Source organism: Thalassophryne amazonica, chromosome 1 (assembly GCF_902500255.1).
Source record: "Thalassophryne amazonica chromosome 1, fThaAma1.1, whole genome shotgun sequence".
Taxonomy (NCBI): Eukaryota; Metazoa; Chordata; class Actinopteri; order Batrachoidiformes; family Batrachoididae; genus Thalassophryne; species Thalassophryne amazonica.
Genome location: NC_047103.1, coordinates 106,483,871 through 106,555,959, shown reverse-complemented (window position 1 = coordinate 106,555,959; position 72,089 = coordinate 106,483,871).

Here is a 72,089-nt window from a genome sequence, read left to right as displayed (position 1 = left end):
AGAAACTGGGCGACAGCCAGGTGGAAACCATTCGGATTATTCAGACGGCTTTCGGTGACGATCATCTGGGCATCACACAGATTAAGGAGTGGTACAACCAGTTTAAAGACGGCCGCACAACGGTGGAGAGTGCTCCGCACTCCGGGCGGCCATCAACATGCTGAAATGACCGGATCATTTCCAAAGTGAATGCTGTGGTGATGTGGGACCATCGTGTGACTATCCGAAAATTGCGGAAGAGGTGGACATCAGCACTTTTTCGGCACATTCCACTGTGACAGAAGATTTTGCCATGAAAAAAGTTGCAGCGAAATTCATCAGCACGAAGCTGATGGTGCAGCAAAAGTGCCTTCGTGTTAAAGCCTCACAGAACATGTTGTGACATGCCCAGCTCGTCCACCATTCGGAATATTCAGACAGCTTTTGGTGGCTTTTCAGTCGTGTGACTATCCGAGAAATTGTGGAAGAGGTGAGCATGTTACAACATGTCCTGTGAGGCTTCAACACGAAGGCGCTTTTGCTGCGCTGTCAGCTTTGTGCCGAAGCCATCGGCATGAATTTCACTGCAACTCTTTTCATGGCAAAATCTTCTGTCACAGTGGAATGTGCCGAAAAAGTGCTGATGTCCACCTCTTCAGGTTTTTGAAAAAAGTAAAAAGGTCTGATACTTTTCTAACTGACCACATACATGCCGATAACTGCTGGTAATCTCATCCACTTAAAATCCTTAGAAGATTGCCTTGCATCTGTGAAAAGCTCGATGTCGAGCAATTTCCTACTTTTAAACTCTGATAAGACTGAAATGATGGTTCTTGGTCTCGTGAGGCATCAGCATCAATTTGACCAGCTAATGCTTAGCCTAGGCTCGTGTGTCATACAACACACCACTACGGTTCTGGTGCTGTTAGATCTTAGTGCTGCGTTTGATACTGTGGATCATCATATTCGAGTCGAAAGGCTAGTGAATCATTTTGGCATTGCTGGGAATGCCCTTGCATGGTTGACATTATACACTCAGTTTTGTACAAATACACTACCTCTAACCTTAGTGTCAAGAAATTTGGGCCTCCAAAAGGGTCCATCTTAGGCCCCCTGCTTTTCTCCCTTTATATAGCACCCCTTGGGCAGATATTGTGGTGTTTTGGAATTACCTTTCATTGTTATGCTAATGATACTCAGTTATACATGCCAATAACTGCTGGTAATCTCATCCACATAAAATCCTTGGAAGATTGCCTTGCATCAGTGAGAATCTGGATGTCGAGCAATTTCCTACTTTTAAACTGAAATGATGGTTCTTGATCTAGTGAGACATCAGCATCAATTTGACCAGTCAGCGCTTAGCCTAGGCTCGTTTGCCATACAACACACTGACAAAGTGAGTGACCCTGAGGTAATTTTTGATCCTACATTGTCCTTTGACCTCCACATTAGAGATATTATGAGGACTGCTCTTTTACACCTGCAAATATAGCAACGATTCATCCCATCCTGTCTATGGTTGATGTTGAGACCCTGATTCATGCGTTTGTCTCTTCTAGTTTGGACTACTGCAATGTTCTATTTTCTGGTTTACCACAGTCCAGCATTAGGGCTCTCCAATTGGTTCAAACTTTTGAGAGGAAGCAAAAGGTTTGACCACATTACACACATTCTGGCATCTCTTCACTGGCTTCCTGTCCCCGTGAGATCAGATTTTAAGGTTCTGCTACTAACCTATAATATTGTTCACGAACTGGCACCTCCCTACATAGCTGACCTAATTAAACCCTATGTACCACTCCGGGATCTGCATTTTCAGGGTGCAGGGTGTGTCCCAAGGGTGAATAAAAAGTCTGCAGGTCACAGAGCTTTCTCTTATCGTGCCCCTGTTCTGTGGAATGATCTCCCTGCATCAATAAAACAGTCAGATTCTGTAGAGACATTCAAGTCCAGACTTCAGACACACTTATTTTCCCTTTCATATGGCCAGCATACTGGTATAGTATGTTACTATTCGGGATGAGCAAGTACACCACTATCTGTATCTTTATCTGTATCAGTTCAACCATCTAAATTATCTGTGTCTGTATCTGTACTTGGGGTGAGTGGGGTCTAAACCAGAGGTGGGCGTGGTTTAACCAAAATGGGTGGGGCTTTAATCTGTACATTATTTTAAGCCTGAAATTGATATGGATTGATCAGAAGTTGCTATATTTATTGTTCATTTGAAAGCTATTTACAGAACAGCCTCAAAATTGAGATTCAAATAAATGATTTCGATAACAAAAGTAAGAGAACTATTTACAGAACAAGTTTTTTTTTTTATAAACTCAGAACATGAATATTCTTAAGTGTATGAATGGATGTTTACAGAACAGCCTCAGAATTGACATTCAATGTAGTAACAAATTATGAACTACTGAGTACACATGAACAAGAGTTGTCATACTCAGCACAACTTTCTTTTTTATTTTATGATCAAACTGTGATTTGTTTTATTTATTTATTTTTATGACCTAACATTCTTGGCATTTTGATTAAGGTGTCTGTGTGTGTGTGTCCCTGTGCATGTGTGTGTGACTGAGTGAGAGGGAGAGAGAGACGTTGTTCTAAGCAGGCCAGTCTCACTTTTTTTTTTTTTTGTGATCCAGTGACGAAACAAGTCAAATTTTCGTGACGGGGTGTGTTTTAACTCACTATTCCTAACCTTACTCCTGCCCCCGACCCTAACCTTAACCATAACCTAATCTTACTCTTTCACCCCCACCCTAACCATAACCACCCACGACCCCCCCCCCCCCCCCCCCCGCTTCACTTTTAATTTTGTGTAGCCATCACGGAATGAATTAGAATGAATTTGTGCTGCCGTGACGAAAATTAGGCGCTTTTCGTCACAATATCACGAACCAATAGATTAATGTATATTTCGTGCTGCTGAATCACGACTTGCTGTGAGACCAGGTTGTTCTAAGACTGTTTATTTTTTAATGATCTGTGTGAACTTTGTGATTCATACAAACATCCAGTGATGGCAAACAGGGAAATAATATGTCAGCCTTGTTCACTGTATTCTTCTCAAAATACGTTATGAAAACAAGTTCACCAAGTAACTTTAAATATCATACAAACCAAAACAGAAGAGAATTGAAGAAAAATTAAAGATCAATTCCTCTGTGTGTGTGTGTGCATGCGCGAGAGGCTGGAGAGACATGTCTGTGTAGGGAGGGGCGGGCGCTGTGCGTGACTAACCAATTACAGAGTGTGAAGACAGTCAGTTAGCCAATCAGGATTTTCCTTCAGCAAGAGCACAGATTTACAAGTTTTACTCCGATCATGTTCGTGTTCGTCAAAAATGCTTTATCCTTGCTTTAAAATGCTTTAAAAGGCTCAATCCTAATTACTATGCTTTTAACCTTTTAAATTCATTTTATTAGGAAACAGAGGGGGCTGCAGCCTCAACTTTATCTAAATTCTGAGTCTTTTAGTGAAGCTTAGGGCTAGTGGCTGGCAATCACCTTAGTATTTCTTCTGTTTTTCTTGTTGCTTAATGCTGACAAATTATACTGTATTTGTTGTTTTTCTGATGCCTGATTCTGTTTTTTTTTTCTCTCTCTCTGTTTGAGGTGCGGCCCCATCCAGAAATGGGAGTGATGTCTTGTTTTGCAAGCCTCCCATCCTGTGCACCGGTAAAATTTCCTGTATATTCGTTTTGTAAATTGTGTTGTCAATTGTGTCAGTAGCATGGCCCAAGCAGAGTCTGGTCTGATGAGGTTTCTTCCTCAAATCATCAGAGGGAGTTTTTCATTACCACTGTCGAATGTGTGCTTGCTCAGGGGGTTAGTAAGGTTAGACCTTACTTGTGTGAAGCGCCTTGAGGCAACTTTGTTGGGATTTGGTGCTATATAAATGAAAATAAATTGAAATAAATTAAATTGAATTGTTCGACTAAACAATGCAGCAAAACTGTAAACCTAATAAGTTAGTGATCTGAGACCACTGATGCAAGAGGCATGATGTCAGTATTTGTGACAGCAATACCACGTGTGAGAACCAAATCCAGGGTATTTCCACTCGTGTGTCGAATCCTGAATGCATTGCTGAAATTCTAATGCATCCACAATTTACATAAATGATTTGCATAGGGGATCAGAAGGCTTATTTATATGAACGTTAAAGTCACCAATAATCAGAATGTTATCTGCACTATTCGACAAGTTAGAGATGAACTCACCAAATTCATCTAAGAATTCAGAGTATGGGCTAGGGGGCCAATTTACAGTGACAAAATAATACGGCTTTTTTATTCTTCTGCTTATCCTTACCACTGTCACCTGTGTGCTTGCTCTTGGGGTTGGTAAGGTTGGACCTTATATGTTTGAAGCACACTGAGCGCTATATAAATAAAAATAAATTGAAACTGAAAAATTGTGACCTTGGCAATTCGTATCGTGGGCAGAATGGAGAATCCAATGTTCAAACGAATTATATTTGTGACCCCCAACAGCTAATAAACTAAACCTAGATTTATAAATAAGAGCAACACCCCTGCCTTGCTTCGCATCACAAGGGACGTGACTAAATGTGTACACCAGTGGACAGGCCTCATTTAATAGGAGGACAGCTGTAGGTTTAAGCCAGGTTTTACATAACCGAATCATATCTAAGGGATGATCCATAATTAGATCATTAATCAGCAATGATTTTGAGGACAGTGATCTTATGTTAATGAGACCCAGACTAAGGACCTCAGTGGGGTTGACAGTTGAACTGTTTGAGTTTAGGGGTGGTTCCAGAGTAGCATATATAGAAGCCTTGAAGTACATTAGTGTTCAGAATAATAGTAGTGCTATGTGACTAAAACTATTAAACCAGGTTTTGAGTATATTTCTTATTGTTACATGGGAAACAATGTACCAGTAGATTCAGTAGATTCTCACAAATCCAACAAGACCAAGCATTCATGATATGCACACTCTTAAGGCTATGAAATTGGGCTATTAGTAAAAAAAGTAGAAAAGGGGGTGTTCACAATAATAATATCTGCTGATGGCGCTACAAACTCAAAACTATTATGTTCAAACTGCTTTTTTAACAATCCTGTGAATCACTAAACTAGTATTTAGTTGTATAACCACAGTTTTTCATGATTTCTTCACATCTGCGAGGCATTCATTTTGTTGGTTTGGAACCAAGATTTTGCTCATTTACTAGTGTGCTTGGAGTCATTGTCTTGTTGAAACACCCATTTCAAGGGCATGTCCTCTTCAGCACAAGGCAACATGACCTCTTCAAGTATTCTGACATATCCAAACTGATCCATGATACCTGGTATGTGATATATAGGCCCAACACCATAGTAGGAGAAACATGCCCATATCATGATGCTTGCACCACCATGCTTCACTGTCTTCACTGTGAACTGTGGCTTGAATTCAGTTTGTGGTTCGTCTCACAAACTGTCTGTGGCCCTTGGACCCAAAAAGAACAATTTTACTCTCATCAGTTAACCTCTTCTGCACATATCTTTTATTTAACAGAGGGACTTTGCGGGGGATTCTTGCAAATAAATTAGTTTCACACAGGCATCTTCTAACTGTCACAGCCCTTACAGGTAACTCCAGACTGTCTTTGATCATCCTGGAGCTGATCAATGGGTGAGCCTTTGCCATTCTGGTTATTCTTCTATCCATTTTGGTGGTTGTTTTCTGTTTTCTTCCACGCGTCTCTGGTTTTTTTGTCCATTTTAAAGCATTGGAGATCATTGTATATGAACAGCCTATAATTTTTTGCACTTGCGTGTAAGTTTTCCCCTCTCTAATCAACTTTTTAATCAAACTACGCTGTTCTTCTGAACAATGTCTTGAACGTCCCATTTTCCCCAGGCTTTCAAAGAGAAAAGCATGTTCAACAGGTGCTGGCTTCATCCTTAAATAGGGGACACCTGATTCACACCTGTTTGTTCCAAAAAATTGACAAACTCACTGACTGAATGCCACACTACTATTATTGTGAACAAACCCTTTTCTATGTTTTTTTTTTTTTTTACTAATAGCCCAATTTCATAGTCTTAAGAGTGTGCATATCATGAATGCTTGGTCTTGTTGGATTTGTGAGAATCTACTGAATCTACTGGTACCTTGTTTCCCATGTAACAATAAGAAATATACTCAAAACCTGGATTAATCTTTTTAGTCACATAGCACTACTATTATTCTGAACATGGGTTGTAGGTAGCAGACACGAAATCTTTGCTATTGCTGGAACAACCACTGGGCCATCCTCAATTTTAACATCATCCAATGTAGTAATGGGTATTAAGTTTGCAAAGCATATCCCTCTATGATTTTTATGGACACATCTATGGAAACAGGCCACAGTCTCAATCTGACAAATTTTCCTCCCTGCCACATAAACTGCACTATCACCATAGTGGATTTTCTGCACTAATTTCTCAGCTAAGATGATGGATTACACACCCACATTTGTCAGAAGCCTTGCAGGGTCTCTAATCACCTGCTCTGTGGCAAACTGGTTATAAACCTTACAAAGTAATATTTTGATAAGTTTGAAATGGACACAAATGAAGTATTTCTCTTCATTTGTGCTCATACTATGAAAAAGTTGCCCATGTTAACCAAGTAAGAGTTGATGGCTTTTCACCTGAAACCCTGAATTATATTGTTGTGGCTCTCTCAGCAGTCTTTCCATTACCTATGTTTTAATAATGCTGCATTTCTTTGAGTACTTACACATTCCATGTCATGCTAAATGACATTTCTTGCTATGTTGTACCTGTGTTTTGCTGCTGACGTCTCAAACTCCCAGTGCTGCACTCAGCGAGGACCAGCCTGCTCTGCTCCATTTGTCTCTGTGTCAGTTTTTCAGGCTCTTCTTCCTTTGAAATACTGAACTTGATTGTGTTGCTGTGTGAGCCCCTATGCAGCTTGAGTGTCTGACTGGTCATCCGGAGACGTGTGCTACTGGAAGGCCAGCAAGAACATGAGCACAACATTGATGATGATGAGCAGCATCATGATGAGGAAAACCACCACTTTCTGGGTATCTGGGGGAAGGTTGCAGCGCAGCAGCGTGTTGAAGAATCCCATCCTCTGCCTGCTCCACCGCCCAGAGCCACTGCCGTGAGCCATGGGTCCTGTTGCTGCCTCCTCCTCCTCTTCCTGCTCAGTGGTTTTTCCCCTCCCCCGTTGTCTTTCCCTCAGCACTGAGCTGCCACACCACACCGCATCTTCCTGTCTGCTTTCCCGACTATTATCGCTGGTGTCTTCTTGTACTCTCCTCTTCTGGCCAACCCCAACAATCACCTCCTCTCTTTCTTCTGCCACTTTGTCGATTTGCTGCGTTGCCCCGGCCCGCCTGTGCAGGCTGGGAGCACGCTTGTGTCTGTGCACTATAAAGAAATTTATGTGTTAAATGTTCAGTATCCTCCCTCCTCTGTTACTCTCTATCTTTCCTTTGAGAAGGCACCTCCCCTTCTTTCTTCTTTCTGTCATCCACCATGTTTTTCCAGTCTTGTCTTTATTTACATCCGTTTGTCTTCACTGTGTCATGGTTAGAATAAAGTGCAAAATTAAAGATGCTGCTTCCAATTTCATCCTGCATGCACATGCCTCCGCATCATGTTGTCATCTTTTTATCCACCTGTCTTCTTGTTCTTTGTGTACCCTTGCCTTGCATTAGATTAAAGACACACAGCTGTAACATCTTGTAACACCTTCCTGAACATTCTCAGCTGAGCATTAAGTTTCTGCATTCCTGCTAAAATAGAAGTCAGTATCCCTACCTGATGATACACTGCCTCAGCCATCCAACTAACTGCCAGGATTGCCTTCTTTTTGCAGTCCTCCCCTTGCTTTTATGTATGCCCACCCTGACACAGCTGGCAGCCAATCAGTATGCAGTGTGTATCCTAGATACAAGAATGGTTGAGGCAGAGCCACAGCAACTCTGTGCGGGTGGGGTGGGCTGTTGGGAAGAGAGTGTGGTGGGTGGGGCATAAGCTACAGTGGAGCCCATGCAGAACAATCTGTGCATGGATGAGCAAGAATAATGCAGCAAGGGCATTGCTAACTTGAAATTTGAAATTTAAAGTGCATATGACTGGTAAATGAAACATCAAATGAGATGACTATCCTAAATCCCAGCATTAATGTCACCTTACCACACTTAAACTCCATGTCACATATTGGAAAGAAGATGCTCCTATCTCCTATTCAATCCCAATCATGTGCATATATATGCATATGTATATGTGTATGTGTATAGGTATGTGTGTGCATATGGGTATGTGTGCATTGGTGTATATGTGTGTGTGTGTGTGTGTGTGTGTGTGTGTGTGTGTGTGTGTGTGTGTGTGTGTGTGTGTGTGTGTGTGTGTGTGTGTGTGGGCTGAAAAGTTCTAAGGCTCACCAAGAAGGAGAAATGCCATTTCAATAAAATTTGGCATGCATTAAGTTCAACTCTTCTGATGACTAACTGTGTTTTTCTTCCAGGTTGTGAGGTAGTTTGTGGTTCATAGCCATGTTTGAAAGTTCATGGTAGAAGGAAACGACAAAAATGGACAAACTCTGGCATCGCGGTGTGATTAAGTACCTACATAAGAAGAGGTTAAAGCCCAAGGACATTCATGCGGATATGGTTGCTACATTAGGGGATGAAGCTCCCTCCATATCTACAGTGCAGAAGTGGGCAGCTGAATTTAAGAGGGGCAGAGACAGCCTTGAAGACGACCCAAGGTCTGGGCGGCCTGCAACAGCCACAACCCAGAAAAACATTGACCTTGTTCATGAAATGGTGATGGACGACAGACGATCGACGATTAATCAGCTAGCAGATGCTGTGGGAATATCCCGTGAGAGAACTGAACACATTCTGCATGAAGAACTTGGAATGTCAAAGGTGTCAGCTCAGTGGGTGCCACGTCTTCTGACACCTGATCAGAAACGCACCAGGCTAGTCATGTCGAAGGCAAACTTGGCGCAATTTGAAGAGGATCCAGCCAATTACATGGAACGTTTTCTTACCCAGGATGAGTGTTGGGTTCACCACTTTGGACCAGAGACAGAAAAACAATCAATGCAGTGGAAACACCCAAGGTCCCCACCTCCAAAGAAGGCCAAGGTCGTTTCATCTGTGGGGAAGGTCATGGTCATGGTCATGGTTTCAGTTTTCTGGGATGCCAAGGGCATTGTGTTAGTGGACTATCTTGAAAAGGGACAAATCATAAATGGACAGTACTATTCTAACCTACTGAGACAGTTACGCGAGGCTATCAAAAAGAAGCAACCAGGAAAGCTGACGAAAGGGGTGCTGTTCCATCAAGACAATGCTCAGCTCAGAAGTCAACAGTGGCCATGGCCACTATCCACGAGCGTGGATTTGAACTGGTAGATCACCCACCATACTCCACTGACTTGGCACCCTCGGACTTTCATCTGTTCCCAAACCTGAAAAAAAAACTTGGCTGGGAAGCACTATCGGAGCAATGATGAGGTGATGGCTGCCGTTGAGGACTATTTTGACTCTCAAGATGAAAGCTTCTATGCCAAGGGAATCGAAGCACTCAAGCACCGCTGGAAGAAGTGTGTGGAGTTACAGGGAGACTATGTAGAAAAATAACCCTGAATTTATTCAATTCGACAACTGCATCATAGTCACCCTTAGATTTTCAGCCTACCCTCGTGTATATATATATATATATATATATATATATATATATACACATAGGGTAATCTAAAAATGCTAAAATGGCGCTGGTAATGGTGACAGGTAGCAGCAGTGTGTGAGTGTCGTAGTATTGTGTGGCTCATTTTCGTCTTCTACTGACTGGTTTGGGCTGTTACGGAAGAAAAAAAACTATGACTCACCGGGGTATGATGATGATCCTCCTGTTACTTCTTATGCTTTTTTGGCACTTTTGTTGTGGACTTGGGGAACCACGATACAGCCGTGAGTTCCTCCTCTTTTTACAGAATAATGCTGTTGGTACCGTGGATCCCATGGTGACATTTCCTGTGGAGATTATCCGTCCTGAGCTTCCAGTGGAAAATTATGCTGGACGCCACAGGTCATTCGGCCTAAGGAAGAGGGGGAGATGTGGTGGCGTGCGCCAAAGGCTAAAGAGACTGGGTCTCCGTCGGATACCTCTGCCTATGATTATTTTAGCCAATGTCCAGTCTCTCCGAAATAAAATTGACGAACTCCAGGAAAATGTCATGTTCGTGGAAGAGTACAAAAGTGCTTGTATTCTTGCCTTAATGGAGACATGGCTCAAAGAACAAGACCTTCAGTCCGATTTGGAATTAGACGGCTTTGGGGAGCCCTTCCGCCTGGATAGAGACCCCTCCACGACAAGCAAATCGCTAGGGGGAGGAGTTTGTCTTTATGTCAATAAAAACTGGTGTAACACGGTGATTGTTAGGGAGACACTGAGTACACCCAACATTGAACTCCTCACAGTGTCTCTTCGACCTTTTTATTTACCTCGGGAATTTCCACAGTTATTTACAGTTGTTTACATTCATCCAAGGGCTAATGCTGAGGTAGCTACCCAGGCTATAGCCAGTACTGTGCTGCAGCTGCAGGCTTTGTCCCCTGATGCGCTGATTCTTGTTATGGGCGATTTCAATCACTGTCAGCCAGGGAGATCGCTGTGTAATTTTTCACAATATGTGACTTGTCCGACTCGTAATGGTAAACGCTAAACGATTATAGGCCTGTTGCACTTACCTCCTTGGTGATGAAGACATTCAAAAAAATTGTGAAAAATGCTCTTTTAGACTTTGTCAAAGATGATTTGGATTCTCTTCAATTTGCATACAGGTCAGGTAGAGGAACTGATGATGCACTCTGCACTTTACTGAATACAGTAATTGCACATTTAGAGGGGGCTAAAACCTTTGTATGTATTTTATTCATTGATTTTTCTTCTGCTTTTAACTGCATTCAGCCACATATCCTAGAAGAGAGGTTAAAAATGAGCACAACTTTGACCCAGGAATTTTATGCTGGCTTATGGATTTTTTAACTAACAGATCTCAACGGGTTAGAGTCAATGACGTTTTATCTGATGCTCTAATTTCTTCCACTGGTTCTCCACAGGGTTGTGTCCTTTCACCTCTTTTATTTGTTCTATATACAAACGTGTCAAAGTCAACATCAAGGTCGACTTATCCTTAAATTTGCTGATGATTATGTCATTGTGTCTCTTTTAAATTCAGATGATCATGACCATGGCCCTGTGGTGTCAGATTATGTAAGTCATCCTTTTTAGATATCAACGTGAACAAAACTAAAGAGATGTTAATTGATTTTAGGAAAAAGCAGGATGACATTTCTCCTGTAGTTATTAATGGACTGGCTGTGGAAGTTGTACAGAACTATAAGTACCCTGGAACCTGTATTGACAGTGGATTAACCTTTGAGCACCAGATTGACCAGATATGTAAGAAAGCTCACCAGCGCATGCATTTTTAGCGTAAACTCAGGGATTTTAATGTGGACAGTACTTTTATGAAGATGTTTTGTTCCTATTTTATTGGATCTGTTCTTACCTTTTCTTTTATCTGTTGGTATGGGTTTTTAAATTTGAAAAACAAAAACAGTCTGGATCGTATTGTAAATGAGTGCAGCAAGATTGCTGGTGTTTCCTTAAAAGACCTGCCATCTATATACACTCAACAAAAATATAAACGCAACACTTTTGGTTTTGCTCCCATTTTGTATGAGATGAACTCAAAGATCTAAAACTTTTTCTACATACACAATATCACCATTTCCCTCAAATATTGTTCACAAACCAGTCTAAATCTGTGATAGTGAGCACTTCTCCTTTGCTGAGATAATGCATCCCACCTCACAGATGTGCCATATCAAGATGCTGATTAGACACCATGATTAGTGCACAGGTGTGCCTTAGACTGCCCACAATAAAAGGCCTCTACTGGTGGTTGGCTCTCACTGCGGTATTGTATCACTTCCTGTTCCAGAGCACAGCAGTGTTTTGCTGTATCTGTTAGCTGTTTAATCTGCGCAGTTAGATTGATCTAGTTACCTAGATAACGATTTGTTTCACAGTGTAATCTTCACGTGCCTTAACTAAAGCACTCCCTCTGCTGAATCACCTCTAAATTATTTACACGTTATTCACTTTGCGTGTTTTTAGGAATCCGCTAGCTTAGCGCAGCTACTAGCTCTTAGCCGGTTTAGCATGGTGGCTTCTCCTGTCTCTCCCGCACTTTTCTGCTCTGGGTGTGAAATGTTTAGTTATTCCTCAGCCTCCTTTAGCAGTAATGGTACTTGTAATAAGTGTAGCTTATTCGTAGCTTTGGAGGCCAGGCTGGGCGAATTGGAGACTCGGCTCCGCACCGTGGAAAATTCTACAGCTAGCCAGGCCCCTGTAGTCGGTGCAAACCAAGGTAGCGTAGCCGCCGTTAGTTTCCCTCTGGCAGATCCCGAGCAGCCGGGAAAGCAGGCCGACTGGGTGACTGTGAGGAGGAAGCGTAGTTCTAAACAGAAGCCCCGTGTACACCGCCAACCCATTCACATTTCTAACCGTTTTTCCCCACTCGGCGACACACCCACCGAGGAACAAACTCTGGTTATTGGCGACTCTGTTTTGAGAAATGTGAAGTTAGCGACACCAGCAACCATAGTCAATTGTCTTCCGGGGGCCAGAGCAGGCGACATTGAAGGAAATTTGAAACTGCTGGCTAAGGCTAAGCGTAAATTTGGTAAGATTGTAATTCACGTCGGCAGTAATGACACCCGGTTACGCCAATCGGAGGTCACTAAAATTAACATTGAATCGGTGTGTAACTTTGCAAAAACAATGTCGGAGTCTGTAGTTTTCTCTGGGCCCCTCCCCAATCGGACCGGGAGTGACATGTTTAGCCGCATGTTCTCCTTGAATTGCTGGCTGTCTGAGTGGTGTCCAAAAAATGAGGTGGGCTTCATAGATAATTGGCAAAGCTTCTGGGGAAAACCTGGTCTTGTTAGGAGAGACGGCATCCATCCCACTTTGGATGGAGCAGCTCTCATTTCTAGAAATCTGGCCAATTTTCTTAAATCCTCCAAACTGTGACTATCCAGGGTTGGGACCAGGAAGCAGAGTTGTAGTCTTACACACCTCTCTGCAGCTTCTCTCCCCCTGCCATCCCCTCATTACCCCATCCCCGTAGAGACGGTGCCTGCTCCCAGACCACCAATAACCAGCAAAAATCTATTTAAGCATAAAAGTTCAAAAAGAAAAAATAATATAGCACCTTCAACTGCACCACAGATTAAAACAGTTAAATGTGGTCTATTAAACATTAGGTCTCTCTCTTCTATGTCCCTGTTAGTAAATGATATAATAATTGATCAACATATTGATTTATTCTGCCTTACAGAAACCTGGTTACAGCAGGATAAATATGTTAGTTTAAATGAGTCAACACCCCCGAGTCACACTAACTGCCAGAACGCTCGTAGCACGGGCCGAGGCGGAGGATTATCAGCAATCTTCCATTCTAGCTTATTAATTAATCAAAAACCCAGACAGATCTTTAATTCATTTGAAAGCTTGACTCGTAGTCTTGTCCATCCAAATTGGAAGTCCCAAAAACCAGTTTTATTTGTTGTTATCTATCGTCCTCCTGGTCGTTACTGTGAGTTTCTCTGTGAATTTTCAGAACTTTTGTCTGACTTAGTGCTTAGCTCAGATAATTATAGTGGGCGATTTTAACATCCACACAGATGCTGAGAATGACAGCCTCAACACTGCATTTAATCTATTATTAGACTCAATTGGCTTTGCTTAAAATGTAAATGAGTCCACCCACCACTTTAATCATATCTTAGATCTTGTTCTGACTTATGGTATGGAAATTGAAGACTTAACAGTATTCCCTGAAAACTCCCTTCTGTCTGATCATTTCTTAATAACATTTACATTTACTCTGATGGACTACCCAGCAGTGGGGAATAAGTTTCATTACACTAGAAGTCTTTCAGAAAGCGCTGTAACTACGTTTAAGGATATGTTTCCTTCTTTATGTTCCCTAATGCCATATACCAACACAGTGCAGAGTAGCTACCTAAAGTCTGTAAGGGAGATAGAGTATCTCGTCAATAGTTTTACATCCTCATTGAAGACAACTTTGGATGCTGTAGCTCCTCTGAAAAAGAGAGCTTTAAATCAGAAGTGCCTGACTCCGTGGTATAACTCACAAACTTGCAGCTTAAAGCAGATAACCCGTAAGTTGGAGAGGAAATGGCGTCTCACTAATTTAGAAGATCTTCACTTAGCCTGGAAAAAGAGTCTGTTGCTCTATAAAAAAGCCCTCCGTAAAGCTAGGACATCTTACTACTCATCACTAATTGAAGAAAATAAGAACAACCCCAGGTTTCTTTTCAGCACTGTAGCCAGGCTGACAAAGAGTCAGAGCTCTATTGAGCCGAGTATTCCTTTAACTTTAACTAGTAATGACTTCATGACTTTCTTTGCTAATAAAATTTTAACTATTAGAGAAAAAATTACTCATAACCATCCCAAAGACGTATCGTTATCTTTGGCTGCTTTCAGTGATGCCGGTATTTGGTTAGACTCTTTCTCTCAGATTGTTCTGTCTGAGTTATTTTCATTAGTTACTTCATCCAAACCATCAACATGTCTATTGGACCCCATTCCTACCAGGCTGCTCAAGGAAGCCCTACCATTATTTAATGCTTCGATCTTAAATATGATCAATCTATCTTTAATAGTTGGCTATGTACCACAGGCTTTTAAGGTGGCAGTAATTAAACCATTACTTAAAAAGCCATCACTTGACCCAGCTATCTTAGCTAATTATAGGCCAATCTCCAACCTTCCTTTTCTCTCAAAAATTCTTGAAAGGGTAGTTGTAAAACAGCTAACTGATCATCTGCAGAAGAATGGTCTATTTGAAGAGTTTCAGTCAGGTTTTAGAATTCATCATAGTAAAACCTCTAGCCTTCTGCCTAAGGTCACGCAAGTAACTATTGAACCAAGGTGACGGTGCCTTTGGAGGGCATGGCCTTAATAGAGGAGGCGTGATTTCAGGCAGTCTAGCTTCATAGACATCATAGTTGAAGGTTTAATGGGGGAGGTGATGGTCTAGTGGTTAAGGTGTTGGGCTTGAGAACAGAAGATCCTGGGTTCAAATTCCCACCTGACTGGAAAATCACTATGGGCCCTTGGGCAAGGTCTTTAATCCCCTATTGCTCCCGGTGTGTAGTGAGCGCCTTGTATGGCAGCACCCTGACATTGGGGTGAATGTGAGGCATAATTGTAAAGCGCTTTGAACGTCTGATGCAGATGGAAAAGTGTGATATAAATGCAGTCCATCTTAATGCATCGCCGTAGTAGTAGAAAAGGTTGTTACTCCTCTAGACACGGCAACGTAAATGTAAACCTGATAAGATCCCAGAGACAAGATGCTGATGTGACATCAAGGCCATGTGCAAGAACCAAATCCAGGGTATTTCCACTAACATGCGTCGAGTCCTGAATGCATTGCTGGTATCCTAATTAATCCATAAGTTCCATAAATGATTTGCAAAGGGGATCAGAGGGCTTATTTCTATGAATGTTAAAGTCACCAATAATTTACAAGTTTTTTCATGATGATGTCATCAAATCACGATTGGCGTTTTCTGTATCCTCTCAACAAGTCCTTTAGTTTGATGTATTACACAACATGTTTTACTGTAATCTGACGTTTGACCTAATTTAGGAGATCTTTGACCTCAAGGGAAACTTTGAAGGTCAAGGTCAATCATTTATCCCAGGTAGGCTTATCGGCAAGGCCAAGCACTGTGTCCATGCCAAATTTGGAGGCAAAATTTCAAAAACTGCGACCAGGAAAGTTGTTTTGTTTGACCTTCTTGTGACCTTGACCTTTGACCTTGATCCTTTTGTGTGCTGAATGGTACCTTGCTAGGGCTGCTATATGTGAAGATTCAAGAGTCTGCAATGTAAACTGCATGCTGCACAGCAAGTTAAAGGAAACCCTTAAAAATCAGATTTTTGCATGTTTTTTCTTGATGACATCATCCAATGATGTCATACCTTAAAACCTTTGCTACAGTGAGGAAAATAAGTATTTGAACACCCTGCAGTTTTACAAGTTCTCCCACTTAGAAATCATGGAGGGGTCTGAAATTTTCATCTTAGGTGCATGTCCACTGTGACAGACATAATCTAAAAAAAAAAAAAAAAAAAAATCCAGAAATCACAATGTATGCTTTTTAAATAATTTATTTGTATGTTACTGCTGCAAATAAGTATTTGAACACCTGAGAAAATCAATGTTAATATTTGGTACAGTAGCCTTTGTTTGGAATTACAGAGGTCAAATGTTTCCTGTAGTTTTTCAGCAGGTTTGCACACACTGCAGCAGAGATTTTGGTCCACTCCACCATAAAGATCTTTTCTAGGTCTTTCAGGTTTGGAGTTTCAGCTCCCTCCAAAGATTTTCTATTGAGTTCAGGTCTGGAGACTGGTCAGGCCAGTCCAGGACCTTGAAATGCTTCTTACGGAGCCCCTCCTTAGTTGCCCTGGCTGTGTGTTTGGGGTCATTGTCATGCTGGAAGACCCAGCCATGACACATCTTCAATGCTCTTACTGAGGGAAAATCTCACAATACATGACCCCATCCATCCTCCCTTCAATACGGTGCAGTCATCCTGTCCCCTTTGCAGAAGAGCACAGAAGAGTATGATGTTTCCACCTCCATGCTTCACGGTTGGGATGGTTTTCTTGGGGTTGCTCTCATCCTCTAAACATGGTAAGTGGAGTTGATTTCAAAACGCTCTATTTTAGTCTCATCTGATCACATGACCTTCTCCCATGCCTCCTCTGGATCATCCAGATGGTCACTCGTGAACTTCAAACGGGCCTGGACATGTGCTGGCTTGAGCAGGGGGACCTTGCTGCCCTGCAGGATTTTAAACCATGACAGCATCATGTGTTACTAATGTAATCTTTGTGACTGTGGTCCCAGCTCTCTTCAGGTCATTGATCTGTGTAGTTCTGAGCTTTCTCAGAATCATCCTTACCCCACAAAGTGAGATCTTGCATGGAATCCCAGACCGAGGGAAATTGACAGTCATCTTGTGTTTCTTCCACTTTCTAATAAATAATAACAGTTGTTGTCTTCTACCAAGCTGCTTGCCTGTTGTCTTGTAGTCCATCCCAGCCTTGTGCAGGTCTACAGTTTTGTCCTTTGTGTCCTTAGACAGCTCTTTGGTCTTGGCTATGGTGGAGAGGCTGGAGTGTGATTGATTGAGTGTGAACAGGTGTCTTTTATACAAGTAACAAGTTCAAACATGTGCAATTAATACAGGTAGAGTGCAGAATAAGAGGGCTTCTTAAAGAAAAATTAACAGTCTGTGTGAGCCAGAATTCTTGCTGGTTGGTAGGTGTTCAAATACTTATTTGCAGCAGTAACATACAAATAAATTATTTAAAAAATCATACATTGTAATTTCCAGATTTTTTTTTTTTTTTTTTTTTTAGATTATGTCTCTCACAGTGGACATGCACCTAAGATGAAAATTTCAGACCCCTCCATGATTTCTAAGTGGGAGAACTTGCAAAACCGCAGGGTGTTTAAATACTTATTTTCCACACTGTATATTCTGGATCCTCTCATCAAGTCCTTTAATTTGATGTAATCCACGACATATTTTGCTGTGATCTGAAGTTTGACCTTATTTAGGTGACCTGTGACCTCAAGTGAAACCCTGAAGGTCAAGGTCAATCACTTATCCCAGGTAATTGCTTAGGGGCAAGGCTATCACTATGTTCATGCCAAATTTGGAGGAAAATTTTTAAAAATTGCGATCAGGAAAGTTGTTTTGTTGAATTTCAAGTGTAACCTTGACCTTTGACCTTCAGCTTGATTCATTTGTGTGCTGAAAGGCACTTTGCTAGGGCTGCTATATCTGAAGTTGCAAATGTCTGTGATGTAAACTGTGTGCTGCACAGCGAGTTAAATGTAAAAATGCAATGATTACAAACAAAAAAACATACATACTGACTAACATATCTTGCCAAAATGAAAAGTTAATAAGTAAGGAATTGTGACATACTTGTGAATTTTATGGTTCGGCACCTAAGCAAGAGGATTGGACCCCGGGATGCAAGTTGCCAGACACAAGAGGATGAGTGAAACAAGGTGTTTATTCTCCAGGTGACAATGAACAACATTAAAAACAGTCCCATGTGACAAAACCCAAAATCTGACAAGAGTCCTTTGGCAACGTGACCCAAAAATCCATCCAAATGTGACAGAACGTTTTAAGTGGCAAAAATCCTAAAATGCTTGAACAGGCAAGGTGTGCAAAGGAAGGAGGTGAAAAACAAAAACCTGGCAGTGAGAAAACACCACCAAACAACAGCTGATGCTTGGCATGATGAGTGACACAGGAACTTCTACAGAGTCAAACTGGAAATGATCAACTGGCAACTGGCACAAACAGACGTGTGACTTAACTACCAATAGACTTGATTGGTAAAAGGCGAAGAGACTACATGAAGGGGGGAAGCGTGGGTGGAAAAAAGGAACATGAGAAAATAAAGGGCCAACGCGATCCATGTGCAAAACAAAGCCAAATCCAAAAATGTGACATCAACCCGAGTGACAAAAAATATAAGCCCGGAAGTAGATATAAACACAAACTGACAATGGCAGACAACAGAAATACCTTAAACCTGAGGAAATAAAAGAACTGCAGCACAAAGAAGAAATACAAGACACACACGAGGGGCTGGGCCCTTGCAACTAGAGTCCCTTTATTCCGAGAGTGGTGTTAATTGAGAACATGGTGCCATTTTGGGGCCAATTGTGCCGAACTACTGAATGAACCTTTAATATTTTCAACATTTGTTTTAAATCATTTAACCACATACAGCAACACATCCAGGTACAGGTGCTATCAAAATAAATATAAAATAGTTAAGCTATCAAATTTACATAAATGTACAATTTATGATTTATTTAATGAAATTAAAGCCTGATTTATGCAGCTGCACCCCTGTAACTTGTGTTCATGACGCTGATGTGCATGACAGTTTTAAAGTTCTCTGTCTCTGGATTATGCTTTATTATAGATTAATTTGACCATCAACAAGCTTTTCTTTCTACAATCATCACCTCCAAATCAAAGGTAAACTGTATTTCCTCTTTTTCAGACTCCGTGTTGTAAATTTGCGGACTTTTCTGCCAAACGTATGTGATTCCGAAATGTAATCAGCATGCACACTGCAAAACTATTAAAATACTAGAGGAAAGCCTTTTGTGGTGTCTGATCTAACAGGTGCACGTCAGGCTGGGTATCTGAGTCTGAGCACAGTTTGAAAAAATAAACGGTCAGGCTTTTAATCACAGAAATGACTCTGGTCCCACTTTATGGTAAATGGTACATGGACTGCATTTATATAGCGCTTTTCCACCTGAATCAGACGCTCAAAGCGCTTTACAATTATGCCTCACATTCACCCCGATGTCAGGGTGCTGCCATACAAGGCGCTCACTACACACTGGGAGCAATAGGGGATTAAAGGCCTTGCCCAAGGGCCCTTAGTGATTTTCCAGTCAGGTGGGGATTTGAACCCATGATCTTCTGGACTCAAGCCCAACACCTTAGCCACTAGATCATCACCTCCCCACTTTACTTGAATTGCCGAGTGTCAGTAATGAACTTTAATTTTGTACCTTTGTTACTGTGCACGTCCAGAATTCTTGGGGTTTTTAATGGAAATACATTGCAATCAGAGGGGACATTGTTGAGGTGGAACATTTACTATGTACCTCCAAGAAGCCACAGATCCAATTAACTCAAACTTTACTCTTGTTCACCTCCCCTAATTCTTTTGAGACCTGAATTGTACAAACTCAAACAACAGAAAATCAGCTATACAGACCTTGTCAGCAGAACAAATCAATCAGATCAACAATGCAAGGATCCAAGGGTTTGTTGCAAAAACACTTTAATCACAGACACAACCGGAGCCAATGTGTGTGTTCAGCAAGGAACCTCAATTGCCGGAAGCACACAGTCTATACAGTTCAGGTGCTGTTATCTTCTGATTGGACAAGGCATGAAAGGTCTTCGGGAAATTGGCGTGGTGAGGGTGTGTGTGGGGCACGTGGATTGTCCTCTTGAAATCGCAGATACTGTTGCTAGCACATCACGCCTAAGTCAGATGTCTCCCTCAACATCTCAATAAAACCAGGTTGAACCTGTTCAACAGTTCATATATGGAGGTGTCTTCAGTTTTAGTGTGCCATCGTGCAGACAGTGAGAAACCACAATTCTAATATCAACACAGTCAAAAGTTTCAGTTCCAATGTCAGGAGAGTCAAAGGTTTCCACAAGAAATCAACAGAAAAAGGTCACATCAAAGTTCAGTCAACAACAGAACTACATTTGAATAGTTTATAATGATGAACCATTATTCCAACAGCATGATAAATCTTCTAAAGCATTTCCAAAAGATTATGTGCACTTGAGAAAAACATCAGATCCTTAAACATATTATTGCAAAAGCACTGCACCGGTATCAAATAATGACTTTATTCAGTGTGGTCAATGCTAGGCTTATTTAAACCAGCATATTCCACCTACAAGAAGTCAACAACACATGTCAGCAGTTACACATGGTCAATACAATTCATCATAAGCACATATTACAATCCTTAATCAAGCCAGATAATATTGTATAATTTCAAAACCATCATAAATCAACTGAACACCCATCAAAGCATAAGCATACACATTTTCATTCATTTGGCATCATGGTAAATCCCTTAAACACATTATCAAATCAAATCAATTTTATTTATATAGCACCAAATCACAACAAACAGTTGCCCCAAGGCGCTTTATATTGTAAGGCAAAAGCCATACAATAATTACAGAAAAACCCCAACCGTCAAGGCTCAGGCAGGGGCAGTCTTCTGCTTGGACTGGGCTGAGGGGAGAGAACCATGCATCATGGTTAAACCCTCAGCAGTCTAAGTCTATAGCAGCATAACTAAGGGATGGGTCAGGGTCACCTGATCCAGCCCTAACTATAAGCTGTAGCAAAAAGGAAAGTTTTAAGCCTAATCTTAAAAGTAGAGAGGGTGTCTGTCTCCCCGATGTGAATTGGGAGCAAGTTCCACAGGAGAGGAGCCTGAAAGCTGAAGGCTCTGCCTCACATTCTACTCTTAAAAACCCTAGGAACTACAAGTAAGCCTGCAGTCTGAGAGCGAAGCGCTGTATTGGGGTGATATGGTACTATGAGGTCCCTAAGATAAGATGGAACCTGATTATTCAAAACCTTATAAGTAAGAAGAAGAATTTTAAATTCTATTGTAGAATTAACAGGAAGCCAATGAAGAGAGGCCAATATGGGTGAAATATGCTCTCTCCTTCTAGTCCCCATCAGTACAGCATTTTGAATTAACTGAAGGCTTTTCAGGGAACTTTTAGGACAACCTGATAATAATGAATTACAATAGTCCAGCCTAGAGGAAATAAATGCATGAATTAGTTTTTCAGCATCACTCTGAGACAAGACCTTTCTAATTTTAGAGATATTGCGCAAATGCAAAAAAAGCAGTCCTACATATTTGCTTAATATGCGCATTGAAGGACATATCCTGATCAAAAATGACTCCAAGATTTCTCACAGTATTACTAGAGGTCAGGGTAATGCCATCCAGAGTAAGGATCTGATTATACACCATGTTTCTAAGATTTGTGGGGCCGAGTACAATAACTTCAGTTTTATCTAAATTTAAAAGCAGGAAATTAGAGGTAATCCATATATTTATGTCTGTAAGACATTCCTGCAGTTTAACTAATTGGTGTCTGTCCTCTGGCTTCATGGATAGATAAAGCTGGGTATCATCTGTGTAACAATGAAAATTTAAGCAATGCTTTCTAATAATACTGCCTAAGGGAAGCATGCATAAAGTGAATAAAATTGGTCCTAGCACAGAACCTTGTGGAACTCCATAATTAGCTTTAGTCTGTGAAAAGACTCCCCATTTACATGAACAAATTGTAATCTATTAGATAAATATGATTCAAACCACCGCAGCGCAGTGCCTTTAATACCTATGGCATGCTCTAATCTCTAATAAAATTTTATGGTCAACAGTATCAAAAGCGGCACAGAGGTCTAACAGGACAAGCACAGAGATGAGTCCACTGTCTGAGGCCATAAGAAGAACCTGACTGAAACTCTTCAAATAGACCATTCCTCTGCAGATGATCAGTTAGCTGTTTTACAACTACCCTTTCAAGAATTTTTGAGAGAAAAGGAAGGTTGGAGATTGGCCTATAATTAGCTAAGATAGCTGGGTCAAGTGATGGCTTTTTAAGTAATGGTTTAATTACTGCCACCTTAAAAGCCTGTGGTACATAGCCAACTAATAAAGATAGATTGATCATATTTAAGATCGAAGCATTAATTAATGGTAGGGCTTCCTTGAGCAGCCTGGTAGGAATGGGGTCTAATAGACATGTTGATGGTTTGGAGGAAGTAACTAATGAAAATAACTCAGACAGAACAATTGGAGAGAAAGAGTCTAACCAAATACCAGCATTACTGAAAGCAGCCAAAGATAACAATATGTCTTTGGTATGGTTATGAGTAATTTTTTCTCTAATAGTTAAAATTTTATTAGCAAAGAAAGTCATGAAGTCATTACTAGTTAAAGTTAAAGGAATACTCGGCTCAATAGAGCTCTGACTCTTTGTCAGCCTGGCTACAGTGCTGAAAACAAACCTGGGATTGTTCTTATTTTCTTCAATTAGTGATGAGTAGTAAGATGTCCTAGCTTTATGGAGGGCTTTTTTATAGAGCAACAGACTCTTTTTCCAGGCTAAGTGAAGATCTTCTAAATTAGCGAGACGCCATTTCCTCTCCAACTTACGGGTTATCTGCTTTAAGCTGTGAGTTTGTGAGTTATACCACAGAGTCAGGCACTTCTGATTTAAGGCTCTCTTTTTCAGAGGAGCTACAGCATCCAAAGTTGTGCTCAATGAGGATGTAAAACTATTGATGAGATAATCTATCTGAATCACAGAGTATAGGTAGCTACTCTGCACTGTGTTGGTATATGGCACTGGAGAACATAAAGAAGGAATCATATCCTTATACCTAGTTACAGCACTTTCCGAAAGACTTCTACTGTAATGAAACTTATTCCCCACTGCTGGGTAGTCCATTAAAGTAAATGTAAATGTTATTAAGAAATGATCAGACAGAAGGGGTTTTTCAGGGAATACTGTTAGGTCTTCAATTTCCATACCATAAGTCAGAACAAGATCTAAAGTATGGTTAAAGTGGTGGGTGGACTCATTTACATTTTGAGCGAAGCCATTTGAGTCTAATAATATATTAAATGCAGTGTTGAGGCTGTCATTCTCAGCATCTAAGTGGATGTTAAAATCGCCCAATATAATTATCTTATCTGAGCTAAGCACTAAGTCAGACAAAAGGTCTGAAAATTCACAGAGAAACTCACAGTAATGACCAGGTGGATGATAGATAACAACAAATAAAACTGGTTTTTGGGACTTCCAATTTGGATGGACAAGACTAAGAGTCAAGCTTTCAAATGAATTAAAGCTCTGTCTGGGTTTTTGATTAATTAATAAGCTGGAGTGGAAGATTGCTGCTAATCCTCCCCCTCGGCCTGTGCTACGAGCATTCTGAGAGTTAGTGTGACTCAGGGGTGTTGACTCATTTAAACTAACATATTCATCCTGCTGTAACCAGGTTTCTGTAAGGCAGAATAAATCAATATGTTGATCAATTATTATATCATTTACTAACAGGGACTCAGAAGAGAGAGACCTAATGTTTAATAAACCACATTTAACTGTTTTAGTCTGTGGTGCAGTTGAAGGTGCTATATTATTTTTTTTCTTTTTGAATTTTTATGCTTAAATACATTTTTACTGGTTGTTGGTGGTCTGGGAGCAGGCACCGTCTCTATGGGGATGGGGTATTGGGGGGATGGCGGGGGGGAGAAGCTGCAGAGAGGTGTGTAAGACTACAACTCTGCTTCCTGGTCCCAACCCTGGATAGTCACGGTTTGGAGGGTTTAATTAAATTGGCCAGATTTCTAGAAATGAGAGCTGCTCCATCCAAAGTGGGATGGATGCCGTCTCTAACAAGACCAGGTTTTCCCCAGAAGCTTTGCCAATTATCTATGAAGCCCCCTCATTTTTTGGACACCACTCAGACAGCCAGCAATTCAAGGAGAACATGCGGCTAAACATGTCACTCCCGGTCCGATTGGGGAGGGGCCCAAAACTACAGAGTCCGACATTGTTTTTGCAAAGTTACACACCGATTCAATGTTAATTTTAGTGACTTCTGATTGGCGTAACCGGGTGTCATTACTGCCGACGTGAATTACAATCTTACCAAATTTACCCTTAGCCTTAGCCAGCAGTTTCAAATTTCCTTCAATGTCGCCTGCTCTGGCCCTCGGAAGACAATTGACTATGGTTGCTGGTGTTGCTAACTTCACATTTCTCAAAACAGAGTCGCCAATAACCAGAGTTTGTTCCTCGGCGGGTGTGTCACAGAGTGGGGAAAAACGGTTAGAGATGTGAATGGGTTAGTGGTGTACAGGGGCCTTCTGTTTAGGACTATGCTTCCTCCTCACAGTCACCCAGCCGGCCTGCTTTCCCGGCTGCTCGGGATCTGCTGGGGGACAGCTAACGGCGGCTAAGCTACCTTGGTCTGCACCAACTACAGGGGCCTGGGTAGCTGTAGGATTTTCCAAGGTGCGGAGCCGAATCTCCAATTCACCCAGCCTGGCCTCCAAAGCTACGAATAAGCTACACTTATTACCATTACTGCTAAAGGAGGCTGAGGAATAACTAAACATTTCACACCCAGAGCAGAAAAGTGCGGGAGAGACAGGAGAAGCCGCCATGCTAAACTGGCTAAGAGCTAGTAGATGCGCTAAGCTAGTGGATTCCTAAAAACACACAAAGTGAATAATGTGTAAATAATTTAGAGGTGATTCAGCAGAGGGAGTGCTTTAGTTAAGGCACGTGAAGATTACACTGTGAAAAAAATTATCTAGATCAATCTAACTACGCAGATTAAACAGCTAACAGATACAGCAAAGCACCGCTGTGCTCTGGAACAGGAAGTGATACAATACCGCAGTGAGAGCCAACCACCAGTAGAGGGAAGCCATGGCAGAAATATCACACCAGGGCCTAAAATCAACTTTATTCAATCCATACAATACCGAGTTCATTGGAGCCGACATGGTGCACACACTTCTAAACATTTGTTACTTTTTCAAAATAATGAACACAAAACATTTTATTCAATTTGGTAACTTTCAGCATTGTTAGCATGCAATGCTAATCATCATTAAAATAGCATATCTTCAACATTTTAGATTCAAAGCTTTTATTGTCATATGCACAGTAAAGAAACATGTTTCCCTGTGTCATGAAATTCTTACTTTGCTGCCCACACTGGATGCCCATATATATATATAGATAACTGAGTATAAAATATCTAAATATAAGTGGGGGGAAAAAAGAAACATAAAATAAGCATGTTGGTAAGAACAATAGAATATAACAATCAATGTAATAATGCAATAAAAAGAAATACAGTTGGAAGGGAAATATAAAATATGCTTGTGTAATGGCCTACATGATATGTACATGATAGTGCATCAGTGTACAACATTCACTGTTTTGTCCAGCATTCAGCAGTAAATAGTTTCATGCAATTTAGTGCAATTGAGCCAATGGATTCAAGTTAGCAGGTATTGTAGTGCAATAGAATAAAGTGTCCGTAATATAGTAAAGTGTCCAATAGAAGATAAAGTGGCCAGTGATGGGCTCTGTCCTTAAGGGGGGGGGGGGGGGTTCAGCTATTTAACAGTCTAATGGCTATGGGAAAGAAGGAGTTCTTGAACCTGGTGGTTCTGCATCGCACAGTCCTGAACCTGCGGCCTGAGACGAGGAGTCTGAATAGTCCATGTCGGGGATGAGTGGGGTCTTTGGTGATGGAGACAGCTCTCCTGTGGACTCTGTGGTGGTAGATGATCTGCAGAGAGGGTTGTGGGGTCCTGGTGATCTTAGACGCAGTCCTTATCACTCTCTGCAGGCATTTGCAGTCCCACACAGTCGAGCTGCCATACCACACAGTGATGCAGATGGTCAGGACTGACTCAATGATGCAGCTGTAGAAGTTACTGAGGATCTTGGGTACCATCCCAAATTTCCTCAGCCTCCTCGGGAAATACAGCCGCTGTTGAGCCTTCTTCATTACCTGTGTGGTATTGAATGTCCAGGTGAGGTCATCGCTGATGTGAACCCCCGGGTACTTGAAGTTCCTTACCCTCTCCACCTCAAGACCTCGGATGAACAGCGGCTGGTGAGGCCTCCTCTCCTTCCTCATGCCCACTATCATCTCCTTGGTCTTGTCTTCTTGAAAGTGTAGTTGTAAAACAGCTAACTGATCATATGCAGAGGAATGGTCTATTTGAAGAGTTTCAGTCAGGTTTTAGACAAGCCATGGAGAGGTGATGGTCTACTGGTTAAGTTGTTGGGCTTGAGTCCAGAAGACCATGGGTTCAAATCGCCGCCTGACTGGAAAATCACTAAGGGCCCTTGGGCAAGGCCTTTAATCCCCTATTGCTCCCGGTGTGTAGTGAGCGACTTGTATGGCAGCACCCTGACATCGGGGTAAATGTGAGGCATAACTGTAAAGCGCTTTGAGCGTCTGATGCAGATGGAAAAGCGCTATATAAATGCCGTCCATTTACCATTTAGAATTCATCATAGTACAGAAACAGCATTAGTGAAGGTTACAAATGATCTTATGGCCTCAGACAGTGGACTCATCTCTGTGCTTGTTCTGTTAGACCTCAGTGCTGCTTTTGATACTGTTGACCATACAATTTTATTACAGAGATTAGAGCATGCCATAGGTATTAAAGGCACTGCGCTGCCATGGTTTGAATCATATTTATCTAATAGATTACAATATGTTCATGTAAATGGGGAGTCTTCTTCACAGACTAAGGTTAATTATGGAGTTCCACAAGGTTCTGTGCTAGGACCACTTTTATTCACTTTATACATGCTTCCCTTAGGCAGTATTATTAGAAAGCATTGCTTAAATTTTCATTGTTATGCAGATGATACCCAGCTTTATCTATCCATGAAGACAGAGGACACACACCAATTAGTTAAACTGCAGGAATGTCTTACAGACATAAAGACATGGATGACCTCTAATTTCCTGCTTTTAAATTCAGATAAAACTGAAGTTATTGTACTCGGCCCCACAAATCTTAGAAACATGGTGTATAATCAGATCCTTACTCTGGATGGCATTACCCTGACCTCTAGTAATACTGTGAGAAATCTTGGAGTCATTTTTGATCAGGATATGTCCTTCAATGCGCATATTAAGTAAATATGTAGGACTGCTTTTTTGCATTTGTGCAATCTCTCTAAAATTAGAAACGTCTTGTCTCAGAGTAATGCTGAAAAACTAATTTATGCATTTATTTCCTCTTGGTTGGACTATTGTAATTCATTATTATCAGGTTTTCCTAAAAGTTCCCTGAAAAGCCTTCAGTTAATTCAAAATTCTGCAGCTAGAGTACTGATGGGGACTAGAAGGAGAGAGCATATTTCACCCATATTGGCCTCTCTTCATTGGCTTCCTGTTAATTCTAGAATAGAATTTAAAATTCTTCTTCTTACTTATAAGGTTTTGAATAATCAGGTCCCATCTTATCTTAGGGACCTCATAGTACCATATCACCCCAATAGAGCGCTTCGCTGTGAGACTGCAGGCTTACTTGTAGTTCCTAGGGTTTTTAAGAGTAGAATGGGAGGCAGAGCCTTCAGCTTTCAGGTTCCTCTCCTGTGGAACCAGCTCCCAATTTGGATCAGGGAGACAGACACCCTCTCTACTTTTAAGATTAGGCTTAAAACTTTCCTTTATACTAAAGCTTATAGTTAGGGCTGGATCAGGTGGCCCTGAACCATCCCTTAGTTATGCTGCTATAGGGGTTCCCATGATGCACTGAGTGTTTCTTTCCCTTTTTGCTCTATATGCACCACTCTGCATTTAATCATTAGTGATTGATCTCTCTCTTCCACAGCATGTCTTTTTCCTGATTCTCTTCCCTCAGCCCCAACCAGTCCCGGCAGAGGTCTGCCCCTCCCTGGGCCTGGTTCTGCTGGGGGTTTCTTCCTGTTAAGGGGGAGTTTTTCTTTCCCACTGTCTCCAAGTGCTTGCTCACAGGGGGTCGTTTTGACCGTTGGGGTTTTTCTGTAATTATGTATGGCTTTTGCCTTACAATATAAAGCGCCTTGGGCAACAGTTTGTTGTGATTTGGCGCTATATAAATAAAATTGATTTGATTTTTCTGTGTTGAGGGTGAGGTTGTTGTATCCACACCACATCACCAGACTGTCCATCTCCCTCCTGTAGGCCACCTCATCTCCGCCAGTGATGCATCCTATCATGGCGGTGTTGTTGGCAAACTTGATGATGGTGTTGTTGGGGTGGGAAGTGACAGTCGTGGGTGAACAGGGTGTAGAGGATTTGGCTCAGGACACAGCCCTGTGGGGTCCCCATGTTGGTAGTGATGGTGGCTGATGTCCTTCTCCCGATCCTGACAGACTGTGGCCTGCCAGTCAGGAAGTTGAGAAGCCAGTCACAGAGTGAGGGAGGGGTGAAGCCCGAGGGCTAACAGTTTGTGGCTGAGTGTCTTTATTTTCCAGATGAGAGAGGGAGATGTGAAGGGCAGCGGCGATGGCGTCGGACATAGACAGGTTGTGCCTGTCGGCATACTGCAGTGGGTCGGTGGTGTCCAGGATGCTGTTATGAATGTGAGACAGTATCACTCTCTCAAAGCACTTCATAATGATTGAAGTGAGTGCTACTGTGAGTGCTACTGGCTGGAAGTCATTCAGACAGGATGGGGGTTCTTCTTGGGGAGGGGGACGATGGTGGTGGTCTTGTAGCATCTCAGGACGATGCACTACCCGAGGGAAACGTTGAAGATGGAGGTGAGAACATCAGCCAGCTCGTTAGCACATACTCTGAGGACGCATCCTGGTCCATTGTCTGGCCCTGCAGCCTTCAGCCCCTTTCACACCAGGGGTGTTCCCGGTTGCTCCCAGTTGCGCCGTGCATCATTATGACGATGCCGCGTGGAAGCAACTCAGTGCCGAGACGATGCAGCTCGGCGCCACAACAGCGCGAGGGCGCAAAGGAGGAAGCAAGTCGGGCACCGAAAAATTGCGCGCACCTTACACAGAAATTCCTGCGTTGTCATGACGCCACGGAGCAATTGGGAGCAGCCCCGGTGTTAAAGGGGCTTTCCGGGGAAGGACACTCCTCAAGGCTTTGTGTACCTGGGCTGATGTGATGACTGGCAGCGGGGAGGGGGGTTGAGTGGCCGTGGTGTGTCTGTATTTCGTAGAGGTGGTGGGGCTCTCAAAGTGTGTGTAGAAGGTGTTGAGGTTGTCTGGCAGGCTGTCCAATGAGCTGATGGTGGTGGTTCTGGAGCTGGTCCTGAAGTCTGTGATGTGGTCCAAACATTGCCACATTCTCCTGGGTTCAGCGTTAGAGGAGAAGTCCTGCGTCCTCTCTCTGTGCTGTCTCTTGGCCGCTCTTATGGCCTTCTCCAGCCTGTACTGTGCAGCCTTGTACTTGGCATCATTGCCAGATCTAAAAGCAGCAGTGCGAGCACGCAGCAAGTGCAGCACCTCTCTGTTTACCCAGGGCAATGTGAGCGATAAATCCATTGTACAAAATCCCATATATACGGTGTTTATTACATGGAAAACAATACAAAGACATTGGGACTTTTTTTGTATAGTGACTGCAAATATCCAGTTTATACAATGATTGTTTAGGTGAGTTTTACTGTACATGGGACTGAACAATAAATTTACCTTTCAAAACTTTGACAATGAAATCGCTTCCATCCCACACGGCTGACTTTATTTTCCAAAATTTTTCTTCTGTTCGTATAGCACATATGTGTAATATATGCAAGCTATCTATCTATCTATATACAGGCTAGTGGACTAGAAGATCTACACTCAACAAAAATATAAACGCAACACTTTTGGTTTTGCTCCCATTTTGTATGAGATGAACTCAAAGATCTAAAACTTTTTCCACATACACAATATCACCATTTCCTTCAAATATTGTTCACAAACCAGTCTAAATCTGTGATAGTGAGCACTTCTTTGCTGAGATAATCCATCCCACCTCACAGGTGTGCCATATCAAGATGCTGATTAGACACCATGATTAGTGCACAGGTGTGCCTTAGACTGCCCACAATAAAAGGCCACTCTGAAAGGTGTAGTTTTGTTTTACTGAGGGGGGGGATACCAGTCAGTATCTGGTGTGACCACCATTTGCCTCATGCAGTGCAACACATCTCGTTCGCATAGAGTTGATCAGGTTGTCAGTTGTGGCCTGTGGAATGTTGGTCCACTCCTCTTCAATGGCTGTGCGAAGTTGCTGGATATTGGCAGGAACTGGTACACGCTGTCGTATACGCCGGTCCAGAGCATCCCAAACATGCTCAATGGGTGACATGTCCGGTGAGTATGCCGGCCATGCAAGAACTGGGACATTTTCAGCTTCCAAGAATTGTGTACAGATCCTTGCAACATGGGGCCGTGCATTATCCTGCTGCAACATGAGGTGATGTTCTTGGATGTATGGCACAACAATGGGCCTCAGGATCTCATCACGGTATCTCTGTGCATTGAAAATGCCATCAATAAAATGCACCTGTGTTCTTCATCCATAACAGACGCCTGCCCATACCATAACCCCACCGCCACCATGGGCCACTCGATCCACAACACTGACATCAGAAAACCTCTCACCCACACGATGCCACACACGCTGTCTGCCATCTGCCCTGAACAGTGTAAACCGGGATTCATCCGTGAAGAGAACACCTCTCCAACGTGCAAAACGCCAGCGAATGTGAGCATTTGCCCACTCAAGTCGGTTACGGCGATGAAGTGGAGTCAGGTCGAGACCCCGATGAGGACGACGAGCATGCAGATGAGCTTCCCTGAGACGGTTTGACAGTTTGTGCAGAAATTCTTTGGTTATGCAAACCGATTGTTTCAGCAGCTGTCCGAGTGGCTGGTCTCAGATGATCTTGGAGGTGAACATGCTGGATGTGGAGGTCCTGGGCTGGTATGGTTACACGTGGTCTGCGATTGTGAGGCTGGTTGGATGTACTGCCGAATTCTCTGAAACGCCTTTGGAGATGGCTTATGGTAGAGAAATGAACATTCAATACACGAGAAACAGCTCTGGTTGACATTCCTGCTGTCAGCATGCCAATTGCACGCTCCCTCAAATCTTGCGACATCTGTGGCATTGTGCTGTGTGATAAAACTGCACCATTCATAGTGGCCTTTTATTGTGGACAGTCTAAGGCACACCTGTGCACTAATCATGGTGTCTAATCAGCATCTTGATATGGCACACCTGTGAGGTGGGATGGATTATCTCAGCAAAGGAGAAGTGCTCACTATCACAGATTTAGACTGGTTTGTGAACAATATTTGAGGGAAATGGTGAAGGCTCCTGAAGTTACAACATGATTTCAATGAGTTTCATGACGCAATTTCAAACATTAGATAATTAAAATAACTGAGACTAACCTGGAGCTCTGCTCCCTCCGGTATCCCCACAGCTTTTCCCCATTCACTCTACCAGCGAGTAAATAAGCATTCTCAATTGGCTGCAGCTGCGTACGTGGCCCTGTGACGTCACCGGAACAGTGATCCCTGAATGGTGAGAGAGACGTATCTCCAAACCCTGTGAGACTGACTACTATTATTTTTGTTATTATAAATAATGCGAGATTACCAAAAGGAATGGAAAGTGTAGAAAGAGAGAGAAGAGAAATAAAGGCAGAGGAGAAATAGACAGGATTTGGAATCTGGGTTACATTCAGATCTCAAGTGAATCTGTACATCTTGAAGCCCTTGTTGTGTCTATTTGTGCATCCAAATGCACAGCAACTCGGCATTTTCAGCAAATAAATAAATAAATAGCTGTATTTACAGACAGATAGATAAACAACAAATGCTATTTTGGCCCCAAGATGTTTTTTTTTTTTCCAGATTGTCATGTTGTTACTCTCTGACTAAAGGGACTCTACTTGCAGTCAGCTGTCAAAACGGCAGGCTCGGCTGCCAGGCATAACCCTGACACCCAGTCCATGATCTGCAAGGTAACTCTCTTGAGCCTGGGCAGAAATAAAAGGGCATCCTAGGGCAAGCCATAGGAATAATTCCCTTCTTTAGTCCTGTAGAACTTCTGAGGAGGCAAGGAAACCAAGATGTTCATCAGGTTCAACGGGATGTAGATTTTCTGACAGGGTTTACTCCCTTAGCCTTTACTCCTCTCGAACCTAACATGCAAGGCAGCATGGAAACACTGTAACCCTGGCAAGGAAGGCTATTGGTGTACTAGCACTTGCCCAAGGTGTGCACCCAAGGCTTGTGGAGGGAAGGGGTGCCTCACTGCTCCATTCTAGACGGGCTCCATGCAAAGTCTAGCCATTGCCCCATGCAAATTAAACAAAGAGATAACGCTCAGAGATACAGCAATACACTCACATGCATACACACACAGATGAGGAAGACAGAGAACCACACACACATGCGTGAGTCAGTAGAGACCAATACGCTCCTACACTCACTCTCCCATTCACCCACAACAGACTAAACCACACAAACCTTCACACACTCGCTCTCACGCACACCCACAGACCACAGGAGGAGGAACATACAGAGGAACAGCATACCCAAGCACACATTCACTCACACAGACACCTTCACAGACATACTCTCACGCAGAACATCCACGCACCTACCCAGGGACCATGGGAGGCAGACACACGCTCACTTACACACATACATACACACACACACACACACACACACACACACACACACACACACACACACACACCACACACCACACACACACACACACACACACACACACAAATATACTGGGATGCTGAAAAGGACAGGTGCAAAGGACATAAAAGGACATGGGGACAGGAACCACACAAAAGGAACTCCAAAAACAATTTAACCGAACCAAACCCAAACAGGGTATTTATTTATTTGATGCCGTATGTCCACTCCAAAAGGTGCTTTTCTGAGGTACAAGTAATTATGAACCAAATTAAGTGACATGCCCCAAATGCATGAACATGAAGCAGACAGATGAAGTCAGATGACAGCTCCAAGTGCCGATGCTCAGGAAACACGCATAAAACTGGGACTTTGATCCTGAACTTTGATGTGAACTAAAACTCTGAATGAACATTGGACAGTCTCCAGCGCCTTTCATGGCCATCTGACGGCAGTCTGTGTCATCTACCTGTTGTTTTCATGCACTTTAGATGCCATTGTGCAGGTGTGGATGAGGTAATCTGAATGCGTTCTGACACTGCTGATCACGCCTCTTTTCCTCCTGACTGTGTTGGATTATGGCAATATTTGCCATATCAGCCTGGCTCCTGCACATTGTTGCTATGTGTGACAGGGGCTTCAGTGTTGCAAAATGTATACAAAGTTTATGATTAAAAGAGTACCTGTTCAGCAGTTAGGTTGTACCATGCTTTACTAAGACACTATGTAAATAACCCTAAGTGCATTTATGTCTTTGCTTGTATTTTAATTTGGTGCTTATTGCCTTTATTTACTATCAGCTACGGTTAACTTCCTGTTTAAGATTCAAAGCTTTTATTTTGCAGAGAACACTTCCTGTTTTTACTGTTAGCTTAACAGCATTAAGAGAAAGTGACGGAGCGAAATGAAAATGTATTTAATTCTTAGCTGCCCCTTGTTAGAGGAACAAGGTACATTCATATGTAAATAAGAAAACAGTTTGAATATTTGTGTTATCAATATGTACATTTGTTGAGTTCGCTTGCTAAGATTTTTCAAGCAGACGGTTGTAAGAGTGTGGATGTTAGCTTTTGTTAGCTTACACAGTTTTTTTTGTGTCCTCAGCTCTTAAAGGTGAAATTAAGGGTTACTGACATTAAACCTGATAATTCATCAGTAAAGCCTCGTCCTTCAGCACGACAGAGGGTATGCTACAGTAAGAGCTTGCCTCTCCTGGAGGAGCAAAGAACCTGTCGCCCAGGAGAAGCACGAGGCCTAATCAGAGGGAGAGCGCTTCACGCCACGAGCTACAACAAGCTGCCTGCAATCTCAAGGAATGGCATGGCAACGAAGCAGAGCAGCGAGCTGCAGCAACGGTTTAAGGATATTTGTGACAAGCAATTGCTCTCAAAATGGAAAATATAGAAGATGAACGTAATATTGAGAAGGAACAAGAGGAGTTGCAATGTGAAATGAATTAAACTGTTAATGAGATGTTACCAAGACAATCAGAACGGCCTAGTGTCCCCACAGAGAGAATGCTCTCATATCAAAGGGATTAACAGACCAAAAGAGAGAAAAAAAACTGTTAACCATTTATGAACATTGGAAATTCCAGGTCAGACTGTGCAGAGAAGACTTGAAAAGTGATCTATCAGATTCACAATTAGCAGAGATGGCTGATGATATTGAAAAGACAGTAAATGACATGACAAAAGTATACAGTGAACTAAGAGTGCGTAATGCACCGTCCCATGTCATAAGGCGCAAAATGGACTCCTGTGAATCAATGACAAAGGACATTATGAAAATCATTTCTGAGCATTTAGCAGCCATAGATGAGTATGATACAGATCGAGAAAGGCACTGCCTCCATCAGCTCTTAGCTCATGAATATGCTAAGTCCATCTTTGGTACTGCATCACAGACAAGTTACCACTCTGAAGCAAGCACTGCCGCCAAAAGAATTGATGCAGCCGCAGAATTAGCTGCAAAGGAAGCTCAGTATAAAATCACACAAGAGGAAATCAAACAAGGGAAAAAATAAGAGAAATGGAAGAGCAACACAGGAGGGAATTGGATGCACAAAGGTCTGAACTAGAGCGTTTACAAGCAGAAAAAGAAGGGCAAGCTGCACGTGCAAAATTAGAGATTTACGACAAGCAGTTGAAAATTGATATGGACAGTCAGTTCATGTTACAGAACAATGGGACTTCTGTCAACCAAAGCTTTGCACAACCAGCCCCAGCACTTTCTACAGGGTCATATCACCCGCTCATGTAACAATATGCACCCATTCCTGTCAACAATCCTGTACAACAACCACAGTTGTTATATGGCTGGGGGGGGGGGCCTGGCTGCCGGTTTGTTTCTGTTTTTTGGTTTTCCTCCCAGGTGGCGTGCATTTGGGACTGAGTGGCTGTGTTGCTGAGGCTGTCAGGACCTCACCCTGATCACCTGCGACTCGTCAGGACTCACAGCTGTGGTGCATCTGGATGGAGTGGAACATGTTGGCATTTAAGACTGGAGTGCACAGTGTGTATTGGCCAGAGACTCGACCTTGTGACCAAACGGGTGAGATCGTCGTCTCGGGAGCCATCTCATCAGCAGCGGATGCTGAGAACGTCCAGGTTTGATGCACAGTCTGTGAAAGAGGAGGGGGTGAGGTCTCACGCTTGTCAGCACACTTCCTGAGGTACGTTAGATTTTGTGACTAACAGTTTTACAGTCAGTAAATGTGGTGTCCCTCACACCTTATTATATTGAGCTGTTTGTTAGTCATGTATCAGCTTCCACTGCAGTGGAGTTTTGTGAACTGGATGTTCCATGCCTGCAGGTTGGGAAGCTGATCAGTAATCAAGCCAGGAAGTGTTTGCTGTTTGTACACCTTTAAGTGTTCTGTGTGTAGAGTGTGGACTCACATAATGGTTCCTTCTTTCACAGACTCGGTTGTTGCGGCCACCTGGGGGGTGTCGGCGGGGTCCTTGGGTCCGAAACAGCTTCTGGCTCCGGACCGTTAGCGCTGCTGGGAGCGCACCACGCCAGGCCGCACCTTTTTGTTATTATGTTATCACTGTTATGTATTAAATTCAGTTAGCCTTTGTACCGTGCTCTGCTTATTTCATACTGGGTCCTTCAAACGCTGGTGGTTCTCCGAGCTGCGTCCGACACATAACAGTAGTCTCTGGCACAAACATCACGGACCCAGCGGTAGCAGAGACGGTAACGCGCCGGGAAGGCGGCAGCAGACGTTCAGTGGTTATCCGGATCAGTTGCGGGGCTCTCCGCCCGGAAGGTGCGTGTTTGAGACCCTTTACTGGATACTGATTTGTGCTCTCTTGCAGCCGTGTTCCTGTGTTTGTGCCTTATCCGTGGGTCGTGGTGGAGTGTGACTGGCGACGGCTTCGCGTCACACTCCGACCGGATAAGAGGTTTAAACGGGAGCTGCAAGAGTGCGTTTGTAATGGGTTCACGCGCACAGGCGGAGCTCTGTTAGCACGGGTCGCTGGGCTTCCTGTGTTACAGTCGTAGCCCCGTTTCCCCGGATAAAGGTAACTACTGCGTCTGTTGTTTCAGCTCCGGCGTTATTTAGTTGAGCACATTTTGGTTGTGTGTTGCACTCAGCTGCGCACATAAGAGCAGCTCGTTTGTTTTTTCTGTCGCCAAAGGGTTTTTTTTTCATTTTTTGCACTCTGGTTCCCCCTTGTGGTGACTGCATCACGTTACCGTCAAGCTCTTGAGTAGGAACAGGTGTGTTCCATTTGGTGGAGCTTGACGGTATAACTCACTGATTTGTTTTGTGTTAGTTCATTTTGTGTGGGTGTTTTTTGACTTGGTTTTTGTGTGGGCTTTTATTTTTTGTTGTCCACTATTTGGCTGGGGGTGTGGCCCTGTAGCCTTTGCAAAAAAAAAAAAAACAGGGACCCAAACAACTGTGTGTTGGTCTGTTTGTTTTTTCTTTTTGTTTCACATCCCCAGGGTTGGATGGAATGGTCCCCTGGGGGGGTGATGGGGTTGGTACTTGGGTTGTTTTTTCTTTTTGTTTTTTGTTATGCCCTCTCTTCTCCTCTGACTCCAGCCGGGTGTGCCGTAGTGTCGGCATTGCTGGAGGGGTGCAGTTAGGTTGTGCTGGGCGTTTCCCAGGTGGCCTCTGCACCCGGGAGGGGAGGGGGGGGGGTTTGGGGTATTTTTTTTTGTTTTCCCCCCCCAGTTTCCGCCCTCAGGGTTTGACTGTGGTGTCCTCTGGGGGGGAAAGGGCGTTGGGTCCATCTAGCCGTGGACGGCCGGGGCTGGGTCCATTAGTCATAAGGGGAGGCGTCTCCTGGGGTTGAAGAGTGGTCCTCTGGGAGGCGCTGGTAGTCCCCGTGGGTGACGTTGGATCCCAAAGGGACCTCGGCCGTGGTTATTACTCCTGGAGCTGGCGGGTGGCCCTCTGGGGGGTGTTGGTCCCTACGTGTCGTTTGGGGGGAGGAGGGGGGGTATTTTGGCATTTTTGTTTGTGAGCTCGAGTTTGGGTTTTTCTTTTCTCCCCTTCCCTGGGGTTTGATGGAACGGTCCTCTGGGGGGGGAGGGGGGGTATTTTGGCATTTGTGTTTGTGAGCTCAAGTTTGGGTTTTTCTTTTCTCCCCTTCCCTGGGGTTTGATGGGACGGTCCCCTGGGGAGGGGGGGGTGTTTTGGTTGTTTTGTTTTATGCCTAATCACACATGTTTGGATAAAGGCTGACCGCACAGGTGTAAGAACTCCTGGCCACACCTGTGCTAAGAGACTGTCGGAGACAGGGGCAAAGATGCAGCCAGTTCAACCAGTCTGTTGGAGGATGAACGCGGACGCGGTTTCCAGCCATGGTCCCTGGAGGGGGGTGTTTCTCCTGGGCCAGGTGTGTGTGGTCGCCGGGAGGCTTCCCGTGAGGGTGGGGTACTGTTATATGGCTGGGGGGGGGGCCTGGCTGCCGGTTTGTTTCTGTTTTTTGGTTTTCCTCCCAGGTGGCGTGCATTTGGGACTGAGTGGCTGTGTTGCTGAGGCTGTCAGGACCTCACCCTGATCACCTGCGACTCGTCAGGACTCACAGCTGTGGTGCATCTGGATGGAGTGGAACATGTTGGCATTTAAGACTGGAGTGCACAGTGTGTATTGGCCAGAGACTCGACCTTGTGACCAGACGGGTGAGATCGTCGTCTCGGGAGCCATCTCATCAGCAGCGGATGCTGAGAACGTCCAGGTTTGATGCACAGTCTGTGAAAGAGGAGGGGGTGAGGTCTCACGCTCGTCAGCACACTTCCTGAGGTACGTTAGATTTTGTGACTAACAGTTTTACAGTCAGTAAATGTGGTGTCCCTCACACCTTATTATATTGAGCTGTTTGTTAGTCATGTATCAGCTTCCACTGCAGTGGAGTTTTGTGAACTGGATGTTCCATGCCTGCAGGTTGGGAAGCTGATCAGTAATCAAGCCAGGAAGTGTTTGCTGTTTGTACACCTTTAAGTGTTCTGTGTGTAGAGTGTGGACTCACATAATGGTTCCTTCTTTCACAGACTCGGTTGTTGCGGCCACCTGGGGGGTGTCGGCGGGGTCCTTGGGTCCGAAACAGCTTCTGGCTCCGGACCGTTAGCGCTGCTGGGAGCGCACCACGCCAGGCCACACCTTTTTGTTATTATGTTATCACTGTTATGTATTAAATTCAGTTAGCCTTTGTACCGTGCTCTGCTTATTTCATACTGGGTCCTTCAAATGCTGGTCGGTTCTCCGAGCTGCGTCCGACACATAACAACAGTCTCAAGTTGTCACTCCATCATCTCCCACAGACATTTCCCAGCTGGCTAAAGCTATCCAAGATAGTATAGCTGTAAACAGAATCCCAGTGCCAGTGCCCATTGTGTTCAGTGGAGATCCCATCACCTACATAGAATGGAAGGCTTCATTCATCTCTCTGGTGGACTGTAAAGATATATTTCCTACTGATAAACTGCACTTGTTAAAAAGGTACATCACTGGTCAACCACTTAAATGTCTTGAGGGCATATTTTATCGCAGTGATGAAGACGCATACAAAGATGCATGGAAAAGGCTTGACCAACGCTATGGTCAGCCTTTTGATGTTCAAAAGGCAACTGTCAAAGTGGCCTAAAATCCACTCAAAGGATGCAGAAGGTTTATGAACATTTTCTGACTTTCTCACAGCATGTCTTCAAGCAACACCACACGTAAAGGGCTTGGAGATACTAAGTGATCGTGAGGAGAACCAAAAGTTCTTACAAAAGGCCCCAGAATGGCTTGCATCATGTTGGAATCGTCAGGTCACAGTCGCTCTCATGGAAGGCAAAGATATCCCCTCTTTCAAGGATTTTGCAGAGTTTATAGCACTTGAGGCAGAAATTGCATGTAATCCCGTGACTTCCTCATATGCACTCCATTCATGCAACTCATCTCTGGAAAAAAGACACAATTACAGGGTAAATGAAAGACAGAGTGTTGTGAAAGTGTCGTGACACGGACCCACAACAGGGGGCGTTAATGAACGGACAATGGATAAGCCAAAAGTAACAATTTAATGTTGTGAATTGCACAACGACGTACAGACAATAACAATATGGTGACTGTCAATCATACACCAGGTGACGTGTGGGCAGGCTCGACGATAGAAGACGCCTGGCGAGAGAAGAGCCGGATCCCACACAGCTTCCACTGCCAACAGAGCTGAAGAACACCGGAGCCGCCAAGCCCTGCGCCCCAGGAGGCCGCTGTCTTCAGCAGTCAGACCCGGTACTGCTGGCAGAGAACAAAGACAGTCCTGATGAGTGTGAGGTCGCACACTCAGTAATCCCACAGTCTGTTTAGTTAGGAGGGAGCACCTCCACGTCCAATCACACACTCGTGCAGCTCCTGTTTAACCACTTATCTGGTTTGGGGTGTGAGGCGAAGCCGTCGCTGATCACACCAAATGCCAATCCCACAGACAAGGACACACCACAGGAAAAAGGCTGCAAAGAAGTTCAGACTATTAGTCAGTGTTAAGTCAGCAGAGAAGTTACCTGAATGGTAGTTGATTTCTCGGCGAGAAGGTGGAGTCGCAGTCCGGCCTTTATGGAGATGGTGATGAGTTGGCTGAGTGACAGCTGGTGCTGATGAAGAGTGACAGCTGTCACTCCCAGTGGCTCCGGCGCCCTCTCGTGCTTGAAGCCCGCACTCCAAGCAGGGCGCCATCTGGTGGTGGTGGGCCAACAGTACCTCCTCTTCAGCGGCCCACACAACACAGAGTCCTACAAACATGACTCCACCCAGAGAAAATGATACTACGGCAGCCACGGCTCTGAACATTACAAAAGTGGGTCAATCAGGTAGTACCTCCATGATTGTCCCTGTGTGGGTCTCTACCGCCCATAGTCCATCTAGTGTGACCCCCGAGTCACACTAACTGTCAGAATGCTCGTAGCATGGGCCAAGGGGGAGGATTAGCAGCAATCTTCCACTCCAGCTTATTAATTAATCAAAAACCCAGACAGAGCTTTAATTCATTTGAAAGCTTGACTCTTAGTCTTGTCCATCCAAATTGGAAGTCCCAAAAAACAGTTATATTTGTTGTTATCTATCATCCACCTGGTCGTTACTGTGAGTTTCTCTGTGAATTTTCAGACCTTTTGTCTGACTTAGTACTGAGCTCAGATAAGATAATTATAGTGGGCGATTTTAACATCCACATAGATGCTGAGAATGACAGCCTCAACACTGCATTACGAGGTTTATTAGAAAACTAACCGGCAGTTTTATAAAAAAAAATATATATGGATTTGAATCACGTGCAGTTACACCAGACATACTTGAACCCTCGTGCGCATGCGTGAGTTTTTTCACGCGTGTCGGTGATGTCATCTATATACCAACACAGTGCAGAGTAGCTACCTAAACTCTGTGAGTGAGATAGATTATCTCGTCAATAGTTTTACATCCTCATTGAGCACAACTTTGGATGCTGTAGGTCCTCTGAAAAAGAGAGCCTTAAATCAGAAGTGCCTGACTCCGTGGTATAACTCACAAACTCACAACTTAAAGCAGATAACCCGTACATTGGAGAGGAAATGGCGTCTCACTAATTTAGAAGATCTTCACTTAGCCTGGAAAAAAGTCTGTTGCTCTATAAAAAAGTCCTCTGTAAAGCTAGGACATCTTACTACTCATCACTAATTGAAATAAATAAGAACAACCCCAGGTTTCTTTTCAGCACTGTAGCCAGGCTGACAAAGAGTCAGAGCTCTATTGAGCTGAGTATTCCTTTAACTTAAACTAGCAATGACTTCATGACTTTCTTTGCTAATAAAATTTTAACTATTAGAGAAAAAATTATTCATAACCATCCCAAAGACATATTGTTATCTTTGGCTACTTTCAGTAATGCTGCTATTTGGTTAGACTCTTTCTCTCCAATTGTTCTGTCTGAGTAATTTTCATTAGTTACTTCCTCCAAACCATCAACATGTCTATTAGACCCCATTCCTACCAGGCTGCTCAAGGAAGCCCTACCATTAATTAATGCTTCGATCTTAAATATGATCAATCTATCTTTATTAGTTGGCTATGTACCACAGGCTTTTAAGGTGGCAGTAATTAAACCATTACTTAAAAAGCCATCACTTGACCCAGCTATCTTAGCTAATTATAGGCCAATCTCCAACCTTCCTTTTCTCTCAAAAATTCTTGAAAGGGTAGTTGGAAAACAGCTAACTGATCATCTGCAGAGGAATGGTCTATTTGAAGAGTTTCAGTCAGGTTTTAGAATTCATCATAGTACAGAAACAGCATTAGTGAAGGTTACAAATGATCTTCTTATGGCCTCAGACAGTGGACTCATCTCTGTGCTTGTCCTGTTAGACCTCAGTGCTGCTTTTGATACTGTTGACCATAAAATGTTATTATAGAGATTAGAGCATGCCATAGGTATTAAAGGCACTGTGCTGCGGTGGTTTGAATCATATTTATCTGATAGATAACAATTTGTTCATGTAAATGGGGAGCCTTCTTCACAGACTAAGGTTAATTATGGAGTTCCACAAGGTTCTGTGCTAGGACCAATTTTATTCACTTTATACATGCTTCCCTTAGGCAGTATTATTAGAAAGCATTGCTTAAATTTTCATTGTTATGCAGATGATCAAATCAAATCAAATCAATTTCATTTATATAGTGCCAAATCACAACAAACAGTTGCCCCAAGGTGCTTCATATTGCAAGGCAAAGCCATACAACAATTCCAGAAAAACCCCAACTGTCAAAACGACCCCCTGTGAGCAAGCACTTGGCGACAGTGGGAAGGAAAAGCTCCCTTTTAACAGGAAGAAACCTCCAGCAGAACCAGGCTCAGGGAGGGGCAGTCTTCTGCTGGGACTGGTTGGGGCTGAGGGAGAGAACCAGGAAAAAGACATGCTGTGGAGGGGAGCAGATCAATCACTAATGATTAAATGCAGAGTGGTGCATACAGAGCAAAAAGAGAAATAAACACTCAGTGCATCATGGGAACCCCCCAGCAGTCTAAGTCTATAGCAGCATAACTAAGGGATGGTTCAGGGTCACCTGATCCAGCCCTAACTATAAGCTTTAGCAAAAAGGAAAGTTTTAAGCCTAATCTTAAAAGTAGAGAGGCTGTCTGTCTCCCTGATCCAAACTGGGAGCTGGTTCCAGAGGAGAGGAGCCTGAAAGCTGAAGGCTCTACCTCCCATTCTACTCTTACAAACCCTAGGAACTACAAGTAAGCCTGCAGTGTGAGAGCGAAGCACTCTATTGGGGTGATATGGTACTATGAGGTCCCTAAAATAAGATGGGACCTGATTATTCAAAACCTTATAAGTAAGAAGAAGAATTTTAAATTCTCTTCTAGAATTAACAGGAAGCCAATGAAGAGAGGCCAATATGGGTGAGATATGCTCTCTCCTTCTAGTCCCTGTCAGTACTCTAGCTGCAGCATTTTGAATTAACTGAAGGCTTTTCAGCAAACTTTTAGGACAACCTGATAATAATTAATTACAATAGTCCAACCTAGAGGAAATAAATGCATGAATTAGTTTTTCAGCATCACTCTGAGACAAGACCTTTCTAATTTTAGAGATATTGCGCAAATGCAAAAAAGCAGTCCTACATATTTGTTTAATATGCGCATTGAATGACATATCCTGATCAAAAATGACTCCAAGATTTCTCACAGTATTACTAGAGGTCAGGGTAATGCCATCCAGAGTAAGGATCTGATTAGACACCATGTTTCTAAGATTTGTGGGGCCAAGTACAATAACTGCAGGTTTATCTGAATTTAAAAGCAGGAAATTAGAGGTCATCCATGTCTTTATGTCTGTAAGACATTCCTGCAGTTTAACTAATTGGTGTGTGTCCTCTGGCTTCATGGGTAGATAAAGCTGGGTATCATCTGCGTAACAATGAAAATTTAAGCAATGCTGTCTAATAATACTGCCTAAGGGAAGCATGTATAAAGTGAATAAAATTGGTCCTAGCACAGAACCTTGTGGAACTCCATAATTAACCTTAGTCTGTGAAAAAGATTCCCCATTTACATGAACAAATTGTAATCTATTAGATAAATATGATTCAAACCACCGCAGCGCAGTGCCTTTAATACCTATGGCATGCTCTAATCTCTGTAATAAAATTTTATGGTCAACAGTATCAAAAGCAGCACTGAGGTCTAACAGAACAAGCACAGAGATGAGTCCACTGTCTGAGGCCATAAGAAGATAATTTGTAACCTTCACTAATGCTGTTTCTATACTATGATGAATTCTAAACCCTGACTGAAACTCTACAAATAGACCATTCCTCTGCAGATGATCAGTTAGCTGTTTTCCAACTACCCTTTCAAGAATTTTTGAGAGAAAAGGAAGGTTGGAGATTGGCCTATAATTAGCTAAGATAGCTGGGTCGAGTGATGGCTTTTTAAGTAATGGTTTAATTACTGCCACCTTAAAAGCCTGTGGTACATAGCCAAATAATAAAGATAGATTGATCATATTTAAGATCGAAGCATTAATTAATGGTAGGGCTTCCTTGAGCAGCCTGGTAGGAATGGGGTCTAATAGACATGTTGATGGTTTGGAGGAAGTAACTAATGAAAATAACTCAGACAGAACAATCGGAGAGAAAGAGTCTAATCAAATACCGGCATCACTGAAAGCAGCCAAAGAGAATGATATGTCTTTGGGATGGTTATGAGTAATTGTTTCTCTAATAGTTAAAATTTTATTAGCAAAGAAAGTCATGAAGTCATTACTAGTTAAAGTTAAAGGAATACTCGGCTCAATAGAGCTCTGACTCTTTGTCAGCCTGGCTACAGTGCTGAAAAGAAACCTGGGGTTGTTCTTATTTTCTTCAATTAGTGATGAGTAGTAAGATGTCCTAGCTTTACGGAGGGCTTTTTTATAGAGCAACAGACTCTTTTTCCAGGCTAAGTGAAGATCTTCTAAATTAGTGAGACGCCATTTCCTCTCCAACTTACGGGTTATCTGCTTTAAGCTGCGAGTTTGTGAGTTATACCACGGAGTCAGGCACTAACTGATTTAAGGCTCTCTTTTTCAGAGGAGCTACAGCATCCAAAGTTGTCCTCAATGAGGATATAAAACTATTGACGAGATAATCTATCTCAATCACAGAGTTTAGGTAGCTACTCTGCCCTGTGTTGGTATATGGCATTGGAGAACACAAAGAAGGAATCATATCCTTAAACGTAGTTACAGCGCTTTCTGAAAGACTTCTACTGTAATGAAACTTATTCCCCACTGCTGGGTAGTCCATCAGAGTAAATGTAAATGTAATTAAGAAATGATCAGACAGAAGGGGGTTTTCAGGGAATACTGTTAAGTCTTCAATTTCCATACCATATGTCAGAACAAGATCTAAGGCATGACTTACACACCTCTCTGCAGCTTCTCTCCCCCTGCCATCCCCTCATTACCCCATCCCCGTAGAGATGGTGCCTGCTCCCAGACCACCAATAACCAGTAAAAATCTATTTAAGCATAAAAATTCAAAAAGAAAAAATAATATAGCACCTTCAACTGCACCACAGACTAAAACAGCTAAATGTGGTCTATTAAACATTAGGTCTCTCTCTTCTAAGTCCCTGTTAGTAAATGGTATAATAACTGATCAACATATTGATTTATTCTGCCTTACAGAAACCTGGTTACAGCAGGATGAATATGTTAGTTTAAATGAGTCAACACCCCCGAGTCACACTAACTGTCAGAATGCTCGTAACACAGGCCGGGGCGGAGGATTAGCAGCAATCTTCCATTCCAGCTTATTAATTAATCAAAAACCCAGACAGAGCTTTAATTCATTTGAAAGTTTGACTCTTAGTCTTGTCCATCCAAATTGGAAGTCCCAAAAACCAGTTTTATTTGTTATTATCTATCGTCCACCTGGTCGTTACTGTGAGTTTCTCTGTGAATTTTCAGACCTTTTGTCTGACTTAGTGCTTAGCTCAGATAAGATCATTATAGTGGGCGATTTTAACATGCACACAGATGCTGAGAATGACAGCCTCAACACTGCATTTAATCTATTATTAGACTCTATTGGCTTTGCTCACAAACTAAATGAGTCCACCCACCACTTTAATCATATCTTAGATCTTGTTCTGACTTATGGTATGGAAATAGAAGACTTAACAGTATTCCCTGAAAACCCCCTTCTGTCTGATCATTTCTTAATAACATTTACATTTACTCTGATGGACTACCCAGCAGTGGGGAATAAGTTTCATTACACTAGAAGTCTTTCAGAAAGCGCTGTAACTAGGTTTAAGGATATGATTCCTTCTTTATGTTCTCTAATGCCATATACCAACACAGTGCAGAGTAGCTACCTAAACTCTGTAAGTGAGATAGAGTATCTCGTCAATAGTTTTACATCCTCATTGAAGACAACTTTGGATGCTGTACCTCCTCTAAAAAAGAGAGCTTTAAATCAGAAGTGCCTGACTCCGTGGTATAACTCACAAACTCGTAGCTTAAAGCAGATAACCCGTAAGTTGGAGAGGAAATGGCGTCTCACTAATTTAGAAGATCTTCACTTAGCCTGGAAAAAGAGTCTGTTGCTCTATAAAAAAGCCCTCCGTAAAGCTAGGACATCTTTCTACTCATCACTAATTGAAGAAAATAAGAACAACCCCAGGTTTCTTTTCAGCACTGTAGCCAGGCTGACAAAGAGTCAGAGCTCTATTGAGCTGAGTATTCCATTAACTTTAACTAGTAATGACTTCATGACTTTATTTGCTAACAAAATTTTAACTATTAGAGAAAAAATTACTCATAACCATCCCAAAGACGTATCGTTATCTTTGGCTGCTTTCAGTGATGCCGGTATTTGGTTAGACTCTTTCTCTCCGATTGTTCTGTCTGAGTTATTTTCATTAGTTACTTCATCCAAACCATCAACCATGTTTATTAGACCCCATTCCTACCAGGCTGCTCAAGGAAGCCCTACCATTATTTAATGCTTCGATCTTAAATATGATCAATCTATCTTTGTTAGTTGGCTATGTACCACAGGCTTTTAAGGTGGCAGTAATTAAACCATTACTTAAAAAGCCATCACTTGACCCAGCTATCTTAGCTAATTATAGGCCAATCTCCAACCTTCCTTTTCTCTCAAAAATTCTTGAAAGGGTAGTTGTAAAACAGCTAACTGATCATCTGCAGAGGAATGGTCTATTTGAAGAGTTTCAATCAGGTTTTAGAATTCATCATAGTACAGAAACAGCATTAGTGAAGGTTACAAATGATCTTCTTATAGCCTCGGACAGTGGACTCATCTCTGTGCTTGTTCTGTTAGACCTCAGTGCTGCTTTTGATACTGTTGACCATAAAATTTTATTACAGAGATTAGAGCATGCCATAGGTATTAAAGGCACTGCGCTGCGGTGGTTTGAATCATATTTGTCTAATAGATTACAATTTGTTCATGTAAATGGGGAATCTTCTTCACAGACTAAAGTTAATTATGGAGTTCCACAAGGTTCTGTGCTAGGACCAATTTTATTCACTTTATACATGCTTCCCTTAGGCAGTATTATTAGACGGTATTGCTTAAATTTTCATTGTTACGCAGATGATACCCAGCTTTATCTATCCATGAAGCCAGAGGACACACACCAATTAGCAGTCTCTACAGGGATGGGGTAATGAGGGGATGGCAGGGGGAGAGAAGCTGCAGAGAGGTGTGTAAGACTACAACTTTGCTTCCTGGTCCCAACCCTGGATAGTCACGGTTTGGAGGATTTAGGAAAATTGGCCAGATTTCTAGAAATGAGAGCTGCTCCATCCAAAGTGGGATGGATGCCGTCTCTCCTAACAAGACCAGGTTTTCCCCAGAAGCTTTGCCAATTATCTATGAAGCCCACCTCATTTTTTTTTATACCCAGCTTTTTCTATCCATGAAGCCAGAGGACACACACCAATTAGTTTAACTGCAGGAATGTCTTACAGACATAAAGACATGGATGACCTCTAATTTCCTGCTTTTAAATTCAGATAAAACTGAAGTTATTGTATTTGGCCCCACAAATCTTAGAAACATGGTATCTAACCAGATCCTTACTCTGGATGGCATTACCCTGACCTCTAGTAATACTGTGAGACATCTTGGAGTCATTTTTGATCAGGATATGTCCTTCAATGCACATATTAAGCAAATATGTAGGACTGCTTTTTTGCATTTGCACAATATCTCTAAAATTAGTAAGGTCTTGTCTCAGAGTGATGCTGAAAAACTAATTCATGCATTTATTTCCTCTAGGCTGGACTATTGTAATTCATTATTATCAGCTTGTTCTAAAAGTTCCCTGAAAAGCCTTCAGTTAATTCAAAATGCTGCAGCTAGAGTACTGACGGGGACTAGAAGGAGAGAGCATATTTCACCCATATTGACCTCTCTTCATTGGCTTCCTGTTAATTCTAGAATAGAATTTAAAATTCTTCTTCTTACTTATAAGGTTTTAAATAATCAGGTCCCATCTTATATTAGGGACCTCATAGTACCATATCACCCCAATAGACCGCTTCGCTCTCAGACTGCAGGCTTACTTGTAGTTCTTAGGGTTTTTAAGAGTAGAATGGGAGGCAGAGCCTTCAGCTTTCAGGCTCCTCTCCTGTGGAACCAGCTCCCAATTCGGATCAGGGAGACAGACACCCTCTCTACTTTTAAGATTAGGCTTAAAACTTTCCTTTTTGCTAAAGCTTATAGTTAGGGCTGGATCAGGTGACCCTGAACCATCCCTTAGTTATGCTGCTATAGACTTAGACTGCTGGGGGGTTCCCATGATGCACTGAGTGTTTCTTTCTCTTTTTGCTCTGTATGCACCACTCTGCATTTAATCATTAGTGATTGATCTCTGCTCTCTTCCACAGCATGTCCTTTTCTTGATTCTCTCCCCTCAGCCCCAACCAGTCCCAGCAGAAGACTGCCCCTCCCTGAGCCTGGTTCTGCTGGAGGTTTCTTCTTGTTAAAAGGGAGATTTTCTTTCCCACTGTCGCCAAGTGCTTGCTCACAGGGGGTCGTTTTGACCGTTGGGGTTTTTCTGTAATTATTGTGTGGCTTTTGCTTTGCAATTTGGAGCGCCTTGGGGCGACTGTTTGTTGTGATTTGGCACTATATAAATAAAATTAATTGAATTGATTGATTAAAGAGCAGTTAGTGTACGCTTTATTATACACACAAAGTGACAACACATTTGTCACCGAAGAGGTAACTAACCAGTTACAAGCAGACTCCCATCCAGTTAAGCTAAAACTAACCCCAATGCTGGGAGTTCACATGACTGTCAAGAGTCAGAGAGTATCAGGGTTGCGTGTGAGTGGTTATATCTCAGATGTTCACATTGACCTTCCGCCCTCTTACACAAAGGATTATATGCCATTTAACTATGATAACATACCCATGAACGAAACAGCAAAGCAATGGCCCCATCTGTCAGAGATTGTTGATAAAATGCCACCTCTCCTGAGCTGTGATGTTGGACTACTCATTGGATTTAACTGTCCCAGAACTCTAGCTCCAAAACAGGTTCTACTTTGAAAGGACAAGGAGCCATTTGCAATTCAGACAGATCTAGGGTGGAGCATTGTTGGTGGCTCCACATCAGAGTCAAATGAAACTGAAACAAGTGTGTGCCACAGAGTTACAGTAAAAGAACTGCCTCCTGTAACACCAGTGGACATGATCAGTGTTCTTAAGTCAGACTTTAAGGATACAAAGACAAGTGACAAAACAGTCTCACAAGAGGATCTCATTTTTCTGGACAAACTCAAGGAAGGAGTAAAGAAAAACGAACAAGGACACTGTGAGATGCCTCTTCCATTCAAAGGCCACACTTACCAGACAACAAAAGGCTTGCAGAAATCAGACTTGAACACTTAAAGCGAAAATTCAACAAGGATGAGAAATACAAAAAGGAATATGCTGCATACATGAATTACATAATTGAAAGAGGAGACACTGAAGAGGTACACAACAAAGGGATACAAGGTGAGCAGTGGTACATCCCCCACCATGGGATTTACCACCCCAAAAAGTCCACAAAACTGCGTGTCGTATTCGACTGTTCAGCCAAACACAACGGAACAAGTCTCAATGATCATCTCCTCTAAGGGCCAGACTTAATAAACAATCTGACTGGAATTCTCTTAAGGTTCAGGCAACATCCTATTGCTTTAATGTGTGACATAGAAAAGATGTTCCATCAGTTTCACGTCGACGAAAGAGGCCGGGATTATCTACATTTCCTCTGGTGGAAAAATGGTGACACAAACACACAACCTCAAACCTACAGAATAAAGGTTCGCCTTTTTGGTGCGACATCATCTCCAGACTGTGCGATTTACGGACTGAAATACTTGGCCAAAGAGCACTGCCACTCACACCCAGTAGGTTCACAGTTCATGGAGAAAGACTTTTATGTCAATGATGAAGTTACAAGCACAAGCACAGGGGAAGGAGCAATACAGTTGGGTCAGGAGGCCAGAGAAATCTGTAGCAAAGGCAGCCTCCGTATCCACAAGTTCATTTCTAATGATCACACTGTTTTGCAAAGCATCCCTCCATCAGAATGTGCTGTAAACACAAACACAAAGGACTTAACTTTTAAAAAGATGCCACAAGAAAGAGCATTAGGCATCCAATGGAACATTGAAAAGGACTGTTTCAGATTTGAAAACACGCTAAAAATCCAGCCAGCCACACGCAGAGGCATCCTATCCATTGTTGCATCAGTCTTTGACCCAATTGGATTCTTAGCACCATATGTACTAAATGGAAAGAGAATCTTGCAAGAAATGTGCCAACACGGTATTGGATGGGATGACCCCCTACCAAGCACACTCAAAACAAGGTGGGAGAGTTGGCAAAATGACTTTGTAAATCTGGAAAAGATAAACATACCTCGCTGTTATCTACCTGCTAGTTTTGGTGAGCCTAAAGAAATAGAGTTGCACCACTTTTCAGATGCGAACTTGAGTGGTTATGGACAATGTAGCTATCTGAGAGCTAAAAACACAAAGGATGAGATTCACTACTCTCTGGTAATGGCAAAAGCTCGAGTCTCTCCAACCAAACTGACCACAATCCCCAGACTTGAACTAACAGCAGCTGTAGTTTCAGTCTCAGTCAACAACATGTTGCAAGAAGAACTGTGTCATGATGTAAAAGAATATTTCTGGACTGACTCAAAGGTGGTACTAGGCTACATAAACAATGATGTACATCATTTCCATACTTTTGTAGCCAACAGGGTCCAAAAGATCAGACAAAGTACAAGCCCTCAGCAATGGTTTTATGTGCCATCAGAAGTGAACCCAGCTGACAGTGCTTCAAGGGGTGTAACTGTCGATGAGTTGATTAAGTCTAGCTGGCTCACTGGCCCTGCCTTTTTGTGGGAAAATGAAGTGTTCACACCACAAACTGTTGAGCTGGACCTGATCCTGGGAGATCCAGAAGTCAGAAATGTACAGACAATGTTAACCAAAGTCACAGACACTGCGAGTCTTGCTGAACGTCTAAGTAAGTTCTCGTCACGGTCCAAAGTAATCAGAGCTGTAGCAAGTCTCATAAGAAGAGCTAAACATATCAAGTTAAATGCACCAGCTACAGTGAGTGAACAGGAAAATGCTGAACTCGCGATCATTCGTGATGTGCAGAGTCAAACATATGGACAGGATAAAACTGGATAAAATATGGATAAAACTGGTAAACAAAGGAAAACAGCTTCCACGTCACAACAAACTGTTTAAACTGGATGTTTTTGTGGACACAGATGGTCTCCTCAAGGTGGGAGGGAGACTTCAACATTCACCAACAAGTGATGCTTTCAAACACCCAATCGTGATCCCAAAAGATCATTATGCAGCCAAGCTCATAATATCTCACTGCCACAACAGAGTCAAACACCAAGGAAAGGGATTCACCACAAATGAAATCAGATCCAATGGCAACTGGATTCCTGGAATGAGTAAAACAGTTGCTTCATTCATCCATCAGTGTGTGATCTGCCGCAGACGCCGCCAGGCATCAGAAGGACAGAGGATGAGTGACCTACCTCCACAGCGCTTAGAGCCCTCTCCTCCCTTCACAGACTGTGGCATGGACTGTTTTGGTCCATTTGTGACAACAGAAGGAAGGAAACAGCACAAACGGTATGGACTCTTGTTTACTTGCTTTTGTTCTTGTGCTATTCACATCGAGTTATTAGAGGACTTGTCCACTGATGCATTTATTAATGCATTAAGGTGTTTCATTTTAATCAGAGATGCAGTCCAACAAATCCAGTGTGACCAGGGAACAAACTTTGTTGGCGCTCAAAATGAGTTTAAAGCAGCCTTAAATGAAGTAGACACTCAGAAACTAAGCACTTATTAATCCAAAAGACAATGTGACTGTTAAAGATTTTATATATATATATATATATATATATTTTTATCACTGTTAAACATTTGTACCTTTGTCTTTGTTCTGTTATTGTGCTGTTATGCACCTGTCTTAAAAGTAACCCTGAGAATGTACTTGTTATTCAACTTTGTTTTAGCATGCTGGGGTCAGTCTGAACTGGGAGTAAAGAACTGGAGGTTATTTTGACCGTTGTGAATTTATGGCCTTGTGATATGTGATGCTTAGTGTGAAGAACAGGACACTCTAGGCAGATGCAGAACAGATGATAAGTGCAACAAACGAACGGGATGTGCTGACCTTCGACGATAAGATTAAAGGAAAGAAACTGTTTTTCCTTACAGCTGCACTTATTGACGTATGTGTTTATGTCACGGGAAGAAACTTGTCTTGCGTTGTCCCCCCCACCCTTAGGACAAGTTTTATGATGTGGTTAGGGCTTCTCCAATAAAAGAGCAGGAGCGCAGGCCAGACTTTAGTGTAGCCTTGGTGTACAGCCTGACTGCACTCCTCGCGAGACAAATTTGACTTTCTGTCTCACTGGTGGTTCTTGACTCTGTTTGTCTTGTTAAAGGTTTTAAGAATGTTTGGAGGAGAAAATACCCAACATTGACTGGGGGCTACGTCCGGGATCTCAACAATACCGGAGGTGTCCGGCGGGGGTCGCCAAGTCCAGACGTAAATCCTTGGCCAAGGTCCGATCGATTGATCGTGTCTGCAATTGTCGACCGCCGGTGGCATCGTCTGGTTGACGAGATTTTCCCGAAGAAGACAGACAGGAAGTCGAGTCAGTGAGTAGAATTTCTTTGTAACAGTACTGAGTGAGTGGTGATCAGATCACATAAACAGTTAAATTCCGCAAGCGATGATACAGAATCGTCTGTTAATGAAACACAGTTAAACTCTGTAAGGAGGTCGGACTCCTCTACGATGGCGAGGAACGCACGTAGTTAAATTCCGAAGGAGGGTGCGGACTCCTCTGTTTATATACGCATACCGGTAGGGAATAAAAGTGTGATCACATAAACAGTTAAACTCCGTAAACGATGGCGTGGAATCGTCTGTTAATGTAAAGCAGTTAAACTCCGCGAGGAGGGCGGACTCCTCTACGGTTGCGAGGGACGCACGTAGTGAAATTCCGGAAGGAGGGTACAGACTCCTCTGTTTTAATATGAAGTAATACCGGTTTTGAGAATAAAAGTGTGAGAGTGTAATACTTTGGACAACGTTAGTGACAACTGTGTGTGGAAGCAGAGGCAAGTGATTCCGCTTCCTACGGGGAGGTGAAAGGAATCAACCACACGACGGCAAATTAATTGTCACGTCCAAAGAAAGTGAAAACTTCAGATTTAGAACACCCTAGGTGTGCCCCCGTCTGAAGTCCAAATTATAACAAGGGATAATAAAAATGGGGGGTAAGACGTCTAAAAATAAGGAGAATTTATCAACTGACGACTGGAAATTTATGGAAGCAAAAAATCCAAAAGCAACAAAGAAATTGGAGACCTGGATAAATAAACATGACTTTGACGGACGACTGAACCTGACTAGTATTCAGAAGTTGAAGGAAAGGTTAGAAGAGGAACATAAAGGTGATAAGAAAAAGAAGCAGAAAATAGGGGCAGATTTAGTGGCGTTTTGGGAGGAGGAAGCAGAGAACAGACAGAAGGGAGCAGAGAAGCGACGATTAGAGAAAGCAAGGAAAAAGAAAGGCGTAGGTAAGGCAGAAGAAGATGTGATAATTCAGCACAGAGAACCAGAACAACCTCAACAACCACCGTCGGCTGGATTGTCGGTAACAACACAGTTATATCCTCCTCTACCAAAGGATGGTGACGTACCGCCACCACAGTATGATTTGGCAGTAAAACCTAAGGTAAAAAGTGAAAAACAAGAAAAGCCACAAACACGCAGTCAAGCAAAAGTGCCTACAGCTCCTCCCATGGAGGAACACAGTGACCAGGATGGTGCCTATCCTATGATAGAAGTACCAAATCCTCGTGCAGGCACAGCAGGACATCGACCAACCATGCTCGTATATCGAACATGGAATGCTGATGATATCAAAGCAGCAGTTGACATGATACCATCACCTCATGTTGACATTGAGGGATTCATGCAAGACATAGAAAACATTAGAAAGTCGTATCACCTAGATGGAACTGAGGTCCAACAGGTATGGATGAAAGCATGTGGCCCTAAATGGAGTCAGGTACGCGGAGATTGGAATCCTGTAGCCCGGGATGGCGTACCGGTGCAACATGATGATCCAGTCTTGAAAACACGAGTGGAAGCCATGATTACACGAGCAAAAGGTGTGTTAGGACCAAAAATAAATTATACTGAAATTACCAGGACAGCTCAGAAAGAAGGAGAGCCATGGACAGAGTTTAGATGCAGATTTGAGAGTGTATTTAAGGTCCACAGTGGCATAATGCCAGGAACACCAGTGTATGAACAACAATTGAAAAACGCTCTGATCCAGCAATCCAACAAGGATATAAAAGCTTGGATACAGAAACACTGGATTGGACTGCCAACAGGCACATTGGAAGAAACACACACCCACTGTTGTCATGCAGAAGAAGTCTTAAAGCAGAAAAAGACAGGTAACAGCGACAAAGGAGTGTATGTAGCACAAGGAGATGATGAAATATATTACCAACAGGGTAACTTAAGACAGCAGAAGAAGTGGAAACGCCCCCAAAAGCCATGGCAGAACAGACAAGGTGGACAGCCACAACGTCAAGGACCATGGCAACCGCAACAGCAGCGCAGACAGGGAGGGCCACCACGTGGTCCCCTGATTTGTTGGAACTGTGGAAGAGAGGGACACATGTCTAGAAATTGTTCGAATCCACAACGGAATAATCCTCCACAACCACAGTATCCACAATGACTAGATTCCATAATCCATGGCACCACTTCAGACAACGAATCTGAGTGCGATATGGATTTATGTGCCTTACTGGGAAATCCAGTACCAAAACCGGAAGTGACTTTGTTAGTAAATGGACAACCAGTGGTATTTCTTTGTGACACAGGAGCATGTAGAACCACATGTAATAACAACATACCTGTCCATAAACTAAGCAACGAAACCTTCAGGGTTCGCTCTGCAAATGGACAAACATCAGACGTCCCTATTACTAAACCTATAACCTTGGAAGATCCATTTGGAATGACGTGTACAATGCCATTGCTGAACATGCCACAATGTCCAGTTAACCTCTTAGGACGAGACGGATTGACTGCATTGGGCTTGTCCATAATTGTGGAACAAGGGAAATTAGTTGTTAAGCGCACAGGTGGTGTTAACATGGTGAGAGAAGAAAGCGATGACCCCACATTCCACTATTACTATACATTTGACATTTCTGAAGAAGATGCTGCAGGATGGGGTAAAGATGTCGTCTTGCAAGCAACAGCCCTACTGAAACATCCTGAACAAAAGATGTCACCACCTGACCTGCATGTCACAATGTGGCATAAAGATCCTCCAGGTCCGGATGGTGACTATGAAAACAAATTGAAAGACATTTCACCTGTGAAGCTGACAATGACAGATTTGATTCATGATGGCAACTCCACAGCTGTCATAACAGTAACAGGTGCCACTGAAGATGTTTTAAAATTGAGATTCACAGGTATGCCATTACATGTGTCACTTTGTAAACCATATTTGACAGAATGGCAAGATTTGGGACTGATAGTCATGACAGCTTTGTCAGCCACTGATTGGAGCAGAGTTGGACCACGAACGGAGTTCAGCCCATCAACTAAATTGTATAAAGTGCCAGTTAATGTCTCATTGGTGCTGACAGCTGGAACACACATTGATGTGTCCACTTCACAATCCTGAGTGTATCAGTTGAGTCCTGAAGAAGATGATCTTCTTTCTTCAGTACCATCAGGATTGTGGACAACAGGTCCTTCAGACGTAGGACTGATTAAAAATGCACAACCTGTAGTTATAAGACCAAAAACAGAATACAGACCATGTGTAAGACAGTATCCATTGAAACCTGATGCAATTGAAGGAATCAGGCCAGTAATAGAGGATTTGTTAACAGCAGGAGTAATAGTGCCATGTCCAGATTCACCATGTAACACACCCATATTTCCTGTAAAAAAGGCTCCGCCCTCAGTGGGGTGGAGAATGATTCAAGATCTGCAGGCAGTAAATGCTGCTGTGATTAAAAGAGCACCATGTGTTCCAGACCCACACACCTTGTTAAATTCGCTGAGACCAAATTCTAATAGTTTCTCAGTAATTGACATAAGTAATGCATTTTTCTCTGTGCCAGTACATCCAGATAGTCAATTTTGGTTTGCTTTTACCTTTAAAGGACAACGATATACATTTACCAGATTACCGCAGGGTTACGCAGAGAGTCCAACTAGTTATTCTCAAGTCATGTCAGCATGTTTAGCCAATTTCGTTCCACCGGCAGATAGCCAACTATTAGTGTATGTTGATGACATTTTGATTACCTCTGACACACGAGAAAACTGCATAACTGACACAGTAGCATTATTATGTTTCTTATTTAATAATGGCCACAAAGTGAGTAAAAACAAAGTTCAGTTGTGTAGGGATAAAGTAAAATATTTAGGACATGAATTATCAGCCACAGGGCGCACGATCCTGTCTGACAGGAAGGAAGCGATTTTATATGCTCCGAAACCACAAACTAAAAGACAGATGATGTCATTTCTTGGACTGACTAATTACTGCAGGGCATGGATTCCCTGCTATGCAGAATTGACTAGTCCACTTTCTGATTTGATGGACAAAGATGATATTTCAATGTCAACCGTGTTGGAATGGAACAAAGAAGCTGAGGAAGCTTTTGTAAAAGTAAAACAAACGTTAGTGTCATCTACAGTTTTGACACTACCAGATTATAGTAAACCATTTACCCAAACAGTGGATTGTAAAAATAATTTCATGACAAGTGTCTTAGTACAGTCACATGGTACAAAATTACGACCAGTGGCTTACTATTCTTCCAAATTGGATACAGTAGCAAGTGCATTGCCTCACTGCGTGCGAGCTGTAATTGCAGCCTCTATGGCTGTTCAAAGTAGCAGTAATGTTGTTCTATTCCATCAGCTGACATTGAAAGTTCCACATGCAGTTTCTGCACTCCTGTTGCAGACAAACATGAGCTTTTTGTCCCCAGCAAGACATCTTTCGTGCATGTCCTTGCTATTATCACAACCACACCTTACGGTAGAGCGCTGTACAACATTGAATCCATCCACATTGATACCTTTACCTGAGGATGGTGAGCCGCACAATTGTCTTGATGTAGCTACGGTCTGTATGAAAGCACGCCCAGACCTCCAGGACACACCCATCCCAAACAGTACAATTGTGTATGTGGATGGTTCTTCCAATAAAAATGATTATGGACAAACACAATCTGGATATGCTGTTGTCACAAATTCAGAAGTATTGGATTCTGCTTCATTGCCATCGTCATTTTCAGCACAAGCAGCTGAATTAGTTGCTTTAACTGCAGCTTGCTATCTGTTTAAAGGTACGGCTGTAACAATTTATACAGACAGCCAGTACGCTTTCAGCACAGTGCATGTGTTTGCAAAACTGTGGGAAGAGCGTGGAATGGTGACATCATCTGGAAAGCCGGTGACTCATGCCACTCTCCTAACTGCACTACTGAAAGCTGTGAAATTGCCTAAACAAATTGCTATATGCAAATGTGCGGCTCACACCAAAGGCTCTGATATAGTTTCACAAGGAAATGATTTTGCTGACAGAGCTGCGAAGGCGGCAGCAGCAGCAGCTTCTTCTATTTTTGTTGTACAGGAAACCACTCCAGATTTGCACTTAGGTCACATACTGCTTGCTGAGATGCAACAGCAGGCACCTGAGAAAGAAAGGCAGATGTGGTTACACAAAGGAGCTACATTCGCAAATGATTTGTACTTATGACCACAAAAGAAACCCATATTGCCAAAAAATATGTTTAAATGGGCAGCTATTATGAGCCATGGCGTGACGCATGTCTCATCAGGGGGTATGATATCTGCAATTGCAATCTATTTTTTGTCTTTATGGGTTCGATGCATATGCAAAACAGCATTGTAGAGCATGCATGACATGTGCAAAACACAACTCACAAGGCAATTTGAGACCCCAAAGAGACAAATTTCCAACACCACAATATCCCTTTCAAGTGATTCATATGGATTATATACAGCTGAGTAAACATGAAGGAAAAGAATTTTGTTTAGTCATAATTGATGCGTTCTCAAAATGGGTAGAATTGTTCCCCACAAAACATGCAGATGCACTTACAGTGGCAAAAGCATTGTGCAAAGACATCATTCCACGATTTGGAATACCAGAAACAGTCTATTCAGATAATGGAGCGCATTTTGTTAATACAATAGTGCAATACGTAGGAGAAGCGCTACAGATTAATCTCAAAAATCATTGTGCTTATCATCCACAAAGTGCCGGATTAGTGGAAAGGATGAATGGGACAGTAAAAAACAGACTTAGGAAGACAATGGAGGAAACAGGCAGACCATGGACACATTGTGTAGATTTGGTAAAAATGTATATAAACATAACTAGTACCATGGGGTTGACACCGTATGAAACATTGTTTGGCAGAAAATACCGATTGCCATATTATGGGCAAATTTGGGATGTACCTGAGGAAGCCAATTTGGCAGATTACATGAGGAAGATGTTAGAAAGACAACGAGGGAGAGTTTCAAACACTGATGATCCCATTTCTCCACAGGATGACCCTAAAGTGGTACCTGGAGACTGGGTGTTGATAAGAAGCATCAAGAGAAAACACTGGCATTCACCTAAGTGGGAAGGGCCCCATCAAGTACTACTCACAACACCCACAGCCTTGAAAATTGGGGAAAGAAGTACATGGATTCATTTAACTCACTGTAAGAAAGTCATTTCTGCAGACACAGACAAACAGTAAGAGCAGTAGGATAAGACTAGTAATAGTGTGTGAGCTTGGTGTTAAGATCCAGGTTAGACACGAAAGCTAGCAGAAGACATTAAGAAGCCACGGTTCTGAACATAGGTGTGCTGTAGTGTGCAGAAATGGCGAAAGAAAAAACAAAAAGAACGAGGGTTCCTGGACCCCATGGACAGTCCTTATTATGCTACTTTTCTTTTTCGGATTGGGCTTATTATTAAAAGCCATAAGTACGGGACATGATAATAAGGATCACATCCGCAGATTGCAGAGACCAAAAAGAAGTAACGAAGACCCCAGTCCGATAATAAATGCCACAGTACATAGGTGTGATAGGAACAATGCGTACCGATTTGGTGTACAAGCCTGCATTCCTAGAAATGCTTCTGTGGTCATCTCTGTACCATATAGTGCTCTTACCCATGGAACATGGGATGGTGACAGAGGGACTAATTACGGAAATAGTTTCTCATGGTATATGACCAATGATCAACTAGATAAGAGATGGGAAACGATGGTAGCCGATGAATGGAGTAGATGGACACCAGGATGGGCACAAACCGAGTGGGCTAAGTACCAGAGTCAAATTCTTAAAATGTATCAAACAGATGATAAGCTGTTTATAGTGGTGAATACCACAGAAAAAGGAACCATATTCCCACCTGATATAAAGGGAGACTGTTGGTTGTTCCTCCTTTGGGTATACAAACCAGGAAAAGATCTGTATTTCCATTTTTTCCTCTGTGAAACAGATAGAGTACAGCAACCAATATTGACAGAATTAAGTACGTCAAAGGGGGTGTCCATACAAGCAAAGGGGGTGTCCATACAAGCAAAGGGGGTGTCCATACAAGGCACAAAAGACATGAAGGTAGATGACTGGTTCCTAGTAACTACAGGAATTAGCGGACAAAATAACAATTGGCTTTTAATGGCAGAACAAGCAGGACTAGCTACAAAGAAGGACTGTGTTTTATGTATGGGACCCAGACCTATATTACAGGTAATACCGGCAGCATTACCCAAAGACTGTCTGCTGACTGTAATGACACAGACATACATTGCAGCAAACAACAATTGTTCTAAGTGGGACAAGATCTATTCATTGACCAAATTGACTAAGATTAAACCTTTATTTTCAAGCAAAGTTGGGCATGCTAACCATACATGTGTAAACTTGACAGGGACAAGTAAGACTTTGGGTAGCTTAAACTACTACATCTTACAGTGTGCCTGGTGTAAGGATGTGGTCCATAGTACTCCCACATTCAAACCTGTCAGTAGGAGTGACGTATGGTGGTGGTGTGGTGATAACAGACTCTTTGACAGACTGCCAAGAAATGTGTCAGGTTATTGTGCATTTATATCATTATTGTTACCAGTTAAAGCCATGCCCATGACACCTGAAGACGTTATGACATATGCAGCCTCTCTTATTCCTGAAGACTGGCAGAAAGGCATAATCAGACATAGAGTAAAAAGAGATTGGAAAGGAGTGGGAGATCCAACATATATTGATGCGATAGGAGTCCCCAGAGGAGTGCCTGACGAGTATAAACTGGCTGATCAGATAGCAGCTGGATTCGAATCCTCCATCTGTTGGTGGTGTTCAATTAATAAGAACGTGGACAGAATAAACTACATCCACTACAATGTACAGAAATTAGGAAATTGGACTGAGGAAGGGTTTAAGGCTGTCCATTCACAGTTAGAAGCCACGTCCCTTATGGCCTTCCAGAACCGTATTGCTCTGGATATGTTGTTGGCAGAAAAAGGAGGTGTTTGTGCCATGTTCGGAGAACAATGCTGCACATTCATTCCCAACAACACAGCTGCAGATGGCAGCCTCACTCAAGCCATCGACAGGCTGAGGACGTTGAACAGGAAGATGAAAGAGCACAGTGGAGTAAACACCGAAGGCTGGGATTGGTGGCTGGAAGGGATGGGAAAATGGAGGTCTTTGATTTCTTCACTATTAGTGTCTATAGCAGTATTTGCTGCGATTCTAACATTGTGTGGATGTTGTTGTATTCCATGTCTTCGAGGCCTTGTAAATAGAATGATAACCACAGCAATAGGTCCAGGACCAGGTGGGGGACCAGCTTCATATCCACTCCTGGGGCAAAATGACGACGAAGAGGAAGAGGGCTCTCATGACCTGTACCCAGACCAATGGAAGTATGATGACCCAGACACCGATGATGATGACAATGATGACATAACCTCTGGGGTGTAAGCCTGTAGAACATACCATGATGAACCTCTTAGTGAAAATCTCAAAAGAAGTGCTAAGCTAGGTGATGCCTACTATATGTTTAACAAGCGATAACAGGAGGGAAATGTTAAAGATTTTATATATATATATATATATATATATATTTTTATCACTGTTAAACATTTGTACCTTTGTCTTTGTTCTGTTATTGTGCTGTTATGCACCTGTCTTAAAAGTAACCCTGAGAATGTACTTGTTATTCAACTTCGTTTTAGCATGCTGGGGTCAGTCTGAACTGGGAGTAAAGAACTGGAGGTTATTTTGACCGTTGTGAATTTATGGCTTTGTGATATGTGATGCTTAGTGTGAAGAATAGGACACTAGGCAGATGCAGAACAGATGATAAGTGCAACAAACGAACGGGATGTGCTGACCTTCGACGATAAGATTAAAGGAAAGAAACTGTTTTTCCTTACAGCTGCACTTATTGACGTATGTGTTTATGTCACGGGAAGAAACTTGTCTTGCGTTGTCCCCCCCACCCTTAGGACAAGTTTTATGATGTGGTTAGGGCTTCTCCAATAAAAGAGCAGGAGCGCAGGCCAGACTTTAGTGTAGCCTTGGTGTACAGCCTGACTGCACTCCTCGCGAGATAAATTTGACTTTCTGTCTCACTGGTGGTTCTTGACTCTGTTTGTCTTGTTAAAGGTTTTAAGAATGTTTGGAGGAGAAAATACCCAACAGTGACTTTGTGATGAATGCACCCCACTCCAGTCACGCACGGGGAGTGTGGGAGTGTCAGATAAAAACTGTCAGAAGCGTGCTGAACACCACTCTGTTGCTTGCTCATGGCAGACTCAATGATGCTTCATTAAGGACTTTATTCTATGAAGCCATGGCTATAGTCAATAGCAAACCCTTGACTGTAGATAACTTGAACAGCCCTGACAGCTTGGAACTGCTTACTCCCAATCTTCTGCTCCACATGAAATCCAGCGCACCACTGCCCCCACCTGGCACTTTTCAAAAGGAGGACCTATAAGGCAAAAAGAGGTGGCGCCATGTGCAGTACCTGGCAGAGCAGTTTTGGAGCCGCTGGAGAAAGGAATACGTTCACAGCATCATTTCAAGGCAAAAGTGGCATTTGCCAAAAAGGAATCTAAAAGTAGGTGATGTTGTGTTGGACATGGATGAATCGGTGCCCAGAGGCGAAAGGATACTCGCAAGAGTTATAGAGACTGTCAGTGGAAAGGATGGACTTGTGCGAAGAGTAAAGATCTCACTCGGAGAAAAGAGACTAAATAACAAAGGTCAACGCTCCAGTAAGCTATCAGTTGTAGAGCGTCCAGTACAGAAACTGGTGTTGCTGTTAGAAAGTTCTTAATAAGGATTATTTTGCCAAAGAAAATCATTCGTTGTTGTCTTCATAAAACCCAACACTCATAATTTTGGTGGGAGTGTAAATAACCCTAAGTGCATTTATGTCTTTGCTTGTATTTTAATTTGGTGCTTATTGCCTTTATTTACCATCAGCTGCGGTTAACTTCCTATTTAGGATTCAACACTTTTATTTTGCAGAGAACACTTCCTGTTTTTAACTGTTGGCGCGAGTTAGCTTAACAGCATTAAGAGACGGTGAAAGAAAAGTGACGGAGCGAAATGAAAATGTATTTAATTCTTAGCTGCCCCTTGTTAGAGGAACAAGGTACGTTCACAATATAAAGCGCCTTGGGGCAACTGTTTGTTGCGATTTGGCGCTATATAAATAAAATTGATTTGATTTGATTTGATATGTGTTCTGATAACCTGGACTTTCAAATCTCGGTGGTCATCTTTTGTCTCCTGTCTGTGTGTGTGATCATTGTTTTTTGTGCTGATGTTTTTTTTTTTCCTGCATTGCTGCTGTGTAATGCAGCAGCTATGTAGGTTTTTCTATCCCACGTTTTTACCTTGTGTGTGCTTTTATATGTGTTTATGTACCGGGCCGGCTTATGTGTGTTATGTATGTGTTGTCTGTAAAGAGCCGGCCATGGTTTGCTCAGCCCTGCTGTTGACCTAGGCAGGGAAGCACATCTGGAGCTGGTCCCCGGGCGCCTAAAGGCGACTTCTGCTCCTAACTGGCAATTAGGATGGGTTAAATGCAGTAGACATTGTACAGGGAACATGTTCCTCTGTGCATATGACAATAAAATTATTTGAATCCTTTGAATATGTAAATAAGAAAACAGTTTGAATATTTGTATTATCAATATGTACATTTGTTGAGTTCGCTTGCTAAGATTTTTCAAGTAGACGGCTGTAAGAGTGTGGATGTTAGCTTTTGTTAGCTTACAAGGGTTTTCTTGCCATTAAACCTGATAATTCATCAGTAAACCCTTACCAAAAAATAGTACTGATAAGTATATAAAAAGTAAACTAGAAGTATACTTGAAACATACTTGCATATACTACTTTTTGGTAAGGGAAGCCTCGTCCTTCAGCACAACGGGGGGATGATACACACTATGTTGAGTTTTTCTTTCATATGATTACACTTTATGTTTAACCTCTTAAGCCCTAGAGCCTATTTCATCAAATCACATACCCATACATTATAATTTATTTCTCAGCTTGTACAAGGTCAAAAATGCAAAAGTTTGGATCAGCTAAAAGACAGGTCCTAGGGGATGTTGTGGATGCAAAAAAATTGAAAGTAAATAATACTTGGTAGGACTAAATGAGGTTTTTCCCCCAAAAAATGAATTCTGATTTATCTCTATTTGCTTGGCGTTTCAGCTGTGGTTAGTTGATATGTGATTGAAGTGGACTGTATAATAAATGTATGTTGGTGTCAGCATTGGTTAGTTATGAGTGTTCAAATGTTCCAGAACAGGTCAAGTCCCCAAACTTTGGGACTCTAGGGTTTAAGAGGTTAAAACAAAAGTAACATAAATTCCACTTCAACACCCAGAGAGAACATGAGGAGTGGGAGCAGAGGAGAGTTGCCTCTCCGCCAATCCCAAAAAAGGTGTGTTTGGGCGAGGCAAACTAAGGGGGAGGCGTGGAGGGCGGCACAAAGGCTCAGCTACAGGTAATAGTCCTCTTAATAATTTCTCATTTGTATGAAACTGAAGAGTGGTCACTTTGGTCACATATCAGTTTTTTTCAATGGATTATCTGAAGCCATTGAAAACCAGTATTGGTGTTTAGAGGGGTAATAAGAAAAATCAAGTAATTCATTGAACAATTCAGAAACTCTGTTGTTAGTTATTATGAATTTGGTCCATAAGCCAAGTAAAAGTCTTAGTAAGTAGGCCCACTGTCTCCCAGTAAAACCACATGGGACGAAACACAACTGGCAGCAGGACCACTCAGACTAATTCTCAGAGTAAGTTTTATGTGATTGTCAATAAATCAAGTTTTGTTTTCACCTCAAGCAGTGGGTGCAATGCAGTAATCCTGGTAGACTTTGAAGTCACGTGTATCTCATATTGAGAAAAGCAAAAGCTCCTGGTCATCAAATTATGCATGAGATAAATTGTCTGTTTATGTTAAAGTTGACTACCAGTATAGGCTTCACAAGTTACTCAATACAATGAATTAAGTAACACTGGGCAAGAATGTAATTTGAACTGCTTATACATCAGCAAAGCTAACAAATGTGCTCACAGTGGTCTGTATCTGATTAGGGAACCACTGATGTGGAGCTTTTGACCTATGTCTAGTAGATATTTTCCCCTGCTAGACTGATGTCTAATTAAAAATCTTGTCGGTCAATTGATTAAAAGTGTTTGACAAGACCAACAATTTTTTTTTTCAACCTTGTGCTTTAAATAACTGAGCCCCTTGAGCCCCCTGAGCTCCCCCTGGCAGATTACAATGATCCGCACTCAGTCAACTGGACAGGTGACCACAAAGGACCTTTGGTCATCCTAATACAATGTATGTTGATTAATTTCTCACACTATGGTAGAGAAGCTTGAATGTTCAACTGGGCTGCGTTGCTTGACGCAAGGACATTTTGCTTCTAATCGCAGAAGCTTCCTCAGCTAAAATTCTTGCTCTGGTAGTCTGACTTCTGTCTTGACTCTTGTAGAAAAGAATAACAGAAGCCAGCAAAAGCTGGAGTTTAAACCTAACCAGCCCCCTCCTACCAAGAGGCAGACTGCTATTGGCTAGTGACTAACATTTGCTCTAATTAGCACCTATTGTTCTCTAGTTAGCACCCACCTAATGACAGGGCAGCTGTCCCTCCTAACGATGGGACTGATGCCTTTCTGTCTCAAGGTGTTAACAGGTTTAAAGTAAACTGGGATTTTGTGCTGTCTGAAGATCCTCTGTAGTTTCTCCCCTGCTCCCGCTAAATAAGGGAGAGACACTCCTCTTCTTTTTGGCTCTGTCTCCTGTCTGTCTGGTCTCTTTGTTCTTTGGGACTTGTGCACTTTATACAGGGACCATCGTGGGTACCCACATACTCTGAGGGCTTTTGGGACATGTTGTTGTTCTTTAGCCCTTCCTTCTGTCGTTGTGGGCACCTGTAAGGCTCTGTGTTGAAGAGTCCTTATCACCCCGAGCTTGTGTTCAATGGGCTGGTTTGAGCCAAAGAGCAGATATTGGTCAGTGTGAGTGGGTTTTCTGTAAACCCCTGTCTGGAGCTACCTGTTCTCTCTAATCGTAACTTCACAATTCAAGTTGGCCAAATGGTTGTTTCTGGCATCCTCACATGTGAACTTGATACTGGAGTCCACCAAGTTGATGTGCTCTGTAAAGGCCTCCACTTCCTGTTGCTTGATTTTAACCCATGTGTCATCGACATATCTGAACCAGTGACTGGGAGAGATGCCCGTGAACGATGCCAAGGCTCTCTTCTCCACTAGCTCCATTTACGGATTTGCCACAATGGGGGATACCGGAGACCCCATCGCACAACCATGGATCTGCCTGTAGTAATTCCCCCTTAACAGGAAATATGTGGTGTTAAGACAGATCTCCAAGAGTTGGCAGATGTGGTCTGGTGTAAGTTTGGTCCTTTCAAGTAGAGACGCTTCCTCCAGCAGCCTCTGCCTCATAGCTGTGATGGCCTCAGCAGTGGGGATGCAGGTGGACAATGATGTCACATCGAATGACACCATAGTTTCATCTGCCTCCAGCAGAAGGTCCTTGTGTGTTCTCCACATGGTGGTCTGAGTTACCCACTAGGGGAGCCAAAATCCACTTGAGGTGCTTGGCCAAATTGTAAGTGATGGGATCTGTGCTACATGCAACAGGCCTGAGTGGCAGGTCCTGTTTGTGGATTTTGGGCAGCCCATAGATGCATGGAGTGGCGTCCCCAGGGTACATACAGTCCGTCATACGCCTGCCTGTCGATGAGTCCCTCTTTCTCCAGGTTTTGGAGGTAGTTAATGATTTTCTTCTTTTAGCGGCTTGTAGGGTCTCTCTTCAGACGCTCGTATGTATTGGAGTCACTGAGCAAGTTGTTGACCTTGGCCTCATAGTCTGATGTGTTCAGGACCACCGTGCATCTGCCTTTGTCCGCTGGCAGTATAAGGATGCTTGGGTCCTTCTGCAGTGCTGACACTGCTTTCCATTCTTCCCCTGTGATGTTGACGGAGGAGGCTTATCACTGTTCAGAGATTCTTTACCAATTTTCCCTGTTCTTACTAATTTGTCTGGGTGTATCTTTATAACTACCCCCACTGCTCGTGAAAGTAAGCCTTTTCTGCACTAAAAGATTGTGAAACTTCCTGATTTGCTGCTCCTTATTTAAATGCTCAGACATTTGAATTTTAACTATGAACTTTGTGATCTTATTATGGGCCTCTTCCCACACTAAAGTCTCTAACCTTTTGTGAAGACTATCAAAATCATTTTGGAGGTGTAATATTTTAAAATGAAGCCTTCTAATTCTAAGACCCAAAATCCTCCTAAGGTAACTGTGCTGGATCTTTTCTGCAGTGTGACCTGCTTCTACTGCCTTTTGCGTCATGCATTTGGGAATAATGTTGTTTTGTCTGCATCTCAGGTTAAATCTTAAGTGGTTTCTAAAGTTAGCAATCTTTTTAGCAGTCTTTTCTAGCTTACGTACCAGTGCCAGGAACTCATGCCCACAGTTGTTCGCAATGTTTCTGTGAAGGCCCTCAGTTGTCCAGGTGGTTTCCATAGTAGAGAAGCTTGAATCTTCGACTGGACTGGGTTGCTTGATGCAAGGACGTTTCACTTCTAATCACAGAAGCTTCCTCAGCTAAAATTCTAGCTCTGGCAGTCTGACTTCTGTCTTGACTCTTGTTGTGGGATGGGGTCTCCGGTATCCCCCACTGTGGCCAATCTGTACATGGAGCCCATGGAGAAGAGAGCCTTGGCGTTGTTCACGGGCATCTCTCCCAGTCACTGGTTCAGATATGTTGATGACACATGGGTTAAAATCAAGCAAAAGGAAATGGAGGACTTTACAGAGCACATCATCTCTGTGGACTCCAGTATCAAGTTCACACGTGAGGATGCCAGAAACAACAACTTGGCCTTCTTGGACTGTGATGTTACGACTGGAGAAAACAGGCAGCTCCAGACAGGGGTTTACAGAAAACCCACTCACACTGACCAATATCTGCTCTTTGGCTCAAACCACCACCATGAACACAAGCTCGGGGTGATCAGGACTCTTCAACACAGAGCCCTACAGGTGCCCACAATGACAGAGGGAAGGGCTAAAGAAAACAACATGTACGGAAAGCCCTCACAGTATGTGGGTACCCACGATGGTCCCTGGATAAAGTGCAGAAGTCCCAAAGAACAAAGAGACCAGACAGACAGGAGACGGAGCCAAGAAGAAGAGGAGTGTTTCTCCCTTATTTAGTAGGAGTAGGGGAAAAACTGCAGAGAATCTTCAGACAGCACAAAATCCCAGTTTACTTTAAACCTGTTAACACCATGAGACAGAAAGGCGTCAGTCCCATCATTAGGAGGGACAGCTGCCCTGTCATTAGGAGGGTGCTAACGAGAGCACAATAGGTGCTAATTAGAGCAATTGTTAGTCACCAGCCAATAGCAGACTGCCTCTTGGCAGGAGGGGTCTGGTTAGGTTTTGCTGGCTTCTGTTACTCGTCTCTACAAGAGTCAAGACAGAAGTCTGACTACAAGAGCAAGAATTTTAGCTGAGGAAGCTTCTGCGATTAGAAGCGAAACATCCTCACATCAAGCAACCCAGTCCAGTCAAAGATACAAGCTTCTCTACTATGGAAACCACCTGGACAACTGAGAGCCTTCACTGAAACTTCTCACACTATGTTGTAATGGATCCTTGACTATGTTGGACAGTGGATTAGAAAAGTCATAAAATTTGATTTAGATGGTGTTGAAACCCTGAATTGTTTAGAACATAGTTTGGCATTGGCAAGATATTTAGCCATAATTATGAAATCATGTTGACACATTGATGGTCTGCATAGGAACTTTGTGTATTGAAATTGACATTGCATTTACAGCAAAATACATGGAGAGCCTCTCTGCTATGATGCCATGCTCCCCTGACATCCCGACTACGTAATGATTGTGGAGTTTCAGGCAGCAGCAGGCTTCACAAAGATAGAAGGAGGCGAGGCTTTCACCTCTGATTTTCACCTAATTCCACCAATTGAACTACGTTGCGTAACATTATGTGTGAATTTGAGTGTTAATTTATTTGTCAGTGCATGACTGAGCAATTATTTTGAAACCATTTAAATGTTTATCTGGTTTTAATACCAGTAATTTCAATTTATTTATAGTGCACTGTAAAATTGTTTGACTTTGAAAGAAGCTTCATATTGAATAATAAATGGATTGTTTGTTGGTATAGATGAACTGTTTTTTTGTTGTTTGTATTTATTTATATTGCATTGCTGTGTCTAATAGCATTGTTTTGTGTCTTCATTACTAGTAATTTGTCTTGTGACATTCTGCTAACTTAAGTCATGTGACCTGCTTTCAGGTCAGGTTTTTTCCTTGCTGGAATTCCTTCTTCCCCCACTGGATGTTCTGCATGTTGATGGCCACCCAGAGCGCGGTGCGCTCTCCACCATTGTGCGGACATCTTTAAACCGGTTGTACCACTCCTTAATCTGTGTGATGCCCATAGGATTGTCACTGAAAGCCGTCTGAATAATCCAAATGGTTTCCACCTGGCTGTCGCCCAGTTTCTGGCAAAATTTGATGCGGCGCTGCTCCAGTCGTTCCACCATTTTCCTTGGAATGAAAAAACGCTGAGAGACTACACCCATCCTCACACAAAGGCTGCTTACAAGCAAATGACGCAATCAACAGGCGTGAAAAAATTCACGCATGCGCAGGAAGTTTCAAGCTTGGCTCATGCAAGCACACATGATTCAAATCCATCAGGTTTTTGAAAAAAATAAAAAGGTCCAATACTTTTCTAACAGACCTCATATTATTCCCATATCTTATTTATTTATACACATGTAAACTGCATCATTTTATCAAACTCATAATAGACATCTTCTTAAAATCATCCCTGCTGTCTGACTTTTGTTCCCACCTTGGCTCCGTGGCCGAACCTATTTCTGATAACTTTCATCCTCTAACACAGTCGGTTACGCGCTAGGCGTAGCATTACAATGAACTCACTCACACAACTGTTAGGGCCCTTGCACACATAGTACGAATAAGTACAACTCAGGGCGACTCACAGTGGAACAGCTCATTTGAGCGAACCACAGAAACACCGAGCTGACAGGCAGGTGTGCGGAACAAAACATGCAGAACAAGTTGGTGAACATAGGCGATGATCGCCGTGAACTTACGATTAACGGCTTCTGTGTGGTGGCGTACCGAATATCGCCCCTTCACCATGAAATTACGTTCTTCCTTTTGACGGCTTTAATTTTGTCATATCATCATGAAAATTGATACATAGGTCAAGCATGACAACCTCCTACAATTCATAGGGGCCTCGCCCATGGGCGGGGCAAAGTGCCTCAATAGCGTCCCCCCCTGAAAATTTCAAAAAACCCTCCCCATAGGGGATTTTTTGGAGTAGGGAGATGAAAATTGGTACACATGTGTGACTTGCAAAGACGTACAAAAAAGTCTCTTGCACCATGAGTCTAGTCCAAACAGGAAGTCAGCCATTTTGAATTTTCTTCTAATTTTGAAATGATTTACAAGTTGTATTTGAACGAACTCCTCCTAGGGATTTTGTCCAATGCACTTCAAATTTCTTTGACAACATCCAAAGATGATACTGACCAAAAGTTATCAAAAGCTTTTCTCTATGTTGAAGGGTGTGGCCGCCACGGTGCCGCCATTTTGACCCTTTGCCATGGAACATCAAATCATGATAACTCCTTCATGCTTTGCCTGATTGACTTGAAACTTCACATGTATCATGACGGTTGGCCCCTGAACACACCCAGCCCCTCTGTTTGTACACTGAGCGCCCCCTAGTGAATGAACAGTCAACATGTCATAACTCCTTGATGCATTGTGTGATTTGTTTAAAATTTTAACTGTGTGATGACTGGTTGCCCCTGCATGCACATGCCCACATGTGGTCACAAGGGCACCCACTGGCCTGGGTAGGCGGTTGCGCGGAACAAGGGCCCGTATATGACTGCTTGCAGTCCTAGTTATTATTTATTATTAGGGCCCGAGTAGGCAATGTCCTACAAGGACCCTATTGTAATTGCGCTGTTTATTATTATTAGGGCCCGAGTAGGCAACGTCCTACAAGGACCCTATTGTAATTGTGCTGTTTATTATTATTATTATTATTATTATTATTATTATTCTCACTCTTGAAATCAAAATTTCGGCCTGTTCCCGTGCTCAAAAACTCACCAACCTTTCCCAAGTCATCCGGCCGGATCCGAAATTCGATATTTTGGGGGCGTCGCACATGGTCGCAGCGAAATCGCGAAATTTCGCCCCCTATAAATTTTCAAAAACCCCTCCGCATTGGGCTTTTTTCATCGTAGCCTCACGAAATTTGGTACACATATTTACAATGCCAGGACGCACAAAAAGGTCTCTTACTGTCATGGTGAAATATCGACAGGAAGTCGGCCATTTTGATTTTAATTTTCGATTTTGAGCAAATTTTTGCCATTTTTGGCCATTTCCACTGCTTACATTTGAACGAACTCGTTCTAGGGATTTCATCCGATCATCTTCAAATTTGGTCAACATCATCACAACACAATGGTGATCAAACCTTATGAAAACATTCTAATTAAGTCAAAAGGCGTGGCTGCTAGAGGTCGTCAAACTTTGGCAAGCTTTTCAGAGCACGCCATTTCACTTCGAACGGCTGTCACGCCCACATACTTCATCATAGATCCTTCAAACTTGCTGGACATGATGAGGGCTCCGCCCAGAACGTCTACGTATCTTAAGTTCCCACCTGCGCCATAGCGCCCCCCGGTGGTGGCAGGAAATGTCCTATTTTTACTTTAAGAGGTCCTGATGTCACATACTTAACAACTTAATGTCAACTTAATTTCACTTCTAAAGGATGCACAAAAAATTGGTGAATGTAGGCAATGAACGCCGTGAAGTTACGAGTAATGGCGTCCGTGTGGCGGCGTGCCGAATATTGCCCATTCGCCATGAAATTACGTTCTTCCGTTGGACGGCTTTAATTTTGTCACATCATCATGAAAATTGATACACAGGTCGAGCATGACAACCTCTTACAATTCATAGGGGCGACGCCCATGGGCGGGGCAAAATGCCTCAATAGCGCCCCCTTGAAACTTTCAAAAACCCCTCCACATAGGGGGGTTTTTGGAGTAGGGAGATGAAAATTGGTACACATGTGTGACTTTCATAGACGTACAAAAAGGTCTCTAGCACCATTGGTCTACTCCAAACAGGAAGTCAGCCATTTTGAATTTTCTTCTCATTTGGCGTGATTTACACATGTTGTATTTGAACGAACTCCTCCTAGGGATTTTGTCCAATGCACTTCAGATTTCTTCCAGATCACCCACAGATGATACTGAGCAAAAGTTATCAAAACCTT